Raw genomic sequence first — 72,089 nt, 5'->3', positions numbered from 1 at the left:
GCGATCTCGGGAGACAAAAGTCAAGTTCTAGATAAAGCATGTAATAGTAGAGGATCCATGTGCCGCTCACGCAAAATATATAGAAGGGTAGAAAAGAATGCAACCTCACATGGTTGTAGCAATAACTCACTATTAGTTTCAGATTCACCAAAGGGAGCAACACCTTCTTACCATAAACAATTAGAAACCGGCTTCAAGGTCACAAAAGTTCTAAAGACACTACCGTAGCATACTCTATCCTAGAATCAACAAAACATACTCTCAAACCGCGCACACTATTACCATTTAAGAAGAAAAGCATTCAACTATACAAATCTAAAAGTATTATGTCCCAAGCAAGAACAAAACAAAACACATTGCAAATTTGCCTTGTTAAAACAAAAATCTTTTTGGAGTTTCTCAAAATAAAGAACATGGAAATGCATATTCAATCGTGCATGGCATATATGAATCAACATCCCACCAAACATGATAGAATACCCTCCCCCAAAATTGATTGAGACAACATGCTCAAACATAAATCATATCAACCATAAGGGAGGGGAAAAGAAAGAAATCAAACCAATAATACCAACACATGTCCAACAAGTTACTAACCATTAGAGAAAGAGCATGCAAGGAAAGATATTACCGGATATAGGTGGGTGTAAATACCCGCAAATGACCCAATTAAACCTTTCAAAACCACTTTCCTCTAGAATTAAATCTTGCTTTCTATATGCTAGCAAATGTGGAGTCATAATTCCTTGAATCATGATTCAAACCAATGCACCAAAGTAAATCAAGTCATGTACCTAGAAAAAGGCACATAAAAATTTCCATGAGAGAAAATCTATTTTAAAAAGAAAAGAAAATGAAAGCAATAAAACACGGGTTACTTCCCGAGAAAGGCTTGCTTAAGGTCCATGCTTGACCGCTCTAGTAAAATAGTTTTGCAACCAACGCAAGAGCTTGTCAAATGCACTACTACACATTTCATATGAAATTAAGTATGCACAAGACAAAATGAAGGCATGCAACAAGCTTAGTGCACACCTATGAGGAGAGAGACCCCAAGAGAGAAAAGAAGAATCAAAAGAAAATTCAACAAAATAAGAAAAGGAAGAAAAAAAGAAGAAGAATAAGGCAAACTCTCCTCAAAATATTTTTGGGTGGCAACATCACCTTTTTCCTCAATAGAACATGAATGAGGGATATGTAAATCATCATAGACAAGAGGGTCTCCAAAAGGCTCATTAACAAAGGAAGGGAGGGATATAGGAGTGTAGGAGATATGGTTGAAATTTCTTGAAAAGGGGACATGAGAGGACGGGATAAGAGCAATGGAGTCACAAATGGTCTCATCTTCACCACCATACCTCACATCACCAATAAGAGCATGGAAATCAATATTAGAATCCTCAAAAGAAGAAAACTCATGATCACCATTTCCCTCAAACATCCAACTTCTAAGGGAAACTACATCATCCTCTCTATCATAACGATGAAAAACAACTCCCTCAATGTCCTCAAAGCCTAAAGTCTCAAATCCATGCATGAATGGATGCAAATTCATTTCTAACTCATCTCTCCCCATGAAGCATTCTTAATGAACTCACTCAAAAGGCTGTGAGTTTTCATTTGACACTCAAAGAACACATCGGTCATAACCTCAAATGAATCCAAATATTCATGGATATAAGAATCACAATTATGCACTTGAGATTCATCAAGATGGAAAGAGGGTTAAGATTTTCAAAATCAACATTCTCTTGGTTTTTAACTCCTTCACTATCACTCAAATGCTCACCAATGGGATCCTCAAACTCTCTTGGTTGCTCAAAATCATTATCATCATCATCCTCGACACACACATTAGATTGGGATTTTTCACAAACAAGCATCAAGGATGACAATTGGCTTTCTAACTCTTTTTTCTTCTCCTTCCCTTCTCAAGACGCTCCTTATTCTTTTTCATTATCTCTAATTGACCTCTCATAGATTTAAGAATCATCTCCTTACTAGACCCAAGATCATTACCAAGCTCAATGCGCCTAGTTTGAGACACAAATATATCAACAAGAGATTCAAATGGTGTAGAAGGTTGAGGCTCAATAAGAGAAGAAGAAGTACAACCAAGATTGGAAGAATCAGCATTAAGATCATGAGCATATACATCACATTAGGAGTGGGGGCACAATCAAACACATGAGATTCATTATTAAGGGAACGAAGCACATCACAAGAAGGCATGGTATATAATGAAGAAAATTAAAACACACCATTAGCATCAACTTGAGCATGTACCTCATCATCATGAAAAAAAAAGGGGAAATAGAGTTGAAATCATTTGTTCTAGGTTCACTAATAGGATCATGTGACAAATCATGGGAATTCATGCTAATATTAGAAGAATCAACACATTACACATCAACATTAGAATTATGATTACCCCTATTATAGACATCCCTAGAAAACTAAACATAAAAATCCCAAGCATCATCAATTGACAATGCTCTAAATTCACCATTATGCATGCTTTCAACTCCATCCCTAGTTTGCTCATTCAAACCAAAATAGCAAATCTCATAAGCCTCCTAAAGACTACAATAATTATAGTTCAAAAACCCTATAAGTTTATGGAAGTAGACATTAAAAGACTCACCATCATGTTGAGGAAAAGAAAAAAACATGCTATTTTTTACACAAAATAAACAAAAAACCAAATAAAAGAAAGGTATATATAAAGACCTACTCAAGAAATCAAAAACACTCAAACATAGACACCATTCCCCAGCAACGGCGACATTTTGACATAGGGAAAAGAAGGACGTTATCTAATCCTCCCTAGGGCCAAACAAATTTATAATCACTTAACAAACCTAAATACGAGTATAGAGGTAAGTCAAGGGTCGAACCACTAGGAACGGTTATGTCCAAGTATTTCTAATTAACGTCTAAGCTAGGTCGAAATCAAGGGTAAAGAAGGTAACACTATTCAACTACCAAAACAAATGAGCAAACAAAAAAAACGCTAGGGAATGGGGATCAACAAGTAATCATGAAAATTGCAAAAACTAGGGAAGAACATGCCAATTGATGGTGTGAAGACTAATGATAAGAGCTATCAATTGGAATCAAAGAGCTATCTCCTAATAGTTGAGCTAGTGGTCTCTACGAATAACAAACTAGGAGAATCATAATCCACACCAATGGAAAATTGCAATTCCTAAATCAATGGGTCATGTCATTAGCAATCACAATGCAATCTAGCATAATTCTCAAGGCCTAATCAAACTACACACATGAAAACTTTCATTACTCACTTTAATCTCAACAATCAATCAACACAATTCCTAAATTAATCACAATCAATCAATCAATCATACAAGTTTCACCCAATCATGTATGTGGTAGATACTTGCTTTCTTTTTGTAATAAAATTTCGAGCATGGTTTAGATGCCCTTGGTTGAACATAGAATTGGCTAGTTTAGGCTAGTGTGAGAATAACCTTACCGAATGTACAAGACTTAAAGTCTGGGTTTGTGATAAGATGGTGTCGTCTATCTTAAAGGAATTTGAACCCCGAAAAGGTAGTATTTGATCCACATTTATCCCAAAAAGTGAGGTTTTATGTTTTCAAGCCATCAACATTATGAATGAGTGGAAAGGATCCTCTTTGAATTAGTACCTAGATTGAGAACTTGAGTTTCAACTCCTAAGATCACGGCTTAAACTACTCTTGTTATTTATGAAGGATGATCGATAAGGTGTATAAGCATAGTCCTAGTTAAGGATTTCGATTTTATGTTTTATCAATTGTATTTTCTTTAATTCATTATAAATATTGTTTGGTTTTGTATCTTGTATTTGTTGTTAAAAAAAAATATTCAAATTAAAATAAAAATAAAATAAAAAACAAAAAAGAAAAAATTAGGAAGTTGTGATGATTAGTCATCACCCAAGCAAATAAACAAGCTTAGGGGTGTATTTTTGTATAGTCAAAGTTTGTATTTGGGAAATCAAAGTTAGAGTTGTTCCTAATAGGTTGCATTTTAGCTTGGAGTGAAATACAAGCCCTTTTAAGTTTTCTTCTTTGCCTTAACTTGGTGTCAAGACCTTCATAATTTTGTGTATTGTTAGAAAGAGTAGTTGAAGCCTTTATCGGTAGAGGAAGTTGATTCGCAAGTAAAGGTGGGCATGAATCCGGCACGGCCACCGGCACGGCGTCCTAATTGTGGGTCGTGCCGTGAACAATTTTTTTAGAAATTGGCACAAGCACGGGGAGCGGCACGGTCTTCGGCCCGTGCAAATGTACCCGTTAGAGAGGAGAAAGTAGTCGTTTTCCCCAACAGCCATAAACGGCTACTTCTCCAATGGCTATTTTTGTGTTATCGGCTTATCGCACTCGTAAATTTTTTTAATTATATGCATTGTTGTTTTTTGCTAAATAATATGGAGTAATATAATAATACAAAAACATAAACATAAATTAATAAAATTATAAATATAAACTCAATTTTAAAGTTGTTTAAAAAAATATATATCGATTATATATATATATATATATATATATATATATATATATATATATTTAAAAAAAATAAAATTAAAAAAAATTAAAATACCGAGTCGGCCCGCTGCTCGGCACGGCACGGCCCGTTAGGCACGGCACGGCCCGGAAGCAGGCACGGCACGGCCCGGCACGAGCGATCCCCAGGCACGACCTGCGGCAGCCCGGCACGGCACGATGCCAACGTTTATTATCAAGCGTATGAAAAGGGTACTTTTTCATTGAGATGTCGAGTGTTTTAAAACCCGCTTTGTCTATGTTTTTCTGGCTCCTTCGAGGAGTCATGAGACACTACCATTAGGGGGGATTTGAACTCTGTGATGGTGATGCGGTGAGATGTGTTAATAGGACTAGGTTGAGTATTTTCGAGAAGGTTAGCTAGGCCTTGGCTAGTCATGATCGTGGTTGATCTTAGACATATACCTCATGCTCGAGTTTTATTGCTTAAGGATTCTTTTATCTATGCATGTGCTTTTCTTTGAGCAAATTGATCTTTTGGTCTGTTTTTGGGCAATGTGAATTGCTTGAGGAAAAGCATTTGGCTAGCTTGGGGGTATTAGATAAGTGGTTGATTTGACCACTTATTGTGTTGATTTAAACCCGGTTTTGCAATCTTTTCCCTTCAATCTAACCCGTTTTGTATATAAATGTTGTGTCTCGGCCTTTCCCCCTCTTTGTATGTGTTTGTCCATGAATTGTAGGTGTTTTGACTCACTTTGACAAGTAATCAAAGCTCGGAATGGAGTTCAAGGCAAGAAAACAGAGAACGGAGAGCCCGCTCCTATAGGAGCGGGAGTGAACCTCTCCAGGATCAGGCGCTCCTACCATGTCCCAACTTCCTGCCTACATTCTGAATTAATGAGGAGTGGGCATGCACCCTCCTTGGAGCGGGCGCTCCTCCCTGCTTAGCTACATTCTGCCACAACACTGGGGCAGCGAGGAGCGGGCATGCACCCTCTTCGCAGCAGGCGCTCCTCCCCAAACAAATAGAATCTGCCCTTCATCGAAGAACGGAGGAACGGGCTTGCACCCTCCTCGGAGCAGGCGCTCCTCCTCAGCAATTTTGATTCTGCCTCTTTCTGAGGCAAGTAGGAGCGGACGCGCAGCTGTGCGGAGCGGGCGCTCCTCGATGGAAATTCATTTTATTTTGACGGATTAACATATGTAATTCGAGGAGTATAAATACTTCCCCTTTAGTTCATTTGGAAAATAGACAGCAGTAGCATAGTTTTTAGCATCTCCTCTTAGTTTGAAACAATCCATTTTGATAATTTAGCTTAGTTTTCATCAAATTAATCATTGTAATAGTGAGTTTCAAGGATTATTCTCAAGATTTGACACATTATAATCAACATTTGAAGCTTCAATTAGTAACTTTCTTCTACTTTTCTGTAATTAATTTCTGATTTTACTTTGTCATTGCATGTTAGTTAAGTCTCATTAGTTCTTGAAAATTTGTTGTTGGATGATAGTTTATTCATTAGTTAATCATTTTTCCCCAATTATTAAAGTAGTTAGAACCCTAACCCTTGTTTGCATGTCACTTAAGATGAGTTGTGAGTAGTCTTCTTTGCTAGGAGTTGGGTGAAGCTCAACCTAATGGTTAGTTATGTAAACTTGGGAGAAGTTTCGATGTTTGATTTGCAATTAAATTGATTGTATGAGATTGCTTGTTAGTTCTTCATGATAGGATTAGCTACCCTTTATTTAGGAGCTTGATAGCATGGTATACTTAGTTTGACACTGAAATGTGAATTAAGTATGACATTACTTATTGCAATTTGATTATGTATCTTCTATTGCTAAACTAATGAGGAATCTAAGTTTAGTAGTATGAGTTGTTTCCTAATTTCAAGAGGTTGATCTTGCATATAGTCTTTGCTATCTCTTGTTTATTTTACTCCCAATTTGCCTAATTGCCATGGTTGAGTGGATCCCATTCCCTAATGTCTTTAATCACTTGATTTAGAATTATAGTTTGTTTGTCTACTTGACGAACCTCCAATCACTAAAGACTTCAAATTAGCTTAAGTGTTAAGATCCTTAGCATTTATATCTCGTTCTTTGTGGACCGAACTCTTACTTATCATTGTGCTTGGTTTGTGGGATGTTTGTTTATAAATGTGTTCGATTGAGTGTGGAATGTGCAACCATTCTAACGCCCATCAAAAGCTCATCGATGTCTCGGTTGTGAAAGAGAGGGTGGACCAGGAATTGAATCAGATGCATCGAATGCCCTTGCCCTACAACAATAATTAACAAACTACAAAACATGTAATAGAGGGATATGCTACAAGTAATACAAGGCCAACAAAGAGCATATATATACCCTTTATTTATTACCAAATACTTTAAAAAAATTATGTTGGGCACTAAAATTAAATAAACCGTGAGCTTAAAAATAAGTATAAAGAATACAGGTTTAGCCTAAGATGATTATTAAGCTGTGCCGAACACTTGTTTCATCTGCATTACTTCCTTACGAATCAAGAGTGTGATTTTCTAAGTAATGTTGGCAGGTAAATTTCCAGCAAATAAGGAGGTAGGAGTGAGTTGTAGTGCTGGATTTGCACCATTCAAACTAACAAATGCGGTAGCTGGAGTTTTACTTACTTCAATTTTGAAGTGAAGCATGGCTTGTGGAATAACCACACTGCTACAAAATTGGCTAAAGAGACCATATCAAAATGGCCAAAGAGACTACCTTAAGGGTGGTCTCTAGCTCACAGGTCTCTTTGGCCTAAGAGACCATTTCATCAAGAGTGGTCTCTTGTTTTAAAAAGAGAGACCACTTATTTAGAATAGATGGTATTAGTTTTTTCAATAACTAAGACCACCATGGTCTTAGTTTTTCAAAATCTTAGACCACCTATTTTAAATAGATGGTCTCTTTCTCTCTTTTTTTATTAAAAAAAATTATTCATATTTTAAATATATAATATTAATAAAAAAATACAATTCATTAATACTAAAAACTATACACGTAGTTTAAACATACAAAAAAATATACAAAACTAATACTAAAAAATTCATTGTAGGGAATATTTCAAGCATCCCACACTTGAGCCCCAGTGTGATCATACACTTAAGCATGGTGGCGTCCAAAGAGAAGAAAGCCAGAGCAAAAGAGTCGCCAACAAGTTTTAGGAACTTGTAAACCATTCACGGGGTGAAGCTTACACCCCTTCACGATCCATGAGATCGCTAACTCCATAGTGGTCCTGAACGATGACTGGATATTCGGGGATGAAGGTACAAATCCAACCTAAAAGAGATTGAACCTGCCCTAAATAAGCCTCTACTTTATTCTTCTCATATTCATGTGCGCTTTCTGACTAACATACAATCAAGATATTAATCCTAAATCTGTTTAATCTATGTTGGTTGAATATTAATGCACAAACAAATCTATTATTGGCGATTACTTAAATTAAATTCACATCAGCCTAAATAAAATTATTAATTATCTTATTAAGCGTGATTTCAAGTACAAATTCCCTTTATTCCTGCAAGAGAGGGCGTGATCAAGCAATAACAATAATATATCAAGCAACATAATAACAACAATCATCATAATAACAATCTCAATCTCATCAAAGCATAATAATGTTAGCAAGATCCTAGGCATGATACTAACATGATTAATAACAAATCCTAGCATGTCACTAAACATTAAAGATTAAAGATTTATCCCTAAAATGACACTAACATGATAGAAGAAGTAGGAAGCAACCTAATCATGATACTAGAAAGCAATAAATAACGTCCTAACATGACACGAGGAATTAATATAATCTAAACATGCTTTATAAATATATAGAGCAATAAAATTACTCACTTTGTTGCCTCGTACCTCTTTCTATCAAAAGAATACACACGTTAGTAACTTCAAGGAAAATATTAAATAAAACAATTAATTTAAATAGAGATTTCGGACCAAACCCTCAGAAATTATCAACCTTTCACGTCTAGGGCGAAGGCAACTTCGAGCTTGGTTAGGTTCACGATAGGCTCCTCACAGCGCGATAGTGCGGCTACGATAAAACGTCCTTCCCCTAATATAATTAGACGATTAGACTCCGTGTTTATCATTAATTTAAGATTAGTTTATTATTAAAATATTTGTTTTATTCCAAATAAAATTCATTATCTTTTCTAAATAAGATAAAAGTATAATTATTAATCCTAATTCCATTAGAACTTAAAAGAACCTTCTAAATTATTCTAGAAGATTAAAGTCAATCCTAATAACTTTTGAAATAATAATTAATGGGCCTTCAACTTTATCATTGGGCCGTAATATAAAACCTTTTTGGGCCCAATTTAATATTTTGGCCATAACTTCCTCATTATTCATCGGAATTGGGCTTATAATATATCGTTGAAAAACTCTTTTCAAGCCCTATCCAACTACACTATTATTAAACTCATATTATGGACCAAACTACATTGGACTGGACATTTTCCATTAATAAGGTACGAAAGGAAATATTTTCGAAAATAGAAAGAAATATTTTTATTGAAAACAGATGCATCACGAGACTCTTTCACATTTTTGGGGAGACACAATCAGTTGTCTACAAAAGCCCCCACTTTGACTAGGTTTGGAGAAAAAAAAGTTTCAAAAACAAAAGTCAAATTAGCGATAAGGACGGAGAATGATTCAGAACGTTCTACGATCCTAAATCATTCTTGCAACGTCGATACCTGCAAACTAGCGTTAGTTTAAACAGATAAAAGAGTTAAGAAACGCGTATCTTACACCGTCGAGTACACGTCTCCGGGGTAACCGATTTTTCTGCATTTGTGACGACCTTCCTCAAGCCAAGGGATATCGCCGAAGACTACTCCACTTGTAGCTGTCCTTAATTTTTTATTATGACAGTCCTCCGAGCGCTAGGGAATACCATCAAAGATTACTCCGCTTGTAGCGATCTTCTGGTCTTTTGTGACCATCTTCCGCAAGCCAGGGAACATAGTCGGAGATAACTCCGCTTGTAGCCATCTCCCATTTTCGTGACAATTCTCCAATAGCTAGGGAACATTGTCGAAGGTGACTCTACTTGTAGTCATCTTCAGTTGCTGAATAAGATCCGCATAAACTAATATGGGGCCTAAGGAAGTGCATCGCTGAAGAAAGAAGGCTATCGCTTGCTGCCACGTGCCCTCGCGACATGCTAGGCTTATAGCGTTGCGATAGCCTTATCACGGCGTGATAAGTTTATCGCGTTGAGATGGAATTGAGATTTCAGAATAAAACCCCTTTTCTTCCTCATTTTGCCGCTATACTTCATTTTCGCTCATTTCCGCTCGAAATTTCTCTTGGCTTGTTCTCCTTTGTTTCTTAACGAAATTCACTCAAGTTTTTTGTAAATCGAATCTAATCATCTCTAGTTTGCCGATCTATGTAAGTTTTCCTCAAACTCACTCAATTTTTGGTGAATTCAGTGCTTTTTTGCTCGCAGATTTTCGAAAATTTGAAATCAAATTTTCTTGTTTTGCTTTGTTAGTCGAATTTCTTGTCATGAAACCACTTGTTTATGTTTTTCTATTGCCTTGGGAGTATTTTGAATCTTGTTTGGCTCAATTTGATGAGGAAACAAGCAAATTGCCATTATTAAACACCTTAAGTTCGTGAACATATTGTGGCTTTTTCTTCATGTTTTTTCTTGTCATTTATGCTTAATTTGTCAGAATATTTGCCATAATATTGCAAGAAATTGTTTGATTGCTCAAAAATACTTGTTATTGTCGAATAAAAAACATGCTCTGTTTTAGTACTATATACTCTGTTTTTTTACGAACATAGTATCATGCGGCTAGGCGAACTTTAGACACTATAGAACCATTTATTCACTATTTTTTATGTTCTCGAACATGATTAGCATGACTCATCGTCGAGGTTTTGGCTCTCATTCTCGTGGGGCTCATTGGGAGGACGAGCCCGTCGATGCGGACGAGGGGACTTCCTCTAGCCTTGGGGAATGGGGAAGTCCCTGAGTAGGACGGGCAGACTCTGTACTTCGCGCCCAGGTTCCACATTTCGGAGTGCGTTCGGTGCGGTGTGACCAACGAGCGGGTTCGTTGCCATGGTTCGAGCAACGATACCAATGGTCATTTATATGACACCTACTTCATTAACAACGCGGAGTTGCACGCGCTGTGGGAGTCATATGGCTTAACTCTTTTGCTGCAGGCCACTAGGACCCTCTACTCATTACGGTCGAGCCGCTTCATCGTACGAGGTTTGGTGGAGTTCTTCTGGGACATCACCAACACGTTTCATCTTCCATAGGGGAGATGATCGTCACTCCCCTCGACTTCCCTGTCATCACTGGACTGGAGTTCCAGTCAGCTGTGGTTCCTTTGGGTAAGGATATTTCCCTTATGTCACCAGAGTTGGACGAGCTGTTGGGTCCTATTGTTGTTTGGGCTCGTGCAGAGTCGAGATCAGTGCAGATGAGTTTTCGATCCATTCGTCGGGCTCTGCTTACAGAGACCTTCCGAGATGATGTGACCACCCTTGAGAAGCGGCTGCACATCTTTGTTCTGATTTTGCTGTTAGGGACCTTTTCTCCTTACAAGGGTAGCCGAGCGCTACTCTACTATTTGCCTGCTCTTCACGACCTACGAGCGATCAGGAATTTTAACTGGCCAGCTTGGCTAATGCTGACTTCCTGCTTGGATTGCCACTCGCCTGTCGCCATCACAACTATAGGGAGGAGGTCACACTTTCTAGATTTTGGAGGATCTTAGAGGTATATTCTACTTTCGAAAGCTTACTTTTGATGCATTGTCATTATTATTTTAATTTTCCTATTCAACAAGTTTCTGACTCATGGATATCTCTTTCACAAGGGCCTAAGCCTCTTTTCCGTCCATGGGCTGAGTTGGACGTTCCTACACGAGCCGCCGCGTATACAGCTCAGCGTCGTTATTTCCAGGGGACGTACAATGCCGTGGTGTATTTGGGCGAGAGAGTTGCGATCCAGCACTCTACGGAGTTTTTCGTGGTTCCTCAATGTCCTCCACCACATATGATGGACCAGGAGGCTCTTAGGACTCATATGGAGAGGTCCCCAACTGGTGAGGGTTGGCAAACAAATAGCCATCCGTCCCAATACTATGCTAGGAAGCTCTTGCCGTGATTGGCTCTACGGTACCGCCTTGTATATTGGAGGAGAAGGAGGTGTGCTTTATCTCTTTGGTTTGTTTCTCTTTTGGTAGCCGTTGACGACCTTAACCGTTAGAATTTATCTTCGCAGGATGCGGCTGCTGCGGAGTTTGTACCTTCGCCTATGTCCATCACCTACCAGGAGTCCTTTAAACCCATAAAGGAGATGATACCTCCAGCCCCTGAGGAGTGGCGTCTGGTGGAGAGATCAATTCCCCGCCGTCAGACTTCGGTAAGCTATCTTTGATTCTTTTCTATATGCATTTTTCGACCGCTTTTAATCTCTTTCTCTTTTGTAGTTTTCTCGCGAGGTGATGACAAGGATGGCGAGAGCTATGGACGCCTTTCGTTACCAATTCGTGAGGTTGAGCCACCAGGTGTCGTGTCGTCGTGATGGCAATGTGGCAGAGGTATGTCTCTTTGCTCACATTTGATTACTTTAGTTTTTTCTCTATATTTAACTTAGCTTACTTTTCTGTTTCAGCCTGTCCCTCCGACGCATACTCGTACGAGACCTGAGAGTAGGAGAGAGAGGTCTGGCTCTAGATCGAGACGTCGCCGCACCTCGGTTGAGACTCAGGGCCGACAGGAGGCGTCGAATGACACTGTTGTCATAGAGGGCACGGTTCTGGTTCCTCTACTGAGGAGGAGGTGAGGCAACCCCCTGGCTAGGATGCTTCGGTGCCGATTCCTTTCGCGGCTGGTGGGACGTACGAGGTTGGCTCGTCGTCGCAGTAACCGCCTTATCAGGAGCCACAACAGGGTGAGCCCGATTGAATTGGCCCTACTCTTTCTTTTCCTCCGACTGGAGAGACTGATGCTGGGTAGGAGGTGACTCCTTGGACTTTGCGATTTTATGATACTTTCGGCATCCGTCCTCTAGATCATAGATGTACCCGTTGTTTATTTATTGTTTGACATGTATAGGACTTTGCTATTTGTGTTATTGACACTGATGTTATGTATACATACTTTTATTATGTCTATTCTATTTCTTGCATTTTATTTTTTATTTTATGTGCATGTGAGTGTGTAAAAAATTGTGACAAATTTTTGCGCAAAAATTTCCGTCATTTTTATTACTATTGGAGGGTATTCGACTTTCTCCCCCAAAAGAAAAAAAAATGAAAAAAATAAAATGAAGCTTGATTAACAATAAGCTTAATTAATCAAACTTAAAAATAATCAATATGGGATATGTATTTGAAGGAAAGTTGCCAAAAATAGGATTGGATAAGGCTTTGAAAGGATCAAACACCGTAAAGTCAAAGTTGGAAAAACACAGCCAGCTTAATTTGTGACGTTGTCGCAAGCAAGGGTGGGCTATTGCGGCGCAATACGCCTATTATGTCGCGATAGCCTTTTCATGGCGCGATAATTTTAACGGATTCGGTTTGCGTCAATCCCTGTTTATAAATAGCCCCCAAATCTTCCGATATCAGCATAATTCGAGCAAATTAAAATACTTATCTTTTTAAATAAGTAGTCATTCTAAGATTTTTAGTGATTTTACTCGTGAGTGGTGCTGGTCTTTGACTGCTAAGGAGAGGAAAGAGCTTGACTTTTTTCACTTGGGGGGCTTATATAGTATTAAGGGGGTAGATCTTGATATAGATTTTATTCATACCGCCTTAGAATATTGGGATTCAAATACCCATTGTTTTAGACTAGGCTATAATGAAATTTGCCCTTTACCGGAAGAATTTGGTGCCATTCTTGGCTTTCCTTCCTTCAATCTTTCGGTAATTCCTAAGGTGAGCGAATATATTATAAAGATTTGAGCGTTTCCTTAACCTTAGGGATAGGGACTTGATGGATATAGTGCATGGTAATGTGGTCAATTTGAAAGAATTTGCACGTCTTTATTTTGATAGACCACGATCTGAGTCCTTTCATGTTTATAAGAGGAGGGCTTTCCTCTTTTGCATGTTTAGCCAATATCTTCTCACTAGTCGAAATATTCATGACGGTCAAGCAATTTTGGTATCTGTCATGGAGCAAGTAGACTCAGGGAGAAACCCAATGCTATTAATTGTTGGAGAAACTATTCTTAGTTTGGATGAATTAAAAAAGGATCTAAAAGCACCTCTTAGAGGTTCTCCAATTTTATTACAGGTAGAAAACCAATACTTTTAATTACAGAAATAAAAAATATTTAGGAAAAATTGCTCCCATTAATCGAACTTTGCCTCGTCCGCCCAAATTAATCCCTACTTTGGATTATTCCCTATCACTCCCAACTTTAGAGGGTATTAATTTTTATTGCACCCAAATGACTTGCAACCGGTCAATCAGGTAAACATTTGTGAATTAGTTTTTTTTGCACACGTGTCAATATGTAATTGGTTGAAAAAAAATAGAGAAAATAAAAGAAAACAAAATCTAAAAAAAAAAAAAAAACCCCAACAACCCTCCCCTTCCACCACCGCCACCTCCCTTTAGCTTCTCTCAGCCCCAACCACTAGCAGCGCAACCCAGCCACCTAACCAACACAACAAGAACCCCTGGCCCACCTCGACGCCGGAAGCACCCCTAGAAACGGCCGAAAACGACCACCAGAAATGGCCGAAAACGACCACCAGAAATGGCCACCAGAAACGCACCCCCATTTCTCCCTGAAAACAACCACCAGAAATGGCCGAAATCGGCCGAATTTCGGGCTGAATGGTTGGTTTTAACCCTAAATCGGCCGATTTCGGCCGTTTGTGGCTAATTTCGTGGCCAATTTCATGGCTAATTTCAAGGGTGGGGGAAGAGAAGGGGTGGGGGGAGTTTTTGGGGGTGGGGAAAGGGAAATGGTGGCTGGGCGGCGATTTCTGGCAGTTGGGGAGGGGTTTTCGGGGATGGGGCCAATTTTCCGACGGGGTGGGGGTGGGGGTGGGGGTGTGGTGTTTGCCGGGCTGGGCATGGGTGGTTTGTGGGTTTTTTTTTAGCCAATTATAAGCTGGCACGTGTCTTGTAACCTGTAAATCTGTAATATTATGTTGGATGACCAGTTAGGTGCAATAGAAATTAATACCCCCTAAAGTTGGGAGTGATGGGGAATAATCCAAAGTAGGGATTAATTTGGGCGGACGAGGCAAAGTTCAGATTAATGGGAGCAATTTTTCCAAATATTTAATTTTGTATAGTAATACTAATTATTTGCATTGAATTTTTGCAGATTTGGCTAAGGCTTGAATTAATTAGCCCTCCTAACAACATTGAAAAGTATACACCAAGTTGTCTTGTAAGAAGAAAGAAACATTTTTCCATAAAGATGGGCCGTCGGGAGTGGAGTAGAATCTTTGAGACTCAGGATTTCTCCATTAAATGGGTTGTTCCTTGGTGGAAAATCGAGAAGATGATCGGTGTCAATACTCAACCCTTTTGCCATTTTCCAAGCTTGTCCAAGTTGACTTTTTATTATCCTTCTAGAGTAAGAAGACAATATGGCCTTGCTCAAACCATTCCTTCCGGGGATCTTCGTCGTCCTTATGAATTTCCTATTTCACAAGATCTACAAATATTTGACAACTATTGGTGTGCTAGGCCTTTGTGGGAAGTTGTTACCCATAAAGTTCCTCCTTCTTGTCTAGAGATGTGAAGCAGTGGCTACTTGGTAGATCTCAAAAGGACTAGAACAAAGTCCGGAACATGTACAAAACTAGTGTTAAAGATCTCCTAGGAGATAAGAAAATCCCTCCTAAAGATCGCCTAGGTGCAAGAGTTGAATTCAAGACTCCTATTATGTCTAAGAAAAAGAGTGTTGCAAAAGGCAAAGAGAAAAGGAAAGCTGACTCTACGGAAAAGAAAGCATGGGTTGAGAAGAAGATTGGTGTAATGGCCAAGGGAGAAACTATCTCTACAAAAGTTGTATGCAGATCATCTAAGGGATCCCTATTGGTGAAAGAGATGGATGATGAAGAGGAAGCAGACAAAAATTGGAAGAGGGGTAAAAAAGAGAAGACCGATTAGAGCATTGCTTTACTTCCAATTTATTAAACATTTATTTTTATCTTCAAGTCAATTTTATTTTTAAGCTTTTCTTTTAATTCCATCAAAAATGTAATTTTATTTTATTAATCATTAATGCAATTTTTCAGCTTTTCAAATTAAATTAACTCTTTTATATTGAAAATAAAAATTTATTTTATTAAAGCAATGAAAACGACTTGAATAAATTTCGAAAATAGTTCGAGTATGGAAGTCGAAAATTCTTAAAATACACCGAAATTTTCCCATATCAACGAAAATATATTGGCGCTGGAATTTTGAACCCATCGCGAGCGACATTGCTATCGTGGCGCGATAATTCTGTCGTGGCGCACTGATCTTGATTTTTGTGCGATGCTCTTTCTACTTTGGCGGGCTTGATGAAGGAGTGCGAGATGTGTAAAAATTAAAGTGGCCGCACCCCATAATGGGTTGCCTACGTATCCTTTCCATAGGAATCAGGCCAAACGTAGATGTTTTGAATATACTACTCAAGTTTTCATGGGTAGAATTTCTTAAGTTGGTCAAGATTCGTCATGTTTGAGAACTTATTACCATCCATATTAGTTAGTTTTGCGGCACCTCCTGATAGGATAGTTTTAATGATGTATGGTCCAGAACAATTAAGCCTAAATTTGCCTCTTGGGTCTAAAACATTTTTCCTTAATGCTTTTAGCACCAAGTCTCCTACTATGATATTTCTTGTCTTGACCTTCTTATTAAAGTGTCTAGCCATGCGAGTTTGATAGCATTGACTATGATGTAGAGCTTCTAGTCGTTTTTCATCGAGTAGAATTAGCTCCTCATATCTCGCTCTAGTCCATTCAACTTCATCGAGTTTACTTTCCAAAGCAATGCGTAAGGAAGGTATTTCCAGTTCTATAGGTTGTACGACATCCATTTCGTAAACTAAGGAAAATGGCGTATTTCCTATGGATGAACGAATTGACGTGAGATAACCCTAAAGAGAAAAATGGAGTTTGTCAGGCCAATCCTTGTAGTTTTCTGTCATTTTTTCGATGATAGTTTTCAAGTTTTTATTGGCTGCTTCTAATGCGTCATTTTCTTGAGGTCTATATGGGGACGAGTGATGGTGTTGAATGCCCTATTTTTGAAGCAATTCTTCACATTCCGCTTGGAAGTGAGTTTTATTGTCACTTATCATTTCATGTGTGACTCCATATCGACATATAATGTTTCTTTCGATAAAGAGTGCTATATGCTTTGCGGTGAGTTTTTCATATGATGCCGCTTCATTTCATTTCGTGAAGTAATCAATCGCTATAAGAATGTATTCATGGCCTCCTATTCTAGGAGGAGTGATTTTTCCAATAATGTCTATTCCCCATGTTGAGAAAGGCCATGGTGATGTATAAGTATAGAGGAGAGAAGGAGGAACATGTTGTAAGTTAGAGTATATTTGGCATTTAGGACATCTTTTTACATATTGATGGCAATTCCTTTTCATAGTAGTCTAATAATATCCTTGGCGCATTATCTTTTGGACTAGCTTTTTGCCATTCATGTGAGTTCCACATGCTCCTTTGTGGATTATCCTCATTACCTTTTGAGCTTCCTTTTTTCCTACACATAGGAGAGCCCTACCTTTAGCTACCCTTTTATGTAGCTCGTCATTTATGAGTACATATTGGGAAGCCAAAAGTTTTAGAGCTCGTTTTTCTCTTTTGTCAGCGTGAAGTGGATATTCTCCTTTGGTGACATAGTTGAGGATATCAGTGTACCATGGTTCTTCCTCTTCTTCTTCTTCTTGGATTGCCTCATCATCTTCTATGGCTTGGATGTAAGCCAGTTTATGCCTTTTTTCTATTCTTAGAGGCATTTGTTCAATTTCCTTAGGAATTCCAACCATCAAGGCTAGTCTTGCCAAGGCATCAGCAAGTTGATTTTCTTCTCTTGGTAGATATGTGTATTCTACCTTTTCGAGTTGATCGGTAAGAGTTTCCAGATATGTTTGATAAGGAGCTAAGCTTTCACTCCTTACTTTCCATCTTTTGGAAATCTAGTTGATGATTAAGGAAGAATCTCCAAATATTCAAAGTTTCTTTACTCCCAATGCCAAAGCTGTTTCGAGGCCTACCACGCATGCTTAATATTCAGCAGCGTTGTTGGTAACGTCGAAATCTAACTTTATTGAGATTGGGACGTGTTCCTCTTTAGGTGATACTAATAACACTCCTACACCACATCCTTTTTGGTTGGAGGCTCCGTCAAAGTATAATGTCCAAGCATCATCTTCTATAACCATCAAATCTTGGTCTGGAAAATCGTTCTCATGTATTGGTGTCAAATCTTCTATTGGAAAATCTGCTAAGAAGTCCGAGACCACTAATCCTTTAATGGCCTTTTGAGGCATAAACCTTACATTGAATTGGACTAAATTGACTATCCATCTAGATATTCGCCCATTGAGTGTAGATTTCTCGAATAGATACTTAAGTGGGTTTATTCGAGATACTACATAGACCGTATGGACGAGCATGTAGTGTCTTAGCTTGGTTGTGGACCACACTAATGCGAGGCACAGTTTCTCAAGCGGTGTGTAGCGTACTTCATATTCGAGCATCTTCTTACTTAAGTAGTAGATAGCGTTTTCTTTACCTTCTACTTCTTGTGCAAGCATGGCTCCCATTGTTTCTTTGGTGACTGTTAAGTACAATCGAAGAGGGATTCCTGGAAGCACTGGTGCTAATACAGGAGGATTAGTGAGATAGGCGTTGATCTTATCAAAGGCTTTTTGGAACTCATCGTCCCATATTACTTGCGCATTCTTTTTGAGCTTCTTAAATGTTAGTTCACATATTATAGTTAGCTTAGATATGAAACTACTTATGTATTGCAATCGGCCAATAAATCCTCTAACCTGTTTCTCGGTCTTGGGCGGTGGCATTAACATGATCTCTTTGATCTTGGTTGGATCTATCTCTATTCCTCTAGAGCTAATGACATAGCCTAAGAGTTTTCCTAAGGTGAATCCAAAAGCACACTTAGCTGGATTTAGCCTCATGTTGTATTTCCTTAGCCTTTCGAAGAATTTTCTTAAGGCTATTTGATGTCCTGGACGGTCCTTTGATTTTACAATCATATCGTCCACATACACTTCAACTTCTTTATGCATCATGTCGTGGAGCAAGGCAGTCGCTGCTCTTTGGTAAGTGGCACCCGTGTTTTTCAACCCGAATGGCATCACCGTATAACAGTAAGTGCCCCAGGGTGTTATGAATGTAGTCTTTTCCATATCTTCTTCAGCCATGAGAATCTGGTTGTACCCTGCGTACCCATCCATAAACGAGAGGAGTGCGTGATTTGCTGTGTTATCTACTAAAATGTCAATGTGTGGTAAAGGGAAGTCGTCTTTTGGACTTGCCTTATTTAAATCTCTGTAGTCGACACACATTCTTACCCTTCCATCCTTCTTAGGAACTGAAACCACATTTGCGACTCATTCGGGATATTTGGATACCCTGATAAAACTTGCAATTGTTTGTTTTTGAACTTCTTCTTTTATCTTAAGAGCTACGACGGGTTTCATTCGACGTAACTTTTGTTTTACAGGTTTCATTCTTGGAATTAGTGGTATTGTGTGTTGAGCTATTTCCCTATTTATTCCTGGCATATCTTCGTATGACCAAGCAAACACATCAATATATTCTTTTAGTAGATTAATTAAATCAGTTCTTTCTTCTTTGTTAAGAGTTAAACCAATTTTAACCTCTCTTTTAATGGTGGGATCTTTTGAGATGTCAACCGTTTCGGTGTCTTCAATTATTGGTGTTTTGTTTTCAAGTGTTTCCATTGCTTTAATTATTTCTTTGTCGCTTTCATTGTTAGTTAAGCAATGCTCATCATCTTGAGTGAGAGAATGACACGATGAGTAAGTAAATGAAGAAATATTATTGAACTCAAAAATCATTACATCAAATAAAGAAATGTTTGTTGGGACTTGACTACTAACTATACTAGGAGTAGGTTTTGAACTAGAAGGGACAGAAGGAGACGCAACTATAGAAGGTTTAGAAGACTCGACTACAGAAGACTTGAATTCAGACTCAGACTCAGATCCAGACGATTCAGACTCATTGAACATTGGTCCTTGTCCTGTTGTTATTGAGATCTTTCTTCCACTTGGTGGTGTCACCTTCACAGTCTTTCGCCATCCTCGAACTAATCCTTCTGCCGAAGTAATGAGCTTTGTGGGATCAAAGTTTTTACTTTGCAAGATTGTTTGGATAAACGCAGAGTTATCGTCGATACGCTAAGGCTCATTGTTCTCGTAGCCAAAAAGTAGTCCCATGACATTAAAGTCAAAGCATAGGGGTGCTTTTTCCTTGTGGATGGGAGTTGGAATATAATCTAGGAAGTTGCAATCCAAAAAGATTTCAAATCCTGGTTGTCTCACCCCATCTTTGACAAAGGGTTCAGGAAATTCTTAGCATGGATTATCTTCCCCCTCTTTTATGAATTGTCCATTTAAAGTGAGAGGGTAATGATCCATTGGGATTGCTCTCTTTTGAGTACGAGCATAGTTTGGTTGGAAGACTAAGGTCAAGATGAACGTATAGAAATTTGTGGCCAGTGGTGGGTTGTGGTTGCGGCTACGATAGTGCGTCGTCACTCTCCAAACACACACCACCAACCCCCACTCACGCACACGCCCACAACCCAACACCAAATCCTGATCTAAACCCACCCGCAAATTCTAATTTACCCGAAAATAAGGCAAAAAAATAACCTAATTAAAACCCAAAAAAAACCAAGAAATTAGAAATCAAAACACTGTTGGCAAACCCAAAACTATCCTAATTAAAGTGATTCCATGTCAATCGAATTCCGAAAATCGAAAAAAAATACACCCACAAGTCTAAACAATCAGATTCCAATTTCAATCAATGTAAATCTATACACAACGAAATCAGGCGAAATTCAAAACAAAAATCCAGAAAACAATGAAATAAAAAATAATACCTAAAGAAGAACAATTTTCTACACCTTCTAGAGTAACGTCATCTAAATTGAAAGAAACAAAATCACAAATCCAAACCCTAAATTAAAACTCAATGAAATCGAAATCGAAACCCTAACCCAAATTATACAAAGTAACAACAAAAAAAAGGAAGAGAAAAACCTGGTTAGCAGCAGCGCTATAATAAGAGATCAAGGGGTGGACCGAGCTGCGATGGGCGAGGGTACGGCGGGGCTAGGCTGCACTCATCTTTGAGAAGAATGGAGAAGGATAAAGCGGAAGAATCAAGATGTTGAAATTTAAAACAAAAAAAAATAATAAAATGGAGAGACTATTTATTTTAGGGAAGTGGTCTCTCAATTTTTTAACTAAAATAAAAATAAAAAAAAAGGAGAGACCATTTATTTCTAATAAATAGACTCTGGTATATTTTCATCTTCCTAAGATACTACCTAAGAGACCATTTATTTGAAATATTAGGTCTCTAGAAACATAGAGATCATATATTTAATTAAATAATCTCTTATTTGAGGTCTCTTTGAACATTTTTGTAGTAGTTCCATGTCGTCACCAACCTCTAATCTTTTATAGTATGCAGTATTATTGGTATCAATAAATCCAGCAATGATTGAACCTTTTACCAAAATAAGAACTTCTGATGTACGATGGGAGTGTACTGGGATTACTCCTCCTACGACAAAGTCTAAGCTGGCCATAGATATACCTAACAATTAAAGGCTGGGAACACATCCGAAAATGCTAATGTCACATTGTTGCAAAATACATTGTTAGGAGTCTTTTCACCTTGAAAACCTGTGTAAACAAAATCATCAGTTGTGACTGTAGTAGGATCTTTGCAAGCATATCCTTGAAGCCCTCTAGGAAGACTAGGATCCCCAACACAAAAATCCGAAAATACTGCATTGTTTTTTTAATTAGAGTTTACGTTTTTTTTAAGGATAAATTATAGGTTACATAGAAATTAATATTTGGATGTTTATTTTTTATTTTAATAATATGAAGGCTTTATATTTTTTTGACACTTAAGACCTGTTCACATTTACTGAATTGGGATGAAATGAACTGAACTAAACTGAACTGAATTGAAATGAATATTTTATGAGAGAAGAAAATTAGGGGCTGAACTGGGCTGAATTGATTGGAGCTGAAATGAAATTAAATTGAAGTAAACAGGCCCTTAATTAGCCAGATAGGTTTTTTTATTTTTTTTTCTTTTGATGGGAGCTACATAGTTCTTGTATATGCATAAATTATATTTGTACATTTTTGGCTTCTAGTTTGACTTTCCTAGCATTTCTAAAATATATTTATAAGGCGAATCTCCAAAAGCAAAGAAATGAAATCAAAGCGTAATTATTTTTATTATCAATTTTTTTGTATTTTAGGAATAATATAGCCATATGACGTTAACTACTTGCATAAGAGAGTACAAGACTAGAGACCTTTTTTTTTCTTTTCATTTCACATAGTTGTCAAATTGTTATACAATAAATATACTAGTTCAAAAAACTTAAAATATATATATATATATATATATATATATATATATATATATATATATATATATATATATATATATATATATATATATATTAGTTCCAGAGTATATCCTTTAAAAATTGATTGGCTTATACTCGATCTATCATTAGAAATAATATCATGTCAAAAATAGAGTGTCCGTTGTGGCGTTGTCTGGTCTTATATTCAAGTTTTAGTTTTTTTTTTTTGAATTTTTTTTGTAAGATTTTGATCCATTAACAAGTGTCGTCCATGTTGAATTGCGTGCCTAATTCAACTTATTAAGTCAAGCCACTTGTTACTATGAATCAATAGGCGCTTAGCTTTTAGAATTGAACTAGTTTTTGGCCCGGACAATATCTCGGGTCATTATATGTATATTATAAATGAGGTTTTATAATAAAAATTATGTAATAAAATACAAATATAGATTAATTTAGTTACATTTGTTGTAAATAAAGAAGTAATCTAGTACAAATAGTATAAAAATATTTAAGATACTCCCTTCGTCCCAAATTACTCGCAACGGTTTGACTTTTTGCACTATTCACACGTCTCCCTTCGACCATCTTTTTTAACTATTATATGAAAGTCAATGTAATCATGTAAGATGTTGTTGGGTCTATTTTAATGTATAATTTCTTAATATAAACTTTAATAATTTATATAAATATATAATAAAAGATATCAACGGTCAAACTGTACATCGACAAGCGTGTCCAGTCAAAATGTTGCAAGTAAACTGGGACAGAGGGAGTAAAAAAGATAATTTAACAAACAATGGAACAATATCGATCGGTGCGCCGTGACGCAAATCACTGACTTAAAAACGAATTTCCGGTGCAAACAAGGTGCTCAATTGTATTTGTCGGCACAATACCTAAGCTTAACACACCACTTCCTCACAAAAACACTTTTGAGTGGAAGGTTTGAGTCAAGTAACTTATGGTCTTATGCCTAATAGAGAATGTGTTTAGACTATTGTGCTTGATGTATTTTTCAAGTTTAAAAATTAGAAAAAAGGCTTCTTCAATATATAGAGAAATATGAAAGAACATAAAAGAAGAATCCCAAACATCAAGGAAGGTGAATAATCATCTTAAACATCCTCTTAAATTGGGGGTTATGAGAGTTACTTATTAAGAAAATAATTGTGATGATTTAAACATGCTCTTAAATTGGGGGTTAAAAGAACTACTCAAGAAATGACATGATGCCACATCATTTGCCTAGTCATGATGACACGTGGCGGGCTCATGTCATCCCATTGAGTTTTAATATATATATAGATTGTAGCATCTTATGATTATACGAATATGTATAATTAGTACTCCCTCCCGTTGTTTTTTTTATTTGCATCACTTGGTGATGCGTGGAGTTTAAGGAGGATAATATAATATTGTAAGTGGGTGAATAAATTGTTATAACAAAAGTTAGATGAGGACCATGAAAGAGAAAGAATGTGAGGAGAGTAAATATTTTTATTATATAAGTGGGACCATGGAAGAGAGAGAAATGATAAAGTAATTTAAGTGGGTTTAAATTAAGAAGGAGGACCTCCGTTTTTTAATAGTTGCAACACACACATTTTCACGGTATTTAAGAAATTTTGGGTTCACATGATATAATACACTTTAAAATAAGGTGATTGTTGTTAGGAGTGTAATTTAGTGGGCCATGTGATTTAAATAATGGAAATAATACATCTTTTTCCTAAAATAACTTTCCATTTATAGTGTGTTGAAAGTGTGACACTTCCATTTTAGGGAAGTGTTGCAAGTATTAAAAAATGAAGGAAATAGTTTAAAGTTATCAAATAGGGAAGTGATGCATTTAAAAAAAACACCCTTACAAGAAAAGTGATGCATTTAAAAAATAAACAGAGGGAGACGTCATAATCAAATTATAATTTTAAAACATGATTATTGATAGAAAACACTTACTTCCTCTGTTTTTTTAGTTGACGCTGTTTGAGTTTTACACTATTCACACACACGCTTTGACTCACCATTGTGGTTTATAGATACGATAAAACATATTCATGTAGGATCTTGTTTGAATTGTTTCAATATATATTTTATTAATATCTACTTTTTATAAATTTACAATGTTGATAATTAGAAATATTAATCGTCAAAAACATGCGTTGACAAGCGCGATAATAAAAAGGTGTCAACAGAAAATTAAAACAGAGAAAGTATTGTTTATTCACTTTATGTGCAGCCAAATCAATAGTTGACAATAAATTATTATTAACTTTAATCTTGTGGCATTCGGAAGGTTTCGAGAACTTCAGTGGCTTATGCCCATTTCCTAGCCGGCTTAGCGCGTACTCGTCAGCTTTTTAGTTTTCGGTTTAGATTGTTTGTTGTTTGTTTCTTTGTTCTCTTTATCATAAAAAACAAAAGAAAACGAAACAAAACTTTAAATCAAATCATATGACCACACTATATATGAGTTCTAAACTAGCAAAATTCTACGAATAATTGTTGGGTTTCGGAAAGTCTGACTTTCCGCGGAAACAAAACCCGCTCACAATTAATATAACTAATGAGCATAATTAACAAGACAAGGAGAAAGAAAATATTACCCTTGATGTGCGCTTCGCTCACTTGACGAACTCTTACCAGGAAAGCTTCAAGTCCCACACGTGCGTAGACCTACAACGGAAATCCACCTGCAACACGACCCGTCCGGTCTCTACCTGGAGTTTAGCCAAGCTGGGCCAAAAATAGACTTACTCGAGTTTTCATGAACTTAAAGGTTTTCTCTCTTTGAATATGTCTTATTGAGTTCAACTCAAGTGGGTTTCTCAAATCCCAATACATGGGTATTTATAGAGAATTCCCACCAACGCTTCTCTCTCTCCTACCAACATTTCTCTCTCCCATCAATCATTTTTCTCTCTCCCAACAACATTTCTCTCTCTCCCACCAACATTTCTCTCTCTCCCATCAATCATTTTTCTATTTTATTTTTAAATAAAAAATCAAAAGAAAATGCAATAGAATAATTAATCAACAAGTGTCAAGCAAATAGAGAGAGAGTAGGTGAGGACCACAAGGGGGGACCAAAGACTTGCTCCGCAAGCCTCACTAATCGGCTCACACACACGACGCCACATGGCACCCGCTGGCGACCTAGTGCTCGGTTAGGCCTGCCCGTGTGTGTGTGGGTTGCTTGCTGCCTTGCCCTAGCAAGCCGCGCATGCTTGCGGGCTGCTGGCCGAGGTTATTACGCGACTACTGCTAACAGTGCTAGCACGCTAGCACGTTGGTAGCTCGTTAGCGCTGCTAGATTGCTAGTTGTGCGCGTGCCAGCTACTTGCTAGCAGTGCGTTGCTAGCGATGCTAGCATTGCTAGCATTGGCGTGCTAGCGTGTCGCATCACGCACCAGTCAGCACTGTTAGCAAGCTCGGCATGGTGCGGTGCGCATGCTAGCTGCCATGCTAGTGTTGGGTTTCGATGAGTCTAACTCACCGCGGAAATAAAACTCAAGCCCAAGAACAAACTCACAATTAGTATAACAAAATTAATAATTAACAAGAATAGAGAAAAGACTAATTTACCCTTGAAGCGTGCTTCGCTCACTCGGACGGAGCTCTTACTTGAGAAAAGTCAAGCCTCACAAATGGCAAGGACCTCCAACGAAAGTCCACCTGCAACTCGACCAGACCAGTCCAATACTTGGAGGTTAGCCAAGTCCGACCAAAGAGACTACCCGAGTAATTTATGAGCTTATAGGTTTTCTCTCAAGTGGAGATGCCTAATTGAGCTCTTACTCAAGTGAACAATCCCAAGGTATGCCTTGGCTATTTATAAGGAGTGCTTCCTTGTGAATTCCACTCATCTTTCAATGTGAGACTTTTTCACAAAAAGATTCCACATAGAAAGAACGTTGAATTCAATCCTTAGTTAAATAAACCAAGGAATAACAAAGTAACAAGTGTCACATGGTTAGGTGAGGACCACTTCCTCACTTGCTCCCCAAGGCAAACTCACATGCATTATAAGCTAACCATGTGGCACCCAACCTTGAGCCCTAAGTTGGGTTCGGTTGGACCGCCACCCTTCGGCCCGCGTCTACGACATGTCACCCGGGTCCATGGCGCGCTGCCACTTGGTGGCCGCCAACATGGCGCGCCGCCACGTGGCACTCCGTGTGCGATGCCACGCGTGCTGCCATGTGCGCTGCCACGTGGCGCGCTTCTATTTGGCACGCTTCCCTAGCCTTTCCGTGGCTAGGGTTTTTACTTGTTACTTGAAGCATTTTTCCGTCTCGCCAATTCCTAAATTTTAGCTCGACTTTTGAGATTCGGTTCCGACGCTCTAAGCTCGAAATCCGACGTCTTTATTCATAATACTCAGGTGACTCATAATTTCTTTCGGATTAATTCATCGCGTCGGAGCATTAGTTGCTTGGGTGTCACCCGAAGGGTTCAATCAAGATTAAGTTGTAATATTAATTATGCATTAATATTACTGATCGGAAGCGGCCTCCACCTAGGCATTCCGATCACTTGAACTTACTGAATAAATAGCTTTTCAATAGCTCCGAACCATTCCTTTCAATCTCCGATTTGTCCTTCCGGACAAGTGCGCTTTTATTGTATAGCCTTTTTCCTATGTCACTTAATGTCTCTTCATGAACTATAAGGTAAGATTTATTCGTCACCCTTATTACGTCTAGAAGTGTTTCTCGAAATCTGAGTTCGATTGTCAACAAACAGATGATTTCTAAAATCTATCCGAGCACGGCCATGCATTTTCACAATCTCGCTCTTCGAGAGGCCTTGTAAACAACAAAGACATCTTCCCTATTTTTAGTAGGGGGACATTCCCAGTCTTGTAATGTAGCTTCTCTTACTAAGAGGACCTAGCCGCCTGAGTGTTGCCATTATAATCTACATGTACGGCAGACGTTTGACTAACATCAAAACGGACTAGTACTCAAGCAAGAGAACTCACAATACTCATGGTCAAGGAAAGAGGTTCCGATACCCATAATATGAGAAGTATACTTATGACGATTTTAAATCTCTTAAAGTATTCTCATAGGTCAATCCAGTATGGTTCTAAACCAATACCTATGCAAATGATTTATGATAATTATGTCCTTATAGCACCAGAAACGATGCTATAAATCAAACTACACACTAATCTCAAGCAGTCATTTATCGTCCATCGTTTAAATGACCTCGATTAAGAATAATTCTCGATTATAATATTCAACGTTCACTTAATAGGTGTTTCTTTATCCAAGTCTGGTCTTGATACCCTATTTTGAATATTCTCAAAATCAAATGGACTCATAATTTAATTCTAAACCACAATTAAATAGAAACGGAGTGATAAAATTGCATGAAATTAAATTACTCCAAAACCTGAATGGTTCATCTTATGATAAATGGTTTTTCTAAATGTTTTAAGAGTAACACTCTTTATAAAATATTTATAGAAATCACACCCATATTTAATATGCTTGATTTCTTTCGTGCAATTGTGAATGTTGTCGTTCACTTATTGCATAGGTTTATTTATAATTACTTTGTTAATCTTAGCATCTTCATTATTGATCACTTTCATAATAAGATGATAAAATTTGAGAGTGCCATGGATTATATGTGATTTAGGATTTATTGTCCAAGTGATGGCTCCCACTCAATTTCATGATCTGAGATCGTCAACTTGACAACCTAGAATCATTAACGTTCAACAACGAACATTTCATTTAACATCTTCCTTTTTATTTCCTTTAAAGCAACAATATTCTCAACATATATATTAGTAGACTTCCTGATGATGTTTTGCTTGGGTTTCACTCCAAACGACTTACAACGATTTGGGTTACCCTAATCACTTGTGATAATGGAAATTTACCTTAAATTCCCGCACATTACACATGGATGTACGTCCATATTACCATTCTCAAGCCATGACTCATTGCAAGCTCGTGCTTATAAATGGCTTCCTTGTTAAGGATCTGACCCTTGTTAAGGTTTGTGCTTGCAACATCAATTCTCAAATTACATTTGTTTCCACGCGTCAAGAACCCATCTCTTTTACTTATCTAAGTGTTTTGGATGTTCTTGATCACAATCTAACGATCTATTACACAGATTCAAGTTGATTGGTATTATATACATACTTCACATGCTCTAAGCAAGTAAGTCATGTGACGATTCCATGTCGTAGCGTACATGATGGATTTGATTGTAGAATGATTCTCAATCTTATTCCATCCATGTTACATTTTAGCTCATCTAGTTTCACTGAGTCTTGCTAAACTGTTTGCTATGAGATACGGTTGAAAGTCTCTACTAGAGTCTTTCTTGTTTGACTTCGTATTTAGCCTAGCTTATACTTAGTTCAAACAGTTACTTAGTTTTATACATACGGGTCAAAAGCCTTTTAAGTCCTTCAATTCATGTTTAACACGGTAAATTCCTTTACTCGTTCAAACATTTTATTAAGTCTATACAATAGATCTTAATTCCCAATATATACTAAGTATTGTCTTTTGTTTGGTCCATTGTCGAAAATACTTTCAAATCTAAGCATTTAGCATTTGATAGTTAATTTACAACAGAGTTCGTAAACTTCTTGTTGGACCTTACAAGATTGACTCTTTCTCCCACTAAACTTCCTGTCCATAAGAATTTCTGTATTTCTTTATAAGCCAATACTTTTAATTAACTCTATGAGAAAACACGTTCCAATTCCTCTATGTAATGCTACCTTCAATCCCATAACAGATTTCTTGAGCTTGCTTTCAAATCTAACATTATTTAGATTTTCAAAACCCTTAGACTATTTTCATAGTCACTTCCAAAATCCTATTTTTAGGAAGGCGGTTTTTGGTATCTATTTTGCCATATTTCATATATGCAATTTTGCTAGAATAATCACGAAAAGACTTGATCATTCCGATTGGTGAATAGGTTTTTATTAAAATCAACTTCGTGAATTTAATTATATCCTTTTTCAACCAATCTGACTATGTATGCATATACATTTCCACATTTGTTAGTTTTCTCCTTGAAAACTTATTTGCGATCGATAGGTCTTTCACCCCTCATGCAAATTAATCAAGTTTTAAACATGCTTTTCAAACATGGAGTCTATTTCGGATTTTATGGCCTCTAACCATTATTCGAAATTTGGATTTTTCATAGCTATCTTACAAGGCATTATTCCCTTGCTATCTAATAGTAAGTAGTATGCTTGTAAGTCTTAGGTTAATTTCTAACTTTTTAGAAAATTTATAGGATTGAATCCAAAACATTGGTGAATTCTATACCTATACGGGGTTATTGCATCAAACACTAAGTTTCAAGGCGCTTCCAAATCTCTTTGATTATCTTGATCTTACTCTAACTTTTCAGAAGTTTTGCGAGTAATGAATTCTCTTTTAAGGCACTTGTAAAGTCCTTTTGAGTATTCTTGATCAAGTATTCTTACGAATCCCTTTTAAGGTCTTCCGAGATTCTCAGTTCAAGTTTGGTGCTAATCTCGATGGTCATTGAGTTCATTTTTCTCCCACTTGTCGTTTAAGAAATGTATTACTTTTCAGAAAGACACCAGTTAGAGCAACAAACATTATGTTCTCAATTAGGTTGTGGAGGTAATGCCCGTAGTCTCTCTTGAATGCTTACAAAGAGACATGTATATTGTCTTCGGGTAAAAGTTCGTTATGAAACAAATAGTTAGCTCCTACTTGAGCTATCTTAGCCTTTAATGAGCCATTAAGCTATCACTGAGCCACCTAGCTCTTGCTAAGCCAGTGAGCTCCCATTGAGTCACTTAGCTCCCACTGAGCCAGTGAGCTCACAATGAGGCTAAGACTTTTAGACATATACTTGAAAAGATGTTTAGAAGTTATTTCTATCCATACTGAATATGGTGTCCTTTCTTAGCTTCAACATTTTGTTTAGTGTAACATTAGTCATTTGTGCAAATCTTTAAGAGTTTTATAGGAAGGGATGTGATCCATCATTGTTCGAGTCATTTTTAAATGGCATCGAGGTCTCCGTGAAGACACACTATGTTCTTTGTGGAGTTATTTATGAAAATTTCAATTTCATAACTTTGTGATGGTCACGCTTGGCTCAAGCAAACATCGGTCGATCTAATCTAGACGTTTTGATATCTTACCAAGTCGATTCTTTACTTCATTGAACACTTGAGCTATTCAAGGTCAAGTTTGTTCACATTTGATGAATATAGCCATATTCTTTCAAATTCTTCGTAAAACGTTGAAGTAATTGAATCCTCTTTAGCTTTCGGAGTCAATTGTCTATACCAAGAACAATAGCTCTTTACCTTGTCGGTTTTTAACAAGTAAGACTTGCTTGTCTTAGAACAATTCTGAATTGATCAACTGTCAAGAGCCTATATAGCCTTAAGTACGTTCTTGTTAATGTGACATTGTTAAAGTTGTTCGGAACACAAATCATGCCTATGATTTGAACTTTGTGAGTTTTCATGTTAGGAAAATGTTTGTTTATAACCAAGCATTATTGACTCATGGTTTAGACAACCATGCCATTCAAATAAATTTGCAACTATTGCTCTTTACTTTGAATGTAAGTCTTTCCGTGTGTTAACGGATTGTTTACTGATTATGGAACACAATAACCATTTATTTGTTCCAGCCTTAGCTTAAAAGGTCTTTAAACAAAGCATATGACCTTACAACTGATGTAGCTCTTCTTGCTTCATTCTAAGCTTGTAAGTCGATAAATTAGCTTATCTTCAATAATTTGAGGTCACTTTCAAAGTGGAACACTCAAGCAGTATCTGATACTTGTGAAGATAATAACTTGCTAAGTTAACATGAACTCTTTAGTAGAAATGGAATCTTATTCCTTTTCTTTGTTCCTTGTTTCCTATATTTCTTATCATACTTCATCTCATAATCTTTAAGAGCCATTTCTGTAAGAGTCTTTGACTTTTATACTTTGTTAGGCATGACTAAGCATCTAGTGCGCCGTATAACAAAGTTCCATCTTTTCCTTTAATTCGTACTTGAATTAATACATCAATGAGTTGTACTCACTAGTGTACAAAGCGAAAAGATATGTTGGTTGTCGAGCATTGACAATTTGAGTTTTCAACTCATTACTTCATGTTTACCAAAATTACCTAGTATTTTGAATACATGATGTCCAACCGTCCTTTCGTACTTATAAAAGTCATTTATGAGAATTGTATTTTAGAAATGTCTCTCCTTTCTTTGAGAAATATTCTTAAAGATTTCCTTTACCAATCATGGAAAACAATATAGTTTGATTGGAATTCTACAAATATAAGTGCAAAGCATAACTATTTATCAAGAAAATAACATAATAAGTTTGAAATTTAAAAGCATTCATGCAAACTTTCAATCTTATTAAGCGTCTTATCCACGCATTTAATTTGTCCCCATTTGGCGAGAATAAGGCTATTCCAAGATCCAAAGAATCAATGAGTTATTAAGCATGCTTTGGCTTGTCTTAACACTCAATATTCTAAGGTAAGCAACTCTTTGCTAATGGCTCCAAGCCACTCTTGGTTAGATAAATCGTCGCATCTAATGCTCTCTCAACAACTTATCCACTTTGCCACGACATGTTAGGACTCCATCACTCATATCGTTGAGTATAACCAAAACCAACATGTATGCGATGTCTTGCATGGCAAACTCATCAACATACCTTACGTATCCTAGGGAGTAATAGTGATGCCTCGCTTTGGCGTAGCCCATCACTACTCTCAATAGGTGATAAGTGTTGTTTTGGAATGGCAAGTTTTACTCAATATTTTAGGGACCTAGGGTTTCTATGTTGGTTGATTTAAGTGAACTTAATTAATCATCCCAACATTCGAAATCCTAAACATGCATCTAACATATAATTCATATATATATAATCATAAATATATATCAAAAACATATATAAATGATGCATTTGGCAACTAGCATGACCCCTTGTGTCTTCAAGGGTCGTCTTTTGCAACTTCATGCCTTTGTCTTCCAAGACCCTCCTTCTTCAAGACATAACCAAAATTGTGCAAATACTAGTATCTACGATTAGGACTAATCTAAATATTAAGGTACAAAAATACTCAACGGTTTGCAGACCTTATTTAGATTTACAAAAATGCGAGACGGAACGCAGTCCGTATTTTCTATTCTAATCGGGACCCACTTGTTGCCATTCTTATAAAACGTGCGGGAGAATATACATTCCATTCATCCATTAACTATTTGTGAATGGCCCATGCATTTTACAACGATAAACAAGTAACAATGCACAAACACGCGTAAACTAGTAACTAATTTAGGTTGTTAATTCGATTAACGCGCCTAATTAAAACTAGTCAAACTTTTTTAATTGATTATGTAAATTAGAGCAATTAAAATTGAAGCTCCCACTAAATTCCGCATCCATCTTAATTAATCCAATTAACTAAGCCGGTAAACCCAAAATTTTGCCAAAATAAAATTTTTCCAATGCCGCTCAAAACTGAGGCCTAACCTCAAAATTTTAATTAAAATAATTAAAACAAAATATAATTAAATTAATTAGATTGAATAAAACGGCCTTATCCGCAAAATAGCATTGCCTTAAAACCCGGGGCTAAAGTGCCAAGTGTGGGGTTGTGCGCATCGTGCCGCAAGCACGTAGCACACCCCACACACACTCCCCGCAACATCACCAAGCACACACACGCACCCCTTGCAACACATCAGCACGCACACACTGCTCGCACATAGGCAACAGCATGCACACACATAGCACGGCCGCAACGCGCTGCTGCCTCGCTGGTGCTGCTGTGTTGTTGTTGCGACTTGGCGCACTAGCCACGCTGCTAGTGTTTGGCGCGCACCAATCGCACCAGCCCTTGGCAGCCACATGTGGGTTGCTTAGCAGCCCGGCTGGCCGAGGGTAGTGTGCCTTGGTATGCGTGCCACACTCTCGGGATTAAACCCGAATTTTGCGTGACTTTAAATAATTAATTTCAAATTAATTTTAGAATTAATTTAATGTGCATAAATGAAAAATTATTACAAGTCCAACTTAAATAAAATTCATCAAAGTGCACACAACCAAAATTATTCCCAAGAACTATTCTTTAATAAAATTGGTTCAACTTGATGCAATAAAATATATAAGGCTATTCTCACTATCACTAGTAGAAAAAATGCTATTTGTAACGCCCTATTAGTAACTGACATAAATTATGTTAGTTACTACAAGGGCATTAGTAACTGACATAGCTAATGCAGGTTACAAATAAAGTAGCATTAGTAACTGGCATAACTAAAGTCAGTTACAAATATTAGGTCAAAGATAGACTGACCAATTATTAGTATGGGGCATTAAAAAAGCCAGTTACAAATAGCAAGTCAAACTTTATTGACTTAATTAAATGTAATGGGTTTTACTAAGGCCAGTTACAAATGCTACTCACGATTTTTTTTTTTTTCTTTTTTAGAAATTAGGATACTTTTCCTCCTACGGCATACAACCTACCTTATCAATTACCACATTTTTTCACAACCACCCTTTTTCATTCTCCTCTGAATCTGCTCTGAAGCTCCTCCAAAACTCAATTATGGAAGTTATCAACAAGGTACGCCCACGATCTCCTCCTAATTTATTTATATTTTAATTAATTCTAAGCTAACCAATTATTCAAGAAATAAAAATATGAAATTCTAGGGTTTGTTTTCGCTTTTTTTTTTTAATTTAATTTAATGGATGTTTAGGGGTTTCATTACATGATACTTTCAAATTTGGGTTTCGAGCGCAAGAGAGAGATACCGGAGCTTGTAATTCCTCACCATCATTTGGCGAGTAGTAGGATGATTCCGAAATCGTAAAGCATCACCACCATTTGAGTTTGCTAGAATTGCTCTTTGGATATGATACTACATCAGGTCACCCAACCTCTTAGCTATACTTGAGTTAGATATCTGGTAAAATTATTTATAGTTATTGGTTGTGTATTTTTGCTCATTATTAGACATGTAACTGTGGTTTTATTTATGTGAATCTAGCCTCGGTAGAATTGGAAATTTTAGTTTGCTGAAGGTCTAAATATAGTTCTGATTGTGATGAAATATCATGTAAAAGGTAATAAGATGCCGAGATCTCATCGGGGTAAGGTTTGGTTGAATACGTGCCTTTTAAATGATAGGTATGATTATGATGTTCCAAAACATTTATGTAGAAGGTTTTTATCTAATAGAGTTGACAGGCAAAATTCTTTGTTAATAATTAAAATTCAGTTTCATGTTGATTGGTATCTATCCCCATATTCTTCTTTTGTGTTTGATGTTTATGAGAGAGTTGAGCTTATTCTTTATGACTAAAACATGATTTGGTTGAGTTAAAATAATTTTATCCAAATCGCAAGTTGTAGATTTTCTTGCTGCAATTTGTTAAAAGTTCATTGAGGTTTAATATTTTAGCAGCATGTGGAAAAAAATGGTATTATATATAGCAGCAACTCTAATCAACCAAAAACTTTTAGATTAATCACTAAAAGTTTGAATTTCATTTGACTCATAATACCATTGTATTTTATTAGTAGCTTACTATTTGTTCATTAATGATTTAAGTTCTTATCATCATGTCTCTTACCCATTCAGACACAGAACTCAGCATGCAGGATGAGTGCTGTTAGTCATGGAACATTTTGCAAGATTTGACAGTCTTGTGATTTGTGAATCAAAAGCTCACTATAAATCTCCGTTCAATTAGAATTAATGGGATTTGTCAATTGTCATATGGGTAGATCCATATATTAATCAGTTTTTTCAACCATCTTTCTAAGCACCACTTGAATGCCTTGAATTTATGTAACTGAAACTAAATAGAAAGTCATATTAGCTATTTTAAAGACATAATGTAACTTAAAACTCTGACTTTGATAGTCAACATGAGGCAATCAAAGTAGCAAGGCTTTCCTGTGTGATGGTGCTCCCTAGCATCTTTAGTTTCTTGCGTCATTGATGCCTAACATGCTATTTTTAGCTCTGCCCTGGACGTAGTATTTTCTTTGTTGATCAATTCTCCTCCTTTACTCTCTAACTCACTTTTCTGCCTGAGTTCTCTTCTTTCAGCTATCTCTCCACTCTGTCATCTCCGTCTTGTCCTCATTATCTACTCTTGTGACCCTTGAGCTACATCAGATATCTTTTAGCGCACATGTTTGTATCTTGTATGATTTTTGTACCCAGTATTGCTCTTCCATTCATTTAGAGTTCATACAAACAAAATTCTGCTACCCAATTCCAGGACTTAGCACTTTGCCAGCAGCCGGTACATTTTTGGTTGTGGTGTTACTAATAGAATTAATAGTTTGTTATCACTGGATTTTCAATCTAAATTTTATTTTTATTTTTTAAATTTATGGTTCTTAAAAGATCTTATGGTTTTAATAACTTGTTGTACTAATTAGGTTTGACTAGAATATTCTCCTGCACAGTTAAGTATGAGTATTATACCTTTTATAAGAAATTAATGTTGGGTCTTGAAAGTCCTGGGAATAGGGATCTATGATCAGAGTGTATCTGTATATATTCCTATCCATTATTGTCATTTTGGTTTAAGGAAGTGCTTGATTTTGACTTTAGCCAACTTTAGTTACATTACTTGTCCTAAACCTTATCTGGATGTACAAAATCAGTTTCTTGTTAATCCCTACACTGCATTAAGCTCTTTCCATTTCATTTACTGATACATAACCTTTTCATCTTCTGCAGCTGTATGCCAATCTCTGGCTTCCATGGAGTGCTTGCAGGATTTTTGGTTGGTATCAAGCAAATCGTCCCAGATCAGGAGCTTTCTGTAATTGGCATCAAGGCTAAGGTATTTTTTACCTCCCAACAACACTATCCTTAAAAAGATGTACAAAATTTACAAACACCTAAATATGCAAAATATATACTAAAATATAAAATTCTGATTATATCACGGCTTTTGTGTTATTATAATGCAGTAGCTACCGTCTATCATGATTCTCCTGTCGATCATTGCAAGCTTTTTCTTGGCAGATTTGACAGCTTACCTTCCCATCTTTGGTACATATATGAGCTGGATCTACCTGAGATACTCGCAGAGAAGATCAGAAACTAATTTCAGGGGTGACCCAAGTGATGAGTTTGCATTTGCCACTTTCTTCCCAGAATTTATAAGGTAACATCATGTTCACCTATTTAGGTCTCGGAAAGTGAGTTTCACTTTAATTATATCTTCATTTGATCCTCTTTTGTTGCTGTTAACATGCAGACCAGTTATCAATCCTATATAATCTATTTTTCATCGGATGTTCTACGAAAGATCTGATATTTCTAATGATGGCAAGGCTTATAAAATCGGAGGTTTTCCACTTCCTGGTTCTGATACCTTTGAGGCATCAAGACGAAGGTAATATGTGTTCTTTTTTCTTTCACAAGCAACTGTCCATGCTATTTCCTGCATCCCATGCAGATGCTCTGTCATTTTATTTTGACTTTTGTGATTTTCATGATAGTTAAAGCCTCTTAGGGGGTGTTTGGATCTCGGAATATAGGTATGAGGTATGGGTTTGGATTGACTAAAACCCATACCATATGTTTGGTTGTCAAAAGTATGAATTTTAAACCCATACCTCATTCCCATGAGATATATGGGGTTTAGAAACCTTGGGGGGAGGTGGGTTTGGCCCATTCCATTCCCTTAGGTATCAAATAAAAGGAGGGAATCGTGAGAGATTCCATTCCATAATTGAACCATACACATGGTATTAAGTATCGAGTTCCAACCTGATACCACCTAAACCCCCAACCTGATTCCAAACCCATACCACTATGTGAACCAAATGCCCCCTTAATGATTTAAACTGTGCTAAGACTTGTGTCTTATTTATGATTTCTATTGCCCTAACATTAAATGTAAAGTTGATGTTTCTAGGGAGATAGATTGGTACTATATGTATCCTCTAGTTTTAGTTTGTACTATAGATACGTAAGCACCAGACTACAGAGAGTGTAATTAGAGCTATGCTGCATTATTTTACATTGTTTTCTATATCATCCTTAACATAATTAAGTGTGCAGTGGTACTCAAGTTGTATATACACAAGGGGAAAAAAGCTTTATCTACATCCTCCTTTGTGCCTGACATATCTATCCTGATGTTTTTACTTATAGATTGTGCTATTTCAGACACCTAAGAAACTGAAATTTGAGCTAGTTCAGGCACCAAGTATCTGCTAACCTATGTTTAATTTCTTTTATATCTCCTTAGTTTGATGCATTGACCATGTTGGAATGGAAGAGTTCACTTGGTGACTGTCTGAAACAACCATTTTTTAATTTTGGCTTTTGTTTATGTATATATTTCTTTCCCATGCAGAATTCTGTCGCAATATCAAGTGCTCAGTGTGAACTGCTTTTATCCCATACATAACAGTCAAATTTGTGAAGCAGACAGAGACAAAATCGAAAAAATCGTCAAAATTTGAAGGTTGACCATTATATCAATTAACTAACTAGCTTTTTTTAGTATAGAGTATTATTTATTGTGAATTGTGAGAGAAATATTTGTAATTTACAAGTACATCAATTCAATATAATTTACAAGATGTTGCTTAAAGTTGGTCTTATATTGGTTCGATTGATAGTTATTAATGGTCTTTACATTAAAAAAAATATAAATATAGTGTACGGGTGGTGGCAGTAGAGGAATTTGCTACTACTACCATTTTATTATTATTTTTTTAATAATAAAAAAACTATTCGTAACTGGCGTTAGGCTATGCCAGTTACAAATAATACTTTATTTGTAACCGGTATAACTTAACACCAGTTACAAATAGTATGCTTTCTAACTTGGAAAATAGCCTATTTGTAACTGGCGTTAGGTTAAGCCAGTTACGAATAATACATTATTTGTAACTAACATTAGCCGGTTACGAATAATTATCACTAGTTGTAACAGTTGCATTCGCAACCAACAATGTCAGTTACAAAAAGTCAATTCCGCCAGTTACAAATAGCATTTTTTCTACTAGTGTATTAATTTAATTCATTTAAATTAATCATGAGATTTGACAAAATAAAGGGGAGTTGGAATTATGAACATAAAATTCAGATAAAGATTCTAACTTTAACTTGTGAATCCTTGAAAAATTATATCTTCCAATATGAAGATAAATGAAATTTCTATCACAAGATTCAAACTTTATGATTCCAATCAACTTAATACATGATTAAACCAAAAGTTCAACCAAAAATTCATGGAATTTAGTAACTCAAAGTTCCAACCACTTAAAACAATTAAATATTGGATCTTTAGTACTTAGAAGCCTCAAAGAATAAATTTTTCACACTTAATGCAATGGATTTGCAATTATGTGAAAATTTAACCAATCTTTCAAGCACTAATTACTACAAAGTAACCATGCTTAAAGAGGTCAAAAATTGCAGAAACATCTTAAAGAACCATATACATAATCACCATAAATATACTATTAAGATTCAAGGTTAAAAGATTTAAAAAATTTCGTCAAAACGAAAAACCCTCGAAAAAAGGCATTTCTGGTAAGATTTTGGCCTTTTTTACAGTCCTAAAAGGATCAAAACATTTCCAGAACGCTATTTCCACTGAAAATTCACTATTTTTGGGCGAAATCTAAGTTCGGGGGCCATAATCTGCTTTAAAACAGGTTTAAAATAATAAAACCGAGCTACTAATCTAATTAGCAACATAAACCAGAAATATAAATCAATAAAAAACACCTTGAAAATTATTTGTTATAAAAATAAATGAGCAAGGCTCCGATACCGCTGTTGGGTTTCGATGAGTCCGACTCACCGCGGAAATAAAACTCGATCCCAAGAACAAACTCACAATTAATATAACAAAATGCATAATTAACAAGAATAGAGAAAAGACTAATTTACCCTTGAAGCATGCTTCGCTCACTCGGACGGAGCTCTTACTTGAGAAAAGCCGAGCCTCACAAATGGCAAGGACCTCCAACGAAAGTCCACCCGCAACTCGACCTGACCGGTCCAATACTTAGAGGTTAACCAGGTCCGACCAAAAAGACTACCCAAATAATTTATGAACTTATAGGTTTTCTCTCAACTGGAGATGCCTAATTAAGCTCTTACTCAAGTGAACAATCCCAAGGTATGCCTTGGCTATTTATAAGGAGTGTTTCATTGTGAATTCCACTCATCTTACAATGTGGGAATTTTTCACAAAAGATCCCACATAGAAAGAATGTTAAATTCAATCCTTAGTTAAATAAACCAAGGAATAACAAAGTAACAAGTGCCACATGGTTAGGTGAGGACCACTTCCTCACTTTCTCCCCAAGGGAAACTCACATGCATTGTGAGCTAACCATGTGGCACCCAACCTTGAGCCCCAAGTTTGGTTTAGTTGGGCCGCCACCCTTCAACCCGCGTCCATGACCCGTCACCCGTGTCCACAGCCCGTTGACACATGGCATTACCAACGTGGCGCGCTGCCACGTGGCATGCCGCCACCTTGTCGTGCTGTCACGTGGCACGCTTCTATTTGGAACGCTTCCCTAGCCTTCGCGTGGCAAGGGTTTTTAGTTGTTACTTGAAGCATTTTCCCGTCTCGCCAATTCCTAAATTTTGGCTCGACTTTTGAGATTCGGTTCTAACGCTCTAAGCTCGAAACCTGACGTCTTTGTTCATAATACTCGGGTAACTCATTAATTCTTTTCAGATTAATTCATCGCGTCGGATCGTTAGTTTCTTGGGTGTGACCCGAAGGGTTCAGTCAAGATTAAGCTGTAATATTAATTATGCATTAATATTACTGATCGGAAGCGGCCTCCACCTAGGCATTCCGATCACTTGAACTTACTAAATAAATAACTTTCCAATAGTTTCGAACCCTCTATCGAAATAATACACCTGTTCGAAGGAAACCATTCCTTTCAGCTAGCACCACTTGCCCCTAGCACTCGATTTGCTCAGGGCATTCTGATGCTAGGGGTATTTTGGTAATTGTTGATTAATTGGTATTTTGGTAATCGTCTTAATTAATTCGACTAGATTTGCGACGCTCAATATCGACGCTCCTAGCTCGATTTCTGACGTCTATGTTCATAATACTCGAGCTACTCATTAATTACTTTTGGATTAATTTTTCGTGACGGATCGTTTGTCGCTTAGGTGTGACCCGAAGGGTTTAGTCAAGATTAAGCTGTAATATTAATTATACATTAATATTACTGATTGGAAGTAGCCTCCAACTAGGCATTCCAATCACTTGACCTCACTAAATGATTAGCTTTCTAATAATTCCGAACCCTCTATCGGAATATAATACTTGTTCGAAAGACATCATTCCTATCAATCTCCCACTTTTCCTTCCGGACAAGTGCACTTTTGTGTATAACATATTTCCTGTGTCACTTAATGTCTATTCATGGACTATAAGGTAATATTATTCGTCATCCTTATTACGTGTAGAAGTGATTATCGAAATCCGAGTTCGACTATCAATAAGAAAATGATTTCTTAAAATTCATCTGAGCACGGCCATGCATTTTCACAGTCTCGCTCTTCGAGAGGCCTTGTAAACAACAAAGAAATGTTCCCTATTGTTAATAGGGAGACATTCACAGTCTTGTACTATCAGCTTCTCTTACTAAGAGGACCTAGCCACCCGAGTGTTACCGTTATAATCCCCGTGTACGGCAGACATTTGATAAACATCAAAACGGACTACTACTCAAACAAGAGAACTCACAATGCTCATGGTCAAGGAAAGAGGTTCAGATAGCCATAATGAGAGGTTTACTTATGAAGATTTTTAAATCTCTTAAAGTATTCTCACAGGTTGATCCGGTATGGTTCTAAACCAATACCCGTTCAAATGATTTATGACAATCATGTCCTTAGAGCACAAGAAACAGTGCTATAAATCAAACTACACACTAATCTCAAATGGTCATTAATCGTCCATCATTTAAATGACCTCGATTAGGGATAATTTTTTATTACAATATTCAATGTTCACTTAATAGGTGTTTCTTAATCCAAGACTGGTCTTGATACCCTATTTTGAATATTCTCAAAATCGAATGGACACAATATTTAATCCTAAACCACAATTAAATAGAAACGGAGTGATAAAATTTCATGAAATTAAATTACTCCAAAATTTGAATGGTTCATCATAGTGTTTTACATTAAAATGTTTAAAATTAATTAAAACACCTAACAAGGATTTCAAAGGCATCACCAATGTGTCTGATTTCCATTGCCTTAACGTGCTTGTTGTATTTCACTTGAGGCAAAGGTTAAGTAAGTGGATCAGCTACATTGTTGCCCATTCCAACATTACAAATTTTGATTTCACCCTCTGACTTTCATTCCCTTATGATATGAAATCGCCGCTTGACATGTTTGACCTTCTTATGTTCCCTTGGCTCTCTGCCTGAGCAATAGCTCCATTTTTGTCACGATAGAGGGTTATTGGACCCTTGATGAAGGGTACAACATCAAGTTCACCAACGAACTTACGAATCCAAACTGCCTCCTTAGCTGCTTCAGCAGCTGCCAAGTATTCGGCTTCAGTTTTAGAATTTGCAGTTGTGCTTTGCTTAGCACTCTTCTAACTAAACGCTCCTCCATTTAGACATAATACGTATCCTTACTACGATTTGAAATCGTCTCTGTCTGTTTGGAAGCTTGTGTCGATGTCACTCCCACGGACCTTCTTGTAAACCCAAGATTCATCTGGATTCTTGATAAAACCAAATTTACCGATAGCTTCATTGGATCGTAGATTCCAACTTCTGCTTGCTTGCTTTAACCCATAAATGGACTTTTTAAGCTTGCATACTTTTCCAGCATTGTTTTGGTCGACAAAATCTTCAGGCTGTGTCATATACACAGTTTCTTCCAAAATTCCATTGAGGAAGACGGTTTTGACGTCCATCTGCCATATTTCATAATTGTAATATGAAGCAATCGCTAAGATGATTTAAACAGACTTAAGCATTGCGACAGGAGAAAAGGTTTCATCATAATCAACACCGTGAATTTTCCTGTAACCTTTTGCTACAAGTCTAGCTTTGTAAATGAATACATTTCCATCTTTGTCGGTTTTCAATTTGAAAATCCATTTACATCCGATAGGTGTGTAACCTTCGGGTAAATCAACCAAGTCCCATACTTGATTTTCAAACATGGAGTCCATTTCAGATCTCATGGCTTCTTGCCATTTAGCAGAGTCGGAGCTCACCATAGCTTGCTTCTAGGTTGTCGGTTCGTCTCCATCCACTACTAGGATGTCCTGATTCTCAGTTAATACGACACCAAGATATCTATCAGGTTGAGACTTTGGCCTCTGTGACTACGTATGGTAATGGACTGAGCATTTGCATTGTCGGTTTGACTTTGCACATTTTAACCAACGTTAATAGATGATGTTTGAGCACTTTGACTGTCAATTTGATTTTTTTCCTCGTCCTCTCGAACTTTATCGAGTTTTATTTTCCTCCCACATGTCATTTTGGAAAGGTGTTCCTTCTCCGAAAAGGCACCATCGCGAGCAATAAACACTTTGTTCTCTGATTTTTTGTGGAAGTAACACCCCTTGGTTTCTTTTAGGTAGCCCACAAAGAAAACCTTGTCAGATTTGGGGTGAAGTTTGTTAGAAATTAATCTTTTGACAAATGCTTCGCAACCCTAGATCTTGAGAAAAGACAGCCTAAGAGGTTTCTTCGTGGCACGGCCCGTGCAAATGTAGCCGTTAGAGAGGAGAAAGTAGTCGTTTTCCCCAACAGCCATAAACGGCTACTTCTCCAATGGCTATTTTTGTGTTATCGGTTTATCGCACTCGTAAATTTTTTTAATTATATGCATTATTGTTTTTTGCTAAATAATACGGAGTAATTTAATAATACAAAAACATAAACATAAATTAATAAAGTTATATATTTAAACTAAATTTTAAAGTTGTTTAAAAAAAAATATATATATATATATATATATATTTTAAAATAAATATTAAAATACTAGGCCGGCCCGCTGCCCAGCACGGCACGGCCCACCAGGAACGTGGGTCGTGCCGTGCTGTGGGCTGGGGTGTGCCAAAAATTGATACGGCCTGCCAAGAAGCAGGCACAGCACGGCCCGGCACGAGCTATCCCCAGGCATAGCCCGCTGCGGCCAGGCACAGCATGATTCCCATGTTTATTCGCAAGCATATGGAGAGGGTACTTTTTCATTGAGATGTCGAGTGTTTTAAAACCCGCTTTATCTATGTTTTTCCGGCTCCTTCGAGGAGTCATGAGACACTACCATTAGGGGGGATTTGAACTCTATGATGGGAACGCGGTAAGATGTGTTGAATAGGCCTAGGTTGAGTATTTTCAGGAAGGTTAGCTAGGCCTTGGCTAGTCATGACCATGGTTGATCTTAGGCATATACCTCATGCTCGAGTGTATTGCTTAAGGATTCTTTTATCTATGCATGTGCTTTTCTTTGAGAAAATTGATCTGTTGGTTTGTTTTAGGAAAATTTGAATTGCTTGAGGACAAGCATTTGACTAGCTTAGGGGGGATTAGATAAGTGGTTTATTTGACCACCTATTGTGTTGATTTAAACTCGATTTTGCAATCTTTTCCCATCTTTCTAACCCGTTTGGTATATAAATGTTGTGTCTCGGCCTTTCCCCCTCTTTGTATGTGTTTGTCCATAATTTTCAGGTGTTTTGACTCACTTTGACAAGCAATCAAAGCTCGGAATGGAGTTCAAGGCAAGAAAATAGAGAATGGATACCAGGAGCGGGCGCTCCAACCATGTCCCAACTTCCTGCCTACATTCTGAAGTAGTGAGGAGTGGGCGTGCACCCTCCTTGGAGCGGGCGCTCCTCCCTGCTTAGCTACATTCTGCCACAACACTGCGGCAGGGAGGAGCGGACGTGCACCCTCTTCGAACAGGCACTCCTCCCCAAACAAGTAGAATCTGCCCTTCATCGAAGAACGGAGGAGCGGGCGTGCACCCTCCTCGAAGCGGGCGCTCCTCCTCAACACTTTCGATTCTGCCTCTTTCTGAGGCAAGCAGAAGTGGGCATGAAGCTATACAGAGCGGACTCTCCTGGCTCAGGAGCGGGCGCTCAGGAGCGGGCGCTCAGGAGCGGGCGCTCCTTGATGGAAATCTGTTTTATTTTGACGCGATTAACCTATGTCATTTGGGGAGTATAAATACTTCCCCTTTAGTTTATTTGGAAAATAGACAGCAGTAGCATAGTTTTTAGCATCTCCTCTTAGTTTGAAACAATCCATTTTGATAATTAGCTTAGTTTTCATCAAATTAATCATTGTAATAGTGAGTTTCAAGGATTATTCTCAAGATTTGACACATTATAATCAACATTTAAAGCCTCAATTAGTAACTTTCTTCTAATTTTCTCTAATTAATTTCTGATTTTACTTTGTCATTGCATTTTAGTTAAGTCTCTTTAGTTCTTGATAATTTGTTGTTGGATGATAGTTTATTCATTAGTTAATCACTTTTCCCAAATCATTAAAGTAGTTAGAACCCTAACCCTTGTTTGCATGTCACTTAAGATGAGTTGTGAGTAGTCTTCTTTGCTAGGGGTTGGGTGAAGCTCAACCTAATGGTTAGTTATGTAAACTTGGGAGAAGTTTCGATGTTTGATTTACAATTAAATTGATTGTATGAGATTGCTTGTTTGTTTTTCATGATAGGATTAGCTACCCTTGATTTAGAAGGCTAGATAGCATGGTATGCTTAGTTTGACATGGAAATGTGAATTGAATATGACATTACTTATTGCAATTTGATTATGTATCTTCTATTGCTAAACTAATGAAGAATCTAAGTTTAGTAGTGTGAGTTGTTTCCTAATTGCATGAGGTTGATCTTACATATAGTCTTTGCTATCTCTTATCTATTTTACTCCCAATTTTCCTAATTGCCATGTGTAGGGAATATTTCAAGCATTAACCCCAAGTTTGAACCCCACTGTGATCATACACTTAAGCATGGTGGCGTCCAAAGGGAAGGAAGCTAGAGAAAAAGAGTCGCCAACAAGTTTTAGGAACTTGTAAACCGTTCACAAGGTGAAGATTACACCCCTTAACGATCCATGAGATCGTCAACTCCAAAAGGTCTTGAACCAAATAGGGTTCGGGGATGAAGGTACAAATCCAACCTAAAAGAGATTAAACCTGCCCTAAATAGGCCTCTACTTTATTCTTCTCGTATTCATGTGCGCTTTCTGACTAACATGCAAACAATAGGTTAACCCTAAACCTGTTTATCTATGTTGGTTGAATTTAATGCACAAATAAAACTATTATTGGCGATCGCTTGAATTATAATCAAATTAGCCTAAACAAGATTATTAATTATCTTATTAAGCGTGATTGCAAGTACAAATTCCCTTTAAACCTGCAAGAGAGGGCGTGATCAAGCAATAACAATAATATAATATCAAGCAACATAATAATCATCATAATTATCATAATCATGTTCATAATAAAGCTTAAATATAATAGCAAGATCCTAGGCATGATACTAACAAGATTAATAACAAACCCTAGCTTGTCACTAAACAATAAAAATCAAAGCTTTAAACCTAACATGGTACTAACATGATATTAGAAAAGAAAATAGGAAGCATCCTAGAAATCATAATTGATATAAGCAAATCACCCTAAATATCATACTAAGGAAAGCATCCTAACATGATACTAGGAACCAAAATAACAATCTAAGCATGATTTCTATATCATAATATCAATTAAACAATTAAAGTACTTACTTGGATGCCTCGTATCTCTTTCTAATAACAAGATACATGCGTTAGTAACTTCAAGGAAAATATAAAATCAAACAATTAAATTAAATAATTGAAATAGAGATTAGGGACCAAACCCTTAGAAATTAGAACCTTTCACGTCTAGGGCAAAGGCAACTTCGAACTCGGCTAGGTGTTTCTAGATCTCGTGAATGCGGAATTTTGTTTGTGAAAAGCTAGAGGGAGTTTAGAGAGAGATGATGATTATTGATGATTGTTAATGATTGTGAATCGGTCCATAAAAACGGAGGTTTAGGACCCTATTTATAAGAAAACAGTCCAGAAATAAGTAGAATTTGATAAGGAATAAAACTCCACTCTGTCGCTACAAAACCGACCTTGTCGCATGGCGACAGGGTCTGTCGCGTGGCGACAGCCTAGATTTCTACGCGTTGTCAACACGGAGTCCACATATGAATCAAAATCGATTTATAAAGTCCGTATGAAAACTGAAACCGTATTTTTCATAAAATAACACTTTATTCCAAATAAAACTTATCAAGATATAATTATTAATTCTAATCCTATTAGGATTAAGGAGAACCTTCTAGAGAATTCTAGAAGACTATCATCAATTCTAATAACTTTAGAAATAACAATTAACATTGGGCCCTCCCCTAGATCATTGGGCCGCATGTAAAGATCAAACCGAGCCCAGTTTAGTATTTTAGCCATAGCTTCCTCATTATTCATCGGAATTGGGCTTATAATATATCGTTGGAAAGCTCTTTGCAAGCCCCATCCAACTACACAATTATTGGACCCCTGTCGTGGACCAAACTAAACTGGATTGACTATTTTCATAAAATAGAGTTGTTTTCGAAAACAGAAAGAAAGAATTTAATAAAAACCAACCGCAACACTTGACCTTTCACACTTTCACCTCGTTCGATAATCATTCGACGCAAAAGGTATTCATCACTGGGTTTGGTTTTGGGGAGACACATTTGGGTGTCTACAGAAGTCCCCACTTTGACTGAGTTTGGAGAAACGCAAGTTTCGAAAACGAAAGTCAAAGTAGCGATAGGGACGGAGAATGATTCAAAACGTTCTGCGATCCTAAATCATTCTTGTGACGCCGATACTTGCAAACTAGCGTTAGTTAAAACAAATGAAAGATTTAAGAAACGCGTATCTTGCACCGTCGAGCACACGTCTCTGAAGTAACCGATTTGTTGCATTTTGTTTTGACGACCTTCCACAAGCTAGAGAACGTCATCCCGCCGTTGTTGATGTTGTGGTCGTGCTTTGTCGCCGTTGATGTTCACTCGTCTCTGAACAAAAGAGCTTCTTTTTGAGGAATGTTCACTCGTCTCTGAACAATGGAGCTTTTAGAGGGATGTTCACTCGTCTCTGAACAATGGAGCTTTAATAGGATGCCCACGCGTCTCTGAGAAAAAGAGCTTGAATAGGATGCCCACGCATCTCTGAGCAAAAGAGCTTGAAAAGAAATGTCCACGCGTCTCTAAACAAAAGAGCTTGAAAGAAATGTCCACGCGTCTCTAAGAAAGAGCTTGAATAGGATGCCCACGCGTCTCTGAGCAAAAGAGCTTGAAAAGAAATGTCCAAGCGTCTCTGAACAAAAGAGCTTGAAAAGAAATGTCCACGCGTCTCTGAACAAAAGAGCTTTGAATGAAATGTCCACGCGTCTCTGAACAAAAGAGCTTTGAAAAGAAATGTCCACGCGTCTCTGAACAAAAGAGTTTTGAAAAGAAATGTCCACGCGTCTCTGAACAATAGAGCTTTGATAGGAATGTTCGTTGAGATCGTTCGATTGACTGCGAACAGGAGCTTTGCTAAATGGTTGTATCATGTAAAAATCAAAAGATTGCCAAAAGACTTTGCTGGTGTTTTTCTTAGGGTTGACCTAAGGTGATTGACTGACTTGAGGTTGACTCAATGTGTTTTGACACGTGTGTGACTCTTATGTGACTTAATGTGTTTTGACACATGTGTTAGACTCAATTTGAGGTGACATAACTCAACGTACATGACTCATGTGTGCATTATAGTGCGATTGTGCGACTCGAAAAATGCAAAAAAAGCAAAAAATTTCCGTCATTTTTGGTGGAGGGTATCGACTTTCTCCCGAAAAAGAAAGACGCGAAAAAAGAAAGAAGCAAAGTTTTTGAAGGTGCATGTTGAATGAGCTTAATCCGTTAATGTTGCCTCTCACAGTACAAGGATTTGTAACATCTTAGACTATCCTAGTTGACTTGATAATGAAAGTATTTAGGTAACTTAGGCGCGGAGGCTAAGTACTTCATACTTTGTGATGCAGTGATGAGTGATGAGTGATTTTGACATGACAAGGCATGCTTCAGCGTTGTGTTAAGATTTCATGACAAAGGGTTCCTAAAGGGAAAGACTATTTGGTCATGTATCTGTGTAGTGTGTGAAAGTGACACTAAAGTTAGGCCGCAAGAGCTAAGTGTGTGGAAAAATATATTGAAAAGAGTCCAATGGTGGTGACTCTTAAGCTAGGTAGGCTAATAATGTAAGGATCAAGCCCCCAAGTCTAGCTCTAAATGGAAAAGGATGAGCATTGGAAATCCTTTGATATGATCATGGTGTGAGTGTGTGAATGTGAATATGAATGCATGTTTATTACGGTCGCACCCCAATGTGAGGTTGCCTACGTATCCGTTAGGAATCAGGCCGAACGTAGCTCTAGCCGAACCTCGCACAAGTGTGTGTATACCTCAAAGAGGTCTTTTGAGGGTTGTAACGTGGTTAGGCTAAAGATTGAAGAAGAAAGGGACAAAGGCTCAAGACCCTAGATAAGCCCCCAAGGTGTGCAACCTTGCTTTTGAATCTTTGTATTTGTATGCTTGAGTGTTTTAACTCTTTATATTTTGCTCTCTCTTTTTCCTTTATCATTTTTTCAAATTCAAATCTCTTTTTTATAAGCGTGGGCAATCCCGATCATGCGGTTTATCACTCACTTGGCATTCATGTTTCTCAGGCACGGTACCGAGCACTCGATAAGAAACGCAATCTGAGACGTGTTCATATCAAAGACATTTTCATATCAGAGACATTGGAATACTTGCCCTTTTGTACACTTTTATCATTTTTGCTTTTTTGAATTTTTGAGTTTTATGTAAAATCACTCAAGCTTTCATTCTTTGAAAATTGCATAAGTTGCACACCATCCCATCCCAAGGTTAGGTAGATATGGTTGAAAAATGACAGGTCTATCGTTAGACGAAGCTCAAAGTGGTTTATCAAAAAAGGATTGCATATTTTTTAAAAGGTGAAAGGTGATATGATGTGGCTACAAGGGGTGCCTCAAATCATTGTTATACCTTATGCTTAGTTCGACATGGTTTTTTTTTTTTATGAATGCAATGCAATGCGATGATCATAAGCAAGAAAATAAATGCTCATTTTATTAAAAGGGGAAGAAATAACGATCCTACAAAATAAATCTAAGGAGAATAAAACGGTGCCTATGCTAGACTTATTGGGGAAAGGAATAAAAAAGAAATAGAAAAAGAGGTCACAAAATCTTGTCTTTGAAGCTCGCCTCTTGTCTTGTGTCTTATCATCACTCGGTCTTCTTGCCGACTGGAGGTATAGGAAGCTTGTTATTGTCGATCAAATATTAGATTGCTTCCTTTAGCTTCCAACAGCTCTCGGTAGTATGACCCTACCTTGATGATATTTGCAATGTGCATTGGGGTTCCAGCTAGTCATTCTCTTCTCGACAGGTGGGTCCCCAAATAGTCCTATGGGAGTTATAAAACCTTTTGCATGAAGGCGATTGAATGTTGTGTCATAACTTATGCCAATAGGTGTAAAGGTTCGCTTTTGCTCTCGTTTGTTCAAGGCAAGGACCTAAGTTAAGCATGCTAACGTTGTTCGAGTCGGTAGCTTTGGAAGAAGAAGGATTGTCGTTCCTCTTTCCTTTCTAGCCACTGTTATTATTGTTACTAATCCTGGCCTTCTTGTCGCGCGGAGGAACATGAAGGAAACTTGAATCAATGAGGTCTTGAATACGATCTTTGAGAGCGAGACATACTTCGGTGGTGTGACCACGACCTCTATAGTATCGGCAATAAGATTTTGGGTCCCAATTGGGATACCGTTTTTCAGGCGGAGGGTCTTGACTGGGACCAATGGGGCGAATGAGACCTTGATCGTGGAGACAGTCAAAAGCTTCATTGTAAGTCATTCCTATTGGTGTGTATTCTTCAATGGTCCGTTTTATCCGTGGCTTAGGAGCATTGAGTTCTTCATTAGATCCTTGGTGAGAATTTTGTTCAACAACTATCATCCGATTTGCTAATCCTTCTACCACATTCAAGAGCATGGCAATGACATCTTGCAGTTTTCGAACGTCTTCTTTTAGACTTGACCAGTCTCCCTGATATTATCTAAGATAATACTTTCATCCTCCTCAATCGCGGCCACTTCATCAAGAGAGGTTATATATGCTGTCTCGATCATGAGCTTACCTACAGGTGTGATAAGGAGTGAAGGGTCGAAGGATGTTTGATCTTCTGCGATGGCTAGAATCTCGGAAGTTTTATTGTCATCGATCAGATCTTGAATAGCTTCTTTGAGTTTCCAACACTCCTCAGTGTCGTGACCCTTTCCTTGGTGATATTTGCAGTGCTTATTAGGATCCCACTTGGGTGGCCTGGCTTCTGGAACTGGATCTTTGATAGGCCCTATGGGCATGACTAGTCCTTTGTGGTGTAATTTTTCGAAAGCTGTTTCATAACTCATACTAAGTGGAGTGAACACTCTTTTCGACCTTTGGATTCGTGGTTTGGAAGTGATCGTAGCATGTACTTCATTAATGGGAGAGGAAGAAGAAGGATGATCGTTCTTCTTTCCTCTCGCACTATTATCTTTCAGAAGGTCATCTTCAATGTCAATGCCTATATTATACACAGCCTTGAAAGTGTTCAAGTTGTGTCGGTATTTTAAATGCTTTGAATACTTTTCTTGTAAATTTTTTATGAACATCCTCACGGATTCTCTTTCAGTAGGGACTTCAACCATCTTTGAAAAAGTTTCCCTCCATTTATTAAAGAAAGAAGTAAAGCCTTCATTCTCTTTCTGCTTGAGTATTTCAAGTTCCCTATGATCAGTTTCAACTTGAATATTGCATTTATATCTATCAATGAAAGCGTTTACAATTGACTCCCAACTAGAGGTTTTCTCTTTATCAAGAGAAAAGTACCATTACTGACAAACGGTTTCTAATGATAGAGAAAACACAGAATGAAAAACCTTCTTGTCTATTCCCTTAATATTCATTACAATTTCAAAGGCTCTTAAATGAAAATAAGGGTTATCCATTGCCTTGAATTTCGGGATGTCGTTGGCATTGAACTTCTGCGGAAGAAGATCCTTGTCCACTGAGACCCCTTGTGAGCTAATGCCTTGCAATCTATAGTCATTGGATAATTTGCTCAAACTTTCCTGGATGAGCTCCATTTGCTGTTGTCTCATAGGGTCATTGATTTGGAGAGTCAGATTCTTCAACATTTCAGCCATGTTAGCCACTTGTCCCTTGAGTTCGTTGACTTCTACCTGACTTGCCATTATCTTCTTTGCTCTCCTTTTTCGACCGATTGGCTTATCAAAAAGTTGAACTTGAATAAAGGTGTTGTCTTTGATTAATCGTCATTCTCTCCTTGACCAAGTACTGTGGAAAGGGAAATTAAGGGATATTCGTTGTTAATTATTCGACTCAACTCTATTCAACATGCAATAGATGGAAAAAGGTAGGAAGAATGAAAATTGTGATATGGGGAAAGCATGTAGAGAATGGAGAGATGATGTAGATGGAGAGATATGAAAAAATTAGGAATAGAATGTACCCCCAACTCAAATGACGGAAAAAACCGACTCATGCATGAACCTAAGACATGGTCAAGGTGACTATATAAAGTGAGTGCTAACACTAGTGAGTGTACGTGACATGCTTTGACTCTTGTGTATGACCATGGGACTAAGTGCCTAGACTCAATTAAGGACTTAACAAATTGATTAAACTAATTAGAAGACTGTTAATTAGACTCGTCGTGATGACTCGAGTAAGAATCTGGACTGTCGCCGGAACAACAGAACTGTCGCCACAATTTAAATCTTGTCTCCAGGCGGCAAGCAGTAAACTGTGGCGCCACAGCCCAAACTCCTGCGCCATTGCTGGAATATTAATCTGGGACTGTTTCCAGTAATTTTACTCTAAGGGGACATGCCTAAAGTCGTACTAAGTCAGATTAATTACTTCATTAGTCTTTGATTAGTCAAATTAATTAATTAATTCATTAATTAGACAAAGTCCTTTTTAGTCATTAATTGGTTTATTTAGAGTTAAACACAAGTCAAACAAACGGTTAGCACATATAAAGTATGCACAAGCAAAGAATGCACAAATAGTCAAGTAGTCACAACATGATGCAATGAGTTTGCAACCTAACCATGGCTCTAGTTCTCTAAAGTTCGGGATACGGGTTAGTCAAAGAGGGTCCATGGTTATGAGTCCAGATGCACCGCGTGGAAGCCTTACCTTTGGAAGGGTTGGCACGAGTGGATGGGACCCCGCAAGTTAAAAAAACTTGCTTCCACGGTTTGGTGGATTCACAAACTCAGATGTACCCGTCGTTGCCAGGAGCGTTCGATTGGGTAGATGGAGCGTGAACCCCCGGAGGGTTATGTCCATATGTAGAACACATATGGGTTTCAGAAAAGTGAAAAAAACTCAATCAGGAAGTAGAATCGAGCCAACAGTGTTAGAAATGGTCGAAACAAGAAGGCAGAGTTCTGGCTCGATATTGGAAGAACTTAGCGCCAGATACAGGGACTGTCGCCGCAAAAGTACCCCTGTCGCCAGGTGACAGAAGCACTTTATAGGCGACAAGCCTTGTTTTCTAGACGCTAGTTCCTACATGCCTCAACAGGTTTCTACTTTCTTAGAATTTTCCAGATTTCGCAGCGTTATTTCAATTCTAGTTGTGAAAGATATTTCTCAAATTCCCTACGTGTAAAAATCCTATGTTTTTTACTCATTTCGGATGGTCTATCCAATGAGGACCTTTTTTATGCGTATGACAATAATGCTAATCAAAATTACGCACATGAAATACTTAGAACTTTTCGAGTCTCATCCACTCATTCTAAATCATTGCCGAAATAAATTTCAGGAATTAAAATAGAAATCCTCCCCAGTGGAGTCGCCAAAAACTGTAGGGAATATTTCAAGCATTAACCCCAAGCTTGAACCCCACTGTGATCATACACTTAAGCATGGTGGCGTCCAAAGGGAAGGAAGCTAGAGCAAAAGAGTCGCCAACAAGTTTTAGGAACTTGTAAACCGTTCACAAGGTGAAGATTACACCCCTTAACGATCCATGAGATCGTCAACTCCAAAAGGTCTTGAACCAAATAGGGTTCGGGGATGAAGGTACAAATCCAACCTAAAAGAGATTAAACCTGCCCTAAATAGGCCTCTACTTTATTCTTCTCGTATTCATGTGCGCTTTCTGACTAACATGCAAACAATAGGTTAACCCTAAACCTGTTTATCTATGTTGGTTGAATTTAATGCACAAATAAAACTATTATTGGCGATCGCTTGAATTATAATCAAATTAGCCTAAACAAGATTATTAATTATCTTATTAAGCGTGATTACAAGTACAAATTCCCTTTAAACCTGCAAGAGAGGGCGTGATCAAGCAATAACAATAATATAATATCAAGCAACATAATAATCATCATAATTATCATAATCATGTTCATAATAAAGCTTAAATATAATAGCAAGATCCTAGGCATGATACTAACAAGATTAATAACAAACCCTAGCATGTCACTAAACAATAAAAATCAAAGTTTTAAACCTAACATGGTACTAACATGATATTAGAAAAGAAAATAGGAAGCATCCTAGAAATCATAATTGATATAAGCAAATCACCCTAAATATCATACTAAGGAAAGCATCCTAACATGATACTAGGAACCAAAATAACAATCTAAGCATGATTTCTATATCATAATATCAATTAAACAATTAGAGTACTTACTTGGATGCCTCGTATCTCTTTCTAATAACAAAATACACACGTTAGTAACTTCAAGGAAAATATAAAATCAAACAATTAAATTAAATAATTGAAATAGAGATTAGGGACCAAACCCTCAGAAATTATAACCTTTCACGTCTAGGGCGAAGGCAACTTCGAACTCGGCTAGGTGTTTCTAGATCTCGTGAATGCGGAATTTTGTTCACTGATCAGCAACCTCAGCATCACCTTCCTTCACACTTTGTTCTTCTTCAGGTGGAACTTCTTTTGGTTGCTCTTCAGCTTTTTCCTCAGCTTTCTCAATCTCGAGTCTCTCAATCTCCTTTTCAAGCACATCTTCTTGTGCTTTTTCAGTCAATGGCTCTGACTCGATGGCAACATCCTTTGTCGGAGCTTCAATTGATGATGTGACTCGGGAAATGATATACTTAACGCTTTTTGGTTCATCCCCTTCACCCCCCTCTTTCATCAGTATAACCGGAGGGAGACTTCCTTCTACCTCCTCGTCATCATTCTTCCCCGTCTTTTTCTCTGTCACACTCTTTGATTTTTTTTTTGTTTGTTCTTCCACAACTCCAATCTCTCCACTGTCTTTAGACAGTGCTCTCTTTCTCCCCCTCCCTCTTGTTTCAGCCACTTTTTCTTGAACTTCCTTCACATTTTGCGTCTTCCTTCCTTTCGACATTGTCTTCTTTTTTTCAGGTTCCTCTTGAACCTCGTCTTCATCACTTTCTATTTCCTCACTCTCTTCATCAACTGACTCAGTCACGGGCTTCTTCCCCTTGGCTTTTTTTTTGGATTTTTTTTCATCCTCACTCTCATCATCATCTGCAAATGCTTCCGCACCGGTATCATGCTCATCTTCATAATCACTTGCACTTTCCCCTTCTTCTTTTTTTCCTTTCCCCCTACCTTTCTTTCCCAGCTTCGATTCATCAACAGTTTCTTCGCTTCTTGTCGCGTTCAAATCGGCTAGATAATTCCCCAACAACCTCCACATTTCATTCGTGGCTGCACCCCATCTATCAATCTTATCCTGAATTAAGTGAAACCCCCTCTCGATCATCTCTTCAACTTTAGGTCGAGCCTTTCCAACAATTTGTGCTTTTTCAGTGTCAATCACCGCCAATAACTGCATTGCACACAAAAATTAGTGTACAAATAAACAGATTATAAACAAACAGATTATAAACAAACATATTATAAACAAACATATTAGGACTTACTTTACTTGTCTGGTACTTATCCTTCAAACCACATATTAAATCATGCAACTTCTTCAAGTTCGCATCACTCCAGTCCCTAATCCGAGGTAAATCATATTTCCAAATGCCATACAGTCCATCTTTAGGGGAAAACTCACAAAATAAAGCCTGCAACAACAATAACAATTACACTTTTATTATGGGTTTTATGAGTCATTATTTTCAAATGCAGTACATAAGTCATCCCCTAATTTATATTATGTAAACACATGATATCAGAAAGCATATGATAGAGTATAATTAGAAACAGGTAATTGATAAATTCATCAAGTGTCATTACCTAATATGTTGGATACAGGACATTACATCTACATTCAAATTGGTAATCATCAACTACAACATAAGTGTGTACACAACAAACATTTTATACAGTGCACAAGTAATTAATCCTCAAAAACAAATTAAGTAAGTACATGCATATGAGAGTTCCATGCTAGGGTAAAAAATTACAAACATTGTGCTACTGGTAATCAAAATAATGTATCATCTGTCGTTTCCTAAATAATAAAAAAGATTACCTTAAAAATTACGACATCAGGTGTGTACACATAGAATTTTTCAAACAGGAATAGGTAACCCCTAAAGATATAGTATGACAATACAATTATACAGAGACAGTATGATTAACAGCAAAATATGATTTTGGTAATCACTAGACTTATCATTTGCCAGCACCTAATTTATAAAATACAGGACATTTCAGTTACATTTTGTATTGTAATCATTAACCTTAATAATTGGTATCACCTAAGTATACATTAGGTGAAACAGAACAAATTTACTTTTTTTAGAGTTGTAAAAAGTAGCTTACCATCATGAACAAGGTACAGCCTCCCAAATGTTCAGGTTTAGACTTGGACTTGAAATCTGATATGGCTATAGCCAAATTATCTAGCAGAAACTTTGCGAAATTCCAATGTTGTATACCATCAACATCGATAACCAGATGAATCCATCCCTTATTTGCCTTTTCCTCCACGCTTGGGCATACAAGGGCATTCAAGACAAAAATCACAAACATCCGCTCAAAATTTGGATCGTCATGCGCAACTTTCTTTAGTTCCGATGACATGCCTTGCACTTTCAGTTCTGTAAACCTCATAAGTTGTTCATCAACTTCATTCTCAGTATTTAAGTCTACACTGTCAATATCAAAGCCATGATCCTTAAATCCCAAGAGGTACTCAACATGGGAGTTTGTGATCTGTATTTTATCACCATAAGCCCCTAATGTCTTTGTAGACGGATCAAAGTGGTCTACAACCCACCTGCACATAGTCTTTCTTGTTGTCTTAGTGTTGTAGTGTAACACAAACCCAAACCCCATAGCATCTACTTTATCCTTTTTTTCTCTTGGAAAACCTCTTACTAATGACACAAATTCTTCAAGTTTACACAATGGGCTCCAAGGAACCTACATACAAATAATTTTAACACTTTTAACTTTTAAATTACTGATTAGTAATTACATTTACCAACATGAAACCAAAAGCATATAAATTTATACCTCCGTTTTTGTTGAGGAACCTCGAGTAGGGAATGGCTTCAAGGTTTTTTCTACAGGTGCCTTTTCAGTAGTAGATGCTGACTTCCTTTTCCTTGAAGACATGTTTGCCTTTACCACTTTTACGAAGACAAAAATCATTGTCAATTATCATACGAGTAAACTATTATACTTTTTCTACGAAAACAGAGTGAAGAAACATATTGCATGTAAATTAAAATGAATTTCATACTTATATTTGTGAATATAACCAATTGCATGTAAATTAAAATTTCTAGAAACGCACAAACAACCCATATTACTTTTGAAGTACACATTTACAATTTATAGTTTTGAAGTAACATTATTTCGAATAGAAGATGCATTTTCCTCAAATAATTTCTAAATCAAAAACGAAGGCAACAAGAGTCATATCCAACCCCAATCGGAATCACTAACACAAAATTGGTTCATAATCTCAGAAAAGAAAAATTAAATAAAAAATTACATAAATAAAACAAATTAAAAGAATTACATAAATAAGTAAAACAGAACATAAAAAAAAACCCCAAATGAACCAAAAATCGAACAACTTACAACAAAATTAAAGATTACGGAAATCAAATTTTAGCTACACATAAACAAAACAAGTGCATGGTAAATAACTCTAACTTCTACAAATTAAACAAAAAAAAAATTATAAAAAAAATAAACAAAAAATAAGATACACATAACACAAAATTCCTTAAAATTTATACAAAAATTAAAGTAAAATTAGTAAATGTGACTTACAATGTTACTTAGTTACTCTTGCCGTTGCCGTTGCCGTTGTCGTTGCCGTTGCCGTTGCCGTTGCCGTTGCCGTCACAATCGTGGCCTTCTTCACCGTCTTCTAGAGGGAAATGTGTATTTCTAGAGGGAAATCTAGAGAGAGAATAAGATATTAATGGAGAGAGATAAAAGGGAGTGAATAGTAACCGACCCTTTTTCAAAATATGAATAAAAGGTCATTTCACAAAAAAGTAAAATCCTTGAAAGTGACGGTTGTAAGTTTTTTTGATTTACTTTTTTGATTTTTTTTTTTTTAAATGTTTGGCAACTGCAAACACGCAACATCCGGAATACACTTTTGTGTATTTGGTAACTTCCATTTTTTTTTCCTTTTCTTTTTTATCCTGTAAATATCTTGTTGTTATTTTATTTGTTTTTTGACAACATATTTTTTTTGGAAACATTAATAACATATTTTTTAAAAAACGCTTAAGGTAATAAGATATAAATACTTCATATAATACTGTTTTTTTTTTAAAAAAAACCTTTTCATATAGTACTTTTTTAAATAAACCTATATTTTTAAAACTTTAATAAAAATATATGTATAATCTTCTAGTGAATCATAGGTAAACATTAACACACATATCAGTCATTGCCAAACAATTTAAATAAAGGTTGAACGAGTACTGCTTTACGGAATAAATATTAAAAACAGATAATTGGGTAATAACATATAAGCGTTAATGTTATTGCCAATTATAATTCAATATGAATAAACCCTCCAGAAATAAGATTCTTCTGTATTTGTATTTCAAACATTAAGTGAGTATTTAATTTAATATAATAACCTTCCTCGGGAAAAAAATTTAAATGTTAATGCCAATAGTGCTATATAAGGTATTCAAACAGTAGATCTATAAAGGTGGCAAAAAATAATGCAATTCTTAAAGTACCAAATACAATAAAACTCAAAGTCTGCAATCACATATAACATCAAAGGTTAATACCCTTTGTTACTTGATTCAAATAAAAACCTATAAAACTCAAAGTCTGCAATTACATATAACAGCAAAGGTCAATACCCTTTGTTACTTGATTCAAATAAAAACAGTCTAATTTCTAAAAAAATCATCTAGAATTATAATAACGACCCTCAACATGTCCGAAGTACTCTTTGTAGATATTAGGGTATGGACGCCTAATCCCACGGTTAGGTCCCCGTTCATATCTGAAGTTAGGTTCATCCATGTGCTTCCATTCCCAATTACCCCTGTAGGGTGTGTCGTGCACAAAGAATGGAATAAGTCTACCCCATTCCTTGCAAGTCAACATGACTTTGGATAGAGTTCTCTCAGACATAAATCCCCAAATTTTTTCTATTAAGTCTTGATTCTTCCATATGCAAATGTCTGCCGGATCAAGAGGTTCAATTTCATGAGAATTGCACAATTGAAAGTATAAACCTCTAGGCAACTGTCTCCTCCACTTAGGGTCAATGGCCATCTCCAAAACCCACTTCACACAAGAGCATTGTGTAGTTTCAGAATGAGGGTATGAACTATCCATCAATTCCTTTTTAAATTGTTCCCTTTCGAATTCCATCCTGTAATAAGTCTGAAAATGGGGAATTAATCAAATGCTCTATAATGGGAAGTCACAATACAATAATTTAACTTAATTACGGGGATATGAACAAAATTACAACATTTTAGTGTAACAAATAATTTCTAGTATCTTTCCCTATTTTAAAGTTTTAATAGAAGTACAATTTTAAATTTAGTAAAGTCAATATTGTGAAAAGATAAAGAAATCAATATTTATACCGATTTCCTCCATTTGAGAAGCGCCTGGGTCCTGTTTTGCTCCTCATTGATGTCGTCATTCTGAAATTTTATTAAAATTTAAAAAATGAACACAATTAATTAATAGATTTAGGGTATAAATTGATTAAATAATATATCTTTGTGAGTAAAGTGAATACTGATTAAAATAATCATTTAACATTTTAATTTTTTTAAATTCACCCAATTCCAATAAAAAAATACAAGTTAAGTGTAAAAAAAATAAAGGACATAAACAGTAAATTTGAATCATATAAGTATCACGAAATTATTTGTCACAAGTTGTTTCTATTTTCTTATTTTCGGACTATGTAAACTTCATTCAAAGAATCACCTTTTGGCGCTTTGATATAGATGATGATGATCCCTCGTATTCATCGCTCTCTAAGGGACGTTTCCCTTTACGATCAACATCCTACCAGACAAAGTATGATTGAAATGATGAACAGTAAACGGTCACATTAACTTAATTACCCAAAAAATAAATTTGAGAAATTCGGTATTTTGTTTAAAATATTTCTTCATAATAATACTCTATTTACTAAAGAACAGCCACATTACAAAGAATTTCTCTAAACCTCTTCGATTACATTTTCGTCGCCGTTGTTCTTTGTTTGTTGTTGATTAAGTGCACGAAAATCATTTTTATGACACCAAAAATAAGTTATCATCGAAAAACTTACCCCCTCATCGATGGAGTTGTCATGTACATCTGAAATTTCTGTGATTTTAACCATGTTGAAGGAAATAAATGTTTGAGTTTTTTATTGGAGTGGACTAAGGTTTGGTAGTTTATTTTTGTTTCTATTTTTTTTGGTAAATGGAATTCAGAAATAGTAATTGATGGTTTATAATTACTTCCTTTGTAAAGACGTATGGGTGAAATTAGTGGGTAGTTTTTTAAGTTAGTGATGAAATAACTTCCATGTTTGGAGTAGTGGGTTTATTTTTTTTAATTTTTTTAATTTTTATAAATTGTGTAAAAAAATTTAAATATAACTGTCCTTTTAAAAAAAAATAACGTAATAAACCCTCCAGAAATTCTTAAAGTACCAAATACAATAAAACTCAAAGTTTGCAATCACATATAATATCAAAGGTCAATACCCTTTATTACTTGATTCAAATAAAAACCTATAAAACTCAAAGTCTGCAATCACATATAAAAACAAAGGTCAATACCCTTTGTTACTTGATTCAAATAAAAACCTCAACAACCTGTTCAAACACCTTAAAACAGTCTTATTTCTAAAAAAAAAACAAACTATGGCATCTAAAAATCCGTATTTGGGTCCCAATCAAATATGGTGGGAAACTTCTCAAATGCACTGACTTCATAACAATCGGTCGCGTTTGCTGCATCGCCAGTATTGTATGTCCTTGGCAGGAAGTTTCTCAAGAGCTCAACGAAACCACCATTTTTGACGGGTGACGGGTTTGTTTCTGATGTTGCTGCAGCATTACTAACCACGTGAGTGATATCATGAACATCACGACCAATAACAAGAGCCCCCTGGACGTTATTTTCATTCCCAGTAGTTTTGACTTCACTTTTTTTGGGTCTGCCCCTGCTTTTTCCTTTCTTAACCTTTTGGTCTTTTATGATGTCCTTCTCCTCGGGATTTATTTTCTCATTTTCTATTTCCAAGAGCATTTTCGCTATCTTGTCTCTCACCCAAGTTGATCGATCATATGATGAAGAAACCATTCTACAAAGCTGTGCACTTAATCCAGTTAGGAATGCATACCGTCCATTTGCTGATGCATGGTCGTTTCTCTTCTGAAAATCGTGATCCTTGAATGTGTTTTGCAGATGCACCTTGGCTCTGATTGTCCACCTGCGAAGAATACAGCCAGATGGTATCTCAACCATTCCAGTGAACTTCATTACAGCAAACATATGTCGACATGGTAACCCAACAGAGTTGTACTTCATACAACAACAAACCATTTGCTGTAGTTTCTTGTTGTAACACACAACGTAATTGCAATCTTTGTTCACACAGTCGTTTAGCCAAAAAGTGGTTGAAGCCCCATCACGATGTCCTTTTTCTTCCTTAGTCTTGGTCACAATGTGTCCTGATTCAAAACTTAGTTCCTTCAAAAACAAATCGTACACGTTCCTTGTGTAGGTTCGTGCTGCTTGTGTCTTTATCTCAGGTAACACCCCAGTAATTACAGGAAATGTATGTGTAGAGATGTAATCATCTCTATCTTCTTCAAAACGTATATGCTCAAGAACTTGGTCATACAACTCCACAAAACGGTACAACATTATTTTTGAAGTTATGACCGTTTTCAGTGTACTATTCATGGACTCACATCTTTGAGTGCTTCTCATGCCTGCGTACAAATGTGTATTAACCAATATTGTAATCAACAAAATCACATATATGTACAAATAAAGAATTAGAAAAACACTTGGGTTTACTAATGATTTCATACGCAAATATTAATCAGACAACCTTTATGTAATGACACATTACCGTACTGTAGATTACAATCTGATTGATGCAATTAATATTTGTTGACGTATTAGTATATATATGACCAAAGTGTTAATTGGGTAATATAGGTAATGATCAAACACAAGTTAAACATAATAAGCGATATTAAATTATAATATGTAATGATCGTTAAATGAATGTGTTATTACCTAAAATACTTATTATACTTACCTGCTTAATTAGCGATACTAAATTAGAATTTGTAATTATCGTAAACTATATGTGGTATTACCTAAATTACGTAATATACTTACTTGCATAATAAGCGATAATAAATCATTATATGTAATGGTCGTGAAACGTATGTGATATTACATAAAATACTTAATATACTTACCTGCATAAAATTGTCCCACCATAAAAGCCTCCGCCCATTTTGTCCTGTCAGTGTACAGATCTTGTGCCCACTTTTTATCTCTCACTGCTTCGTATGCTTTCATTAAGTCTTCCCAAGCCTCTTCAAACTCAGCTGGTGTACGAGCACCGTCTACACATTTCATAAAACCACTGCAAAACCGTTTGTTTGTGTGTCCTTTGATGTTGCGCATAAGATGCCACAGACATAACCTATGATGTGCATGTGGGAAAACCTCCTTAATAGCTGCAGCCATGGACTTGTCCCCATCTGTGATAATAGTATATGGAGCAACATTGCCACCGGCCTCTTTCAATTCTTTTAGCACCCATATGTATGTGTCTATTTTTTCGTTTGCAATCAACGCAACACCTAAGGGTACGGTCTTCCTATGATGATTTACTCCAACGACAACAACGAATGGTTTCTGGTATGCGTTGACTTTGTAAGTAGTGTCAAACGCTATTACCTTACCAAAAGCCTTGTAATCTGCTTGGCATATTCCATCACACCAAAACATTTTGTCTATCCCATCATAGTCATCTCGTGTGTATCTAAGAAAAAACGAAGGGTCTGAGGCTATTTTTCCAAGTAAATAAGCCAACACAGTTTCTGTATCTCCGTCCTTTATTTCTTCTCTTTTGAACTTCTCACAGGTGTTGTACAAGTCTTTCTTTAGGAATCCAACTTCACGTATTCCTCCAGCACTTTGTGCCAAATTCCTCATTGTGATGGACGGTTTCACTCCAGAGTTCATTAATGCTTTGATACGAAACTTATCACCTTCGGTGACTTCTCTATGGCTCCTGTCACACATTTAAATACATAATAAATTATAAATAATTTAAATTATGACACATGTGATAACAATTTTTTTAGGGTTTAACATATATTCAAAACTGACCTTTCGAAATACATCTGATTCATAGGAATCAGGTCATGCCCATTGTGCTCAGGTACAAAATCCTTCACGTACCATGAATCGGATCTGTGATCCCATTTGAAACTGATTGATGCATTGCAACCGCAGCGTGTTACTGCCTTTTCCTTACGCTTCCTATCAGGTCTATTCAAATGCTTTGCTTCTCGAAACCCTTCCCTATTACACCAGAGCTTTTGGGAAGTTGGATGACCGTCAATTTTGCTTCTTGTTGTATGTTTGCGACGAATTCCAAACCCTTTGACCTTAGCGTACATCCTATAGAATTGAATGCACGTGCGGTGACTTCTAAATGACTTGCAGGAATCTCATCAGTGTCGGTGTCCGTGTCAACATCACTTTCATCTCCGTTGTCATTGTCCTGTATGAAATGACATATTTGGAAACTTTAGTTTATATGTAATGTCCCATTGAATTACATGTAATAACACTAAATTAACCAAGTACCTCTCCATGATCTACAGTTTCCTCTTGATTTTTAAGCTTGTCATATGAGACATGTCACAAAAACATTTAATAAGAATAAATCATTCTATTTTATAAATTAATTAAAAAAATTATTAATTGAATTTATTTAACAATTAAACATTGGGAAAATGTTGTAATGTCACAAACCTCAGATTCAAAGCAATCGGCTTGGTCTTGATTATTAGTCTCTATATCAACAACTTCTTCTCTTCCAGTCTCCATTTTTTTCTGATAACACAAACCGTTTAGATGAAATGTAAAATATTTTCTGATGAAACAAAGGAAAAAAGAATATATTTATAGATGACCATATTAAAATAGTTTACAATTTTAAATTATTTTAAAAAGATTGTTACAAAATCTTTAGTTTGATAAGTCATGAGAATAAAGATATGGATGTACATAATTACTTTATTATTCGCAGCATTACTCCTAAAATATCGCATGTTATGGAAACTTCCCAGTTGTGGTACCTAATTATAATTAGGATATATTTTATTTTAAAAAAAAAATAAAAAACTGCTTGAGAAGTCATGATAACTCCTTTATTATGATTGATCACACTTACCTTAATAATAGGATTGCATAATTTAAAAAAAAATTTAATCTTAAAAACGGTTTGATGAGTCGTAACTCCTTAATTATCGCAGAATAAAAACTAATCACAATCCAATACGTATCAAAAACTTCCTCAAACAGTCAACGCTAAGAAATCCTTGCTTGATATTTATGATACATGTGACACATAATTTTAGGTAATAACACATGTATACTTTTAATATCAATTATGTTGTATTTAAAATTACATAAATAGATAAACTATGTTACACATTATTTTTGGTAACTATATATTTAAAAGAAGGTCATCACCAAATATACATATATATGGAATTTAAAAATAGAATAAAAGATGTGGAATTACACAGATACATTATTTCTTTGGATTATGACTCCTAATATGTCGCATATTATAGTGATAACCTTCGTAGTCAATTTTGTTTTTTTTGGCTTTTTTTTTATTTTTTATTTTTTTTTTTCTAAAATGAAGATAGCCATCTTAGATTTAAGTCACGCAAAAGATTTAAAATTTTAAAGTTTCTTAAAAAAGGTTGGATAAGTCATAACTCCTTTATTCGGATTGATCGCAAAATAAGAAATAATCACATTCCAATGCTAAGAAATATATATATATATATTATATATATATATATTATATATATATATATATATATATATATATATATATATATATATATATATATATAAATACTGTGTTTCCATGTTATTTTTAGTATTTGATAATACTTACTATTATTAGATTTTAAAGTTGATTGATATGAAGGAAAAAATATTATTTTTATTGTAAGTGTTATACGTATGATTGACAAAGTGGTAATTGTCTGGTCATGAATCAAAAAATTATTAAACATGTGACACAAAAACTTAGGTAATAACACATATACACTTTTGTTATCAACTATGTTGTATTTCAAAATAAATAAATATATAAACTATGTTACATGGTTTATTTGGTAATTAAATATAATAACAAAGGTCATCACCAAATATACATATATATGGAATTTAAAAATAGAATAAAAGATATGGAATTACACAGATACATTATTTCTTTGGATTATGACTCCGAGTCTGTCGCATGTTATAGTGATAACCTTCGTAGTTTTTTAGGATTGATAATAACTCCTTTATTATGATTGATCATACTTACCTTAAATTTAGGATTGCATATTTTTTAAATTTTAAAATTATTAAAAACGGTTTGATGAGTCGTAACTCCTTAATTATCGCAGAATAAGAACTAATCACATTCCAATACGTATCAAAAACTTACTCAAACAGTCAATGCTAATTATTTAGTGCCTATAATTACGTTGCAAACTATTCTATTACTCTTTTGCATACCTTAGTGGTTATACATTCCCTTTTTTAATTGTGTGAGGATATATCTTTGCCTAATTTAGTGATTTTCGGGTATTATCATCTTCAATAAAAAAAGTTATTTTAATAGAATAAATTTTAAGATTAAACAAGGTGTAAATTATTTCGAAAATATCACCATTAGTGATTTTAAGTTAAGTATTCCATTACTTTTTTGCATACCTTAGTTGATTTAAATCTCAGCACATTTTAATTAAAGTATTGTTTTTTTTTAGGCAGGAATAGTATAATAACTTAAGTAAGTATAAACTTTCTTTCCAAATAAAAATATAAACTAAAAATTCACCTATGCATAATATATAGCAACGACAATAAAACAATTTCCGTATTATTGAATATAATGATTATGACACACAAATATTAAAAAAAAATTTAAAAACAAAGCAAAAACCCTAATGGTGTTATTCGAAATTAAGTAAACTCATCATCAAATTAAAAACATAATAATATAAACGTTACTTATTACAATTAAAAACATCTAATCATCCAACGTAAGATCAATAAAATCAATAAATACGGTTATCTTGGGAACTTTATCAGTACGTTTGGTGAACCAATTTGGAGTCCATGTTTCTTCATTTAAAACAACATTATAACGCGTCTCCGCAATCTCAAGAACACGCTTTCCATTCTCATTCAACGGTAACTTGTTGAACATGTATTGCTCTTTGTAGTAGGAGTTCAGCTCGAGCCGAAAGATGTCTTTAAGAAACTCTGAAATGGTTACATCATCAATCAAAGACTCGGCTTGTGTCACACCACAAACGATGATTAATCTTTTCATAAATATGCGTATTTCGATTAAATCTTTTGCATGACTTACATCATCACCAAACATTCCGGGAAGAGGCCCATCATCCGGGTTGTCATCGTAGGGCAATCCTTTAAACATACGATACACCGTAACTTCATCGGCAATAACCATTTCTAATGTAGGTAATTGCCCACAAGCATGCAATATGTCGCTTACCTTTTTTTCTCCAATACAATAAAGTAAATGAGTTATAAATAACCTAAAATCAAATATGTCAAACTCATGATCAAAGACTGCTTCTGGACTAGGAGGCATTTCAGATGAAATTGAAATTAAGATGAAAAATTTGTAGTCTTCACTAATAGGGTAAATGATAGAGAGTGAATAACTGTGCTGCTTTCAATCGGTGATTTAGCTACGAATATAAAGCGCAAAATTGGCGCCAAAATGTTTGATTTTCCTACCAAATGTCGGCGCCAAAATGTGCATTCCAATATCCCTTTAGAGATTATTTAGTTCTATATTAAATTGTATTTTGTTAAACAGGAATAAATCCTTGCATATATAACTCCTTGTATTTTATTAAAGATATGGAATTATGAAATAATATATATGGAATTACACATTTACCTAATTTATTCTGAGCATAAATCCTTCTATTTTATTAAAGATATGGAATTACGAAATAATATATATGGAATTACACATTTACCTAATTTATTCTGAACATATATAACTCCTAATAAATCGCATGTTATGGAACTTTCATAGTTTTCGTTAACTTAAAATAGAAAATTTCATTATAGAACCAAAAACTTGTTAAGTCAAAGCTCCTTAATTTGATAAGTACTGACGGTTGCCAAAAAAAATTTGATAAGTAATGACTCATTAATTTTCGGATCACAAGAAATTACTAACTTGATTAAATAAAAGATAATAATAACAATTAGATGATATATGTGACACATAGCTTTAAGTAATAACACATTAAGACTTTGGTCATCACCATTATTATTGAAACTAATAAAATTACATAAGCATTGAAACCCTAATGAAATAAAAAATTACAAATAATTTAAAAAGGTAATTACGATATAAAAGAACATCTAATCCTCCAACGTAAGATCAACAAAGTCAATAAATTTTGTTATCTTGGGGACTTTTTCAGGACGCTTAGTGAACTTTAAAGGTGACCATGTTTCTTCATTTGACACCAAATCTTCAAGCGTTTCAGCAACTTCAAGAACACGCTTTCCGTTCTCATTCAATGGCATGTATTCGAACATAAAATTTTCTCTATAGTAGGAATTGCGTTCAAGATGAAAATTTTTTTTAAGAAATTCTGGCTGACCGACAATCAAATGCTCGGTTTGTGTTATACCACATGAAACAATTAGTCTTTTCATAAAGATTCTAAATTGAATAAAAAAAAAAGGTAAAACCTAATTTAAATTAACAAATTTATTATTGTGTGGTCTTTATGTATTTACCAATATTATTATTAACAATTCCCCAAATCAGATAAAGAATTAGAAATGGAATCGGATTGCAGTATAAAGGTTTTTGACTCAAAATTTAGTATGATATTACCAATTGATGATGTAAAGTATAGGAAATACAATTTAGCATTGTCACATTATTTTTTTAGTAAGCATTGTCACATTATTACAACCTCAATTAGATTTTTGTTACATCTTCCATAAATATAATTATATGTAAAAATTTGTTAAAATATTAATTTAAAGTCATCATTATCACATCCACCAAAACACTCCATCTTACCCCAACCACATATACACACCTCAGTATGAGGGAAAAAATAAATTGAAAAAAAGGAAAAAAAAAAAAAAAAAAAGAAAACCGTCAAAATTTAAAACAAAAGGTGAAAAAGTATATTTCCCCTAAACCACCATTCACAATCCCCAATTTTACATAAACCACTCCTCTCAACTAAAATCTCTCCATCTTCACCATTCACATAATCACATTCAACCTTCTCCAAACTCTATCACAAGGTATGTAAATTCTATTTAAGTGTTATTCATGTTTTTAATTTTGTTAATTATTGCATTGACATAATTTACGGCATGATTATACCTAATTGCCAAAATTACTAACAAAATTTAGTGAAAAAATGCGTAGTACCACATTTTGTGAATTGTTGTATAGGTTTATAAGAATTGCCGCCATTAATATGCTCTTGAAATAATGCATGAATTGTGCAAAAAAGATTTCTTTTTTGTTTAGAATTCGATTCCGTGGTTTTACAGTGCATGAATTAACTCTGTTTTTTTTTTCCTTTAAATTTTCTTTTTTTTTTTTTTTTTGGTTCCAATTATAGGTTACTTTTGTAGTTCATATGTTTAATTGCGTTAGTGAAATTTGTCATGTCGATTGAAAAAATTAGTGCCCAAATTTATCACTTTAAAAATAAATAAACTGAATGTGTGCAAGTCCAAATGTGCATTTTTATTTTAATTTTCTTATGCTAAGTGTTTCTCAATTTAGAAAAAAAGGCTTAATATGTTGTTGCTTCTGCTGTATTTCCAACAAAAAGTGTATTATATGGTCTTGCACTTGACAATATATGTACTCTACATGTCTGGAAAGTCAAAAATGTAGTTTCTTGACTTGAAACTTTATATTTTGGGTATATTCATCTTATGTTTTTGTTGGAGATGACCTTTTGGTATTATGGTGATTACTAGTCTATTGACCTCTTAATGTTTGCATCTTGGTATAAATTACAAGATATAGACATCTTATGTTTTTTGGGAATAACCATAAGTAATGTTGTTGGTGCATACCTGTAATTCTTTATAAGTAATGTCAGGGTATATATATATTCCATTTGTGTTGGCAATGACCTTTATATATGTTGGTGAATACCTGTAGTTACATATAAAAGAAATTTCAGGATAAAATCATTTTTTGTTTTTGTTGCTAATGACCTTTATGTATGTTGGTGCATACCTGTTATTCTTTAGAAGTAATGTCAGGGCATGTACATCTTATGTTTGTGTTGGCAATAACCTTTATGTATGTTGGTGAATACCTGTAATTATTCAAAACAATTTCCATATGTTTTTTGGGAATGACCATAAGTAATGTTGTTGGTGCATACCTGTAATTCTTTATAAGTAATGTCAGGTTATATATATTATGTTTATGTTGGAAATAACCTTTATATATGTTGGTGAATACCTGTCACTACATATAAAAGAAATTTCAGAACAAATACATCTTATGTTTTGTTGGTAATGACCTTTATATATGTTGGTGCATACCTATTATTCTTCAGAAGTAATGTCAGGGCATGTACCTCTTATGTTTGTGTTGGCATTAACCTTTATGTACGTTGGTGAATACCTGTCGTTATATTAAAAAATTTCAAGATATATACATCTTATGTTTATGCTTGGTATGATCAGTTTATTATCTTTGGCCCTTTCTGTTATTCCTATATGTGTTTTGTTTTTCCCTATGCTACATGTATTTATTATTTCATTTTTTTCAGTAAAATGGCTAGAGTGAAGCAAGCAGCAAGGCGACAGACCCGTCGTAGAAGAGGGGAACATACAATCTTAGGCATTCAACCAACTAATTCTCCAGCCACAAGGTCAAGAAGGCAAGCTTCAGCCGCTACTACCCCACCTTCTCCTGCTGCAGAGGGTAGTAGCAGAGGTCAAACATCAATTAATGATGGAAGCTTCAAGTCCCCCTTGTACCGTGCATTGTACTTTAAGACATTCGCGAAACGAAAAATCTGTGAAGGGAAACATGTAGACTTTGACTCCCTTGACAAAGCCCATGCTACTTTTTTAAGAAACTGGTTTAAACACCAAGGATGGGACAAGTTGCTCTCAGTAAGTTACCCCACATACCCTGATCTTGTTCGACAGTTCTACACCCACTTCGATCATGCAAACAAACAAGAAGGAGTAATATACACTTGGGTGAAGGGGAAGGAGATAAAGTTGGATGAAGCTACCTTGAGCAGTATCTTGAAGATTCCCAAACAAGGGGTGCAAGTTAAGCTCCCGGGGAAAAAATGGAGTACACAGCCTGAATTTGATGTTGAAAGATGCCTCAATCTTGTGCTAATGGAAGATGAATCTGGCAGAGATCAAAAGCCAAAAGTGTATGAACTGCCGCTACAAGTCCGTCTGGTGCACTTGATTCTCTTCAGGTCCTTTCTTATGCGAAAGGGGAGACTGTCCTCGTTAACATACCTCGACATGTTGGTCATGTACTTTGTCCTCGACGATGTCAAAATGAATATGCCAAGGATGATGATAGATTACATGATTGCTGTTCAAAAGGGGACAAAGGAAGGGTTGTTCCTTCCTTATGGTATGTGGTTGACCAAGGTGTTTGAGAGATTTGAGGTTGATTTATCTGATGAAGTAATTGATGTACCAAAACAACCATTCAGCGCAAGTACAATTCATAATGCTTTGGGTTACGTATATGATGTCGACAATGAAAGGTGGATAGATAAAGAGGTACCGCGTGCTCAAAAGCAGAAGCGTGCAGCAGAGGAAGAAGTACAAGATGATTTTGCTGAAGATGGTAAGGGAAACCGTTACGCGGCATCCTTTGAAGCTGTCATGCGTGAGAGCATGACTGTGCAAGAAATGCTTAAGCGCATGAGGCCGGAAATCTTCACCGATGCTGTTATGCTTGAGGTCCAAGAGACTGTACAGTCTCGAATAGATGCCCTTAATGACAACTCAGGTATTTATTCTGTCTTTATGCTTCATTTTCTGTTGAATTCATGGCATTGTTAACTTTAATTCCATGTGTAATTACATTATATGCTGTTGTATGTAGCCAATTATATATTGTGATGTTAAGGTTTTCTCTCATTTGTCATTGGCATTATACTATATCATAAAGGGTTATAACCTATAATGATGAATGCATGTTACAAAAACTATTGTTAAGTCATGGGTAATGACTAACTATATGTCAAGTTATTGTCTTTTTAAATTCCCCTTATGCTTCATTTTCTATGGATACTTCAAACATTGATGACTTTAAATTCATCTACAATCCTATATGTAACAACATTATATGTTTTATAACAATGCCTATTATGTTTGTGATCAGGATGTCCTCTGTTTTGTCGTTGGTGATTACTTGTTTTTAAAAATTAATTATATTGATGAATGCATGATATGAATTCTATTTTTAATTAGAACAGGTAATAAACAAATAATATTCTGGATATTACCTGTTATATTTTGATGTGAATTACATGTCCAGTGTTATTCTGGTATATTTTTTACCTTAATTGACTTATTCATAAATGACCTTATACATAGTGTCCTCTGTAAAATATGTTTTGACAAACCTATTTTTTCATTCATATAATTGAACAAGTGCATCTAGAAGTGTACTTATATTGCTGAATTCTACATAACAAATCTCTTTTCTATAATCATAGGTAACAACCTTTTCAATTTAGTGTTAATACATAATACAGTTTACAGTATCAATTACAGACAATTAACACATTTAAATTTGTTTTTTGCTTGGGAAGATGAAGATGATGCTGATGATGATGAAGGTTATGTTTCGGGAGGCAAATCTAAGACAGTGCAGGATCCTTC

General features: G+C 36.0%; 1 protein-coding gene and 1 long non-coding RNA gene across 11 annotated transcripts; one reads left to right on the top strand and one right to left on the bottom strand.

Moving 5' to 3' along the window:
• Positions 1–33,704: 33,704 nt before the first annotated feature.
• LOC145579088 (uncharacterized) lies at positions 33,705–37,848 on the top strand. Of its 10 annotated transcripts, XR_014099010.1 has the most exons (7): positions 33,705–33,838; positions 33,975–34,184; positions 34,266–34,368; positions 35,976–36,081; positions 36,212–36,408; positions 36,502–36,639; positions 37,609–37,848. It is a non-coding gene; the product is annotated as an uncharacterized LOC145579088 (long non-coding RNA). The 10 variants fall into 10 exon arrangements; XR_014099007.1 differs by lacking the exon at positions 34,266–34,368 and having other exon boundaries at positions 33,975–34,145; positions 36,267–36,408; XR_014099004.1 differs by lacking the exon at positions 34,266–34,368 and having other exon boundaries at positions 33,975–34,145.
• A 22,916-nt stretch (positions 37,849–60,764) lies between these two features.
• Positions 60,765–63,983, bottom strand: LOC145577901 (protein FAR1-RELATED SEQUENCE 5-like). Its single transcript, XM_081635320.1, has 6 exons — positions 63,909–63,983; positions 63,741–63,776; positions 63,539–63,654; positions 63,258–63,452; positions 62,336–63,159; positions 60,765–61,834 (listed from the first exon to the last, which is right to left on the bottom strand). The coding sequence occupies exons 1-6, from the start codon at positions 63,981–63,983 to the stop codon at positions 60,765–60,767; spliced, it is 2,316 nt and encodes a 771-aa protein (XP_081491446.1).
• Positions 63,984–72,089: the final 8,106 nt, after the last annotated feature.

The sequence above is a fragment of the Chenopodium album genome, chromosome 14 (genome assembly GCF_948465745.1).
Source record: "Chenopodium album chromosome 14, dcCheAlbu1.1, whole genome shotgun sequence".
In the NCBI taxonomy this organism is placed as follows: domain Eukaryota; kingdom Viridiplantae; phylum Streptophyta; class Magnoliopsida; order Caryophyllales; family Amaranthaceae; genus Chenopodium; species Chenopodium album.
This window is presented reverse-complemented; position numbering and strand designations above follow the sequence as displayed.

Coding starts and splice junctions, on each gene's coding strand:
- LOC145577901 (XM_081635320.1), bottom strand. CDS start 63,983: ATGGAGACTGGAAGAGAAGAAGTTGTTGATATAGAGACTAATAATCAA. Junction 63,655..63,740: donor AAACTGTAGATCATGGAGAG/GTACTTGGTTAA, acceptor CATTTCATACAG/GACAATGACAACGGAGATGA. Junction 63,160..63,257: donor AATCAGATGTATTTCGAAAG/GTCAGTTTTGAA, acceptor AATGTGTGACAG/GAGCCATAGAGAAGTCACCG.